The 53,746-nt window shown below is 42.7% G+C and overlaps 1 protein-coding gene across 1 annotated transcript; it reads left to right on the top strand.

The window, feature by feature from the left end:
* Positions 1 to 27,002: 27,002 nt before the first annotated feature.
* On the top strand, positions 27,003 to 51,488 carry LOC120037523 (thrombospondin-2-like; the record flags this gene model as incomplete). Its single annotated transcript, XM_038983553.1, has 14 exons — positions 27,003 to 27,090; positions 29,322 to 29,375; positions 31,048 to 31,166; positions 32,412 to 32,612; positions 32,789 to 32,882; positions 34,036 to 34,206; positions 39,235 to 39,411; positions 39,491 to 39,664; positions 46,826 to 46,953; positions 47,226 to 47,360; positions 47,637 to 47,855; positions 49,003 to 49,110; positions 49,186 to 49,345; positions 51,370 to 51,488. Coding segments are annotated over exons 2-14 (1,857 nt in total), but the record flags the coding sequence as incomplete, so codon positions are not given.
* Between the last annotated feature and the right edge of the window lie 2,258 nt (positions 51,489 to 53,746).

Below are 53,746 nucleotides of genomic sequence, written 5' to 3'. Positions count from 1 at the left end.
ATAATTACAGACCGGTATATTATAATACAGGTCAGGTCTATCATAATACAGGCCAGTATATTATAATACAGACCGGTATATTATATTAGAGACCAATCTATTATAATACAGGCCAGGTCAACAGGCCAGGTCTAGTATAATACAGGCCAGGTCTATTATAATACAGGCCAGGTCTATTATAATACAGGTCAGGTCTACAGGTCAGGTATAATATTATACAGACCAGATCTAAAAGAATACAGGCCAGGTCTACAGGCCATGTCTATTATAATACAGGCCAGGTCTATTATAATACAGGCCTGGTCTACAGGTCATGTATATTATTATACATGCCAGGTCTATTATAATACAGGCCAGGTCTACTGGCCAGGTCTATTATAATACAGGCCAGGTCTATTATAATACAGGCCAGGTATATTATAATACATGTCAGGTCTATTATAATACAGACCAGGTCTACAGGCCAGGTCTAGTATAATACAGGCCAGGTATACAGGCCAGGTCTAGTATAATACAGTCCAGGTATATTATAATACAGACCAGGTCTGTTATAATACAGGCCATGTCTATTATTATACAGGCCAGGTCTATTATAATACATTCCAGGTCTACAGGCCAGGTCTAGTATAATACAGGCCAGGTATACAGGCCAGGTCTAGTATAATACAGTCCAGGTATATCATAATACAGACCAGGTCTATTATAATACAGACCAGGTCTATTATAATACAGGCCAGGTCTATTATAATACAGGCCAGATCTACAGGCCAGGTCTAGTATAATACAGGTCAGGTCTATTATAATACAGACCAGGTCTATTATAATACAGGCCAGGTCTATTATAATACAGACCAGGTCTATTATAATACAGGTCAGGTCTATTATAATACAGACCAGGTCTATTATAATACAGGCCAGGTCTATTATAATACAGACCAGGTCTATTATAATACAGGCAATGTCTATTATAATACAGGCCAGGTCTATTATAATACAGGCCAGGTCTATTATAATACAGACCAGGTCAAATATAATACAGGTCAGGTCTATTATATTACAGACCAGGTCTATTTTAATACAGGCCAGGTCTACAGGCCAGGTCTAGTATAATACAGGTGAGGTCTACAGGCCAGGTCTAGTATAATACAGTCCAGGTATATCATAATACAGACCAGGTCTGTTATAATACAGACCAGGTCTATTATAATACAGGCCAGGTCTATTATAATACAGGCCAGGTCTACAGGCCAGGTCTATAATTATACAGGCCAGGTCTAATATAATACAGGCCAGATCTATTATAATACAGCCTTTGTCTGTTATAATACAGACCAGGTCTATTATATTACAGGCCTGGTCTATTATAATACAGGCCTGGTCTATTATATTACAGGTCAGGTTCATTATAATACAGGCCAGGTCTTTTATAATACAGACCAGGTATATTATAATACATGTCAGGTCTATTATAATACATGCCAGGTCTACAGGTCAGGTATATTATTATACAGGCCAGGTATATTATAATACATACCAGGTCTATTATAATACAGGCCAAGTCTACAGGCCAGGTCTAGTATAATACATGCCCGTTCTATTATAATACAGACCAGGTCTATTATAATACTGACCAGGTCTATTATAATACAGATCAGGTCTACAGGCCAGATCTAGTATAATAAAGGCCAGGTCTATTATAATACATGCCAGGTCTACAGGTCAGGTATATTATTATACAGGCCAGGTCTATTATAATACAGGCCAGGTCTATTATAATACATACCAGGTCTAGTATAATACAGGCCTGGTCTATTATATTACAGGCCAGGTCTACAGGCTAGGTCAATTATAATACAGACCAGGTCTATATATTACAGGCCAGGTCTATTATAATACAGGCCAGGTCTATTATAATACAGGCCAGGTCTATTATAATACAGGCCAGGTCTATTATAATACAGACCAGGGACATTATAATACAGTACAGTTCTACAGGCCAGGTCTAGTATAATACAGGCCAGGTCTATTATAATACAGACCAGGTCTATTATAATACAGACCAGGTATATTATAATACAGGCCATGTCTATTTTTATACAGGCCAGGTCTACAGGCCAGGTCTAATATAACACAGGCCAGGTCTATTATAAAACAGGCCAGGTCTAGTATAATACAGGTCAGGTCTATTATAATGCAGGCCAGGTCTAGTATAATACAGGCCAGGTCTAGTATAATACATACCAGGTCTATTATAATACAGGCCAGGTCTATTATTATACAGGCCAGGTCTACAGGCCAGGTCTATTATAATACAGGTCAGGTCTATTATAATACAGGCCAGGTCTATTATAATACAGGCCATGTCTATTATAATACAGGCCAGGTCTACAGGCCATGTCTAGTATAATACAGGCCAGGTCTATTATAATACAGGCCAGGTCTACAGGCCAGGTCTAGTATAATACAGGTCAGTTCTATTATAATACAGACCAGGTCTATTATAATACAGGCCAGGTATATTATTATACAGGCCAGGTCTACAGGCCAGGTCTAATATAATACAGGCCAGGTCTATTATAATACAGGTCAGGTCTAGTATAATACAGACCAGGTCGACTATAATACAGGCCAGGTATATTATAATACAGGTCAGGTCTACAGGCCAGTTCTAGTATAATACAGGCCAGGTCTGTTATAATACAGACCAGGTCTATTATAATACAGGCCGGGTCTATTATATTACAGACAAGGTCTATTATAATACTGACCAGGTCTATTATAATACATGTCAGGTCTGTTATATTACAGACCAGGTCTATTATAATACAGACCTGGTATATTATAATACAGGCCAGGTCTATTATAATACATGCCAGGTCTATTATAATACAGTCTAGGTCTATTATAATACAGACCAGGTCTATTATAATACAGGCCAGGTCTATTATAATACAGACCAGGTCTATTATAATACAGGCAATGTTTATTATAAAACAGGCCAGGTCTATTATAATACAGGCCAGGTGTATTATAATACAGACCAGGTATATTATAATACAGGTCAGGCCTATTATATTACAGACCAGGTCTATTTTAATACAGGCCAGGTCTACAGGCCAGGTCTAGTATAATACAGGTGAGGTCTACAGGCCAGGTCTAGTATAATACAGTCCAGGTATATCATAATACAGACCAGGTCTGTTATAATACAGACCAGGTCTATTATAATACAGGCCAGGTCTATTATAATACAGGCCAGGTCTACAGGCCAGGTCTATTATTATACAGGCCAGGTCTATTATAATACAGGCCAGGTCTAATATAATACAGGCCAGATCTATTATAATACAGCCTTTGTCTGTTATAATACAGACCAGGTCTATTATATTACAGGCCTGGTCTATTATAATACAGGCCTGGTCTATTATATTACAGGTCAGGTTCATTATAATACAGGCCAGGTCTTTTATAATACAGACCAGGTATATTATAATACATGTCAGGTCTATTATAATACATGCCAGGTCTACAGGTCAGGTATATTATTATACAGGCCAGGTCTATTATAATACATACCAGGTCTATTATAATACAGGCCAAGTCTACAGGCCAGGTCTAGTATAATACATGCCAGTTCTATTATAATACAGACCAGGTCTATTATATTACAGGCCAGGACTACAGACCAGGTCTATTATAATACAGCCCATGTCTGTTATAATACAGACCAGGTCGATTATAATACAGGCCAGGTCTATTATAATACAGACCAGGGACATTATAATACAGGACAGTTCTACAGGCCAGGTCTAGTATAATACAGGCCAGGTCTGTTATAATACAGACCAGGTCTATTATAATACAGCCCAGGTCTGTTATAATACAGGCCTGGTCTATTATAAAATAGGTCAGGTTTATTATAATACAGGCCAGGTCTTTTATAATACAGACCAGGTATATTATAATACATGTCAGGTCTATTATAATACAGGCCAGGTTTATTATTATACTGGAAAGGTCTATTTTAATACAGACCAGGTCTATTATAATACAGGCCAGGTCTTGTATAATACAGGCCAGGTCTATTGTAATACAGGCCATGTCTATTATTATACAGGCCAGGTCTATTATAATACATTCCAGTTCTACAGGCCAGGTCTAGTATAATACAGGCCAGGTATACAGGACAGGTCTAGTATAATACAGTCCAGGTATATCATAATACAGTCCAGGTATATCATAATACAGACCAGGTCTATTTTAATACAGGCCTGGTCTTTTATAATACAGGCCAGGTCTATTATAATACAGGCCAGGTCTACAGATCAGGTCTATTATATTAGAGACAAGGTCTATTATAATACAGACCAGGTCTATTATAATACAGGTCAGGTCTATTATAATACAGACCAGGTCTATTATAATACAGGCCAGGTCTATTATAATACAGGCCAGGTCTATAATTATACAGGCCAGGTCTATTATACTACAGACCAGGTATATTATAATACAGGCCAGGTCTATTAAAAAACAGACCAGGTCTATTATAATACAGGCCAAGTCTAATATAATACAGGCCATATCTATTATAATACAGCCTACGTCTGTTATAATACAGACCAGGTCTATTATAATACAGGCCAGGTATATTATAATACAGGTCAGGTCTACAGGCCAGGTCTATTATAATACAGGCCAGGTCTGTTATAATACAGGCCAGGTCTATTATAATACAGACCAGGTCTATTATAATACAGACCAGGTCTATTATAATACAGGTCAGGTCTATTATAATACAGACCAGTTATAATATAATACAGGCCAGGTCTATTATAATACAGGCCAGGTCTATTATAATACAGACCAGGTCTACAGGACAGTTCTATTATAATACAGGCCAGGTCTTTTATAATACAGACCAGGTCTAGTATAATACAGGTCAGGTCTATTATAATATAGACCATGTATATTATAATAAAGGGCAGGTCTATCATAATACAGGACAGGTCTATTATAATACAGGCCAGTTCTATTAAAATACAGGCCAGGTCAACAGGCCAGGTCTAGTATAATACAGGCCATGTCTATTATTATACAGACCAGGTCTAGTATAATACAGGCCGGGTCTATTATAATAGAGGCCAGCTCTAATATAATACAGGCCAGGTCTATTATAATACAGGCCAGGTCTAGTATAATAGAGAACAGGTCTATTATAATACAGGCCAGGTATATTATAATACAGGTCAGGTCTACAGGTCAGGTATATTATTATACAGACCAGGTCTAAAATAATACAGGCCAGGTCTACAAGCCAGATCTATTATAATACAGGCAAAGTCTATTATAATACAGGCCAGGTCTACAGGCCAGGTCTAGTATAATACAGGCCAGGTCTATTATAATATAGACCAGGTCTAGTATAATACAGGCCAGGTCTAATATAATACAGACCAGGTCTATTATAATACAGGCCAGGTCTATTATAATACAGACCAGGTCTATTATAATACAGGCCAGGTATATTATAATACAGGTCAGGTCTACAGGTCAGGTCTAGTATAATACAGGTCAGGTCTAGTATAATACAGGCCAGGTCTATTGTAATACAGGCCAGGTCTAATATAATACAGGCCAGGTCTATTATAATACAGGTCAGGTCTATTATAATACAGGCCAGGTCTATTATAATACAGACCAGGTCTATTATAATACAGGCCAGGTCTATTATAATACAGACCAGGTCTATTATAATACAGGCCAGGTATATTATAATACAGGTCAGGTCTACAGGTCAGGTCTAGTATAATACAGGCCAGGTCTAGTATAATACAGGTCAGGTCTATTATAATACAGGCCAGGTCTAATATAATACAGGCCAGGTCTATTATAATACAGACCAGGTCTATTATAATACAGGCCAGGTCTATTATAATACAGACCAGGTCGAATATAATACAGGCCAGGTCTATTATAATACAGGTCAGGTCTATTATAATACAGGCCAGGTCTAGTATAATACAGGTCAGGTCTATTATAATACAGGCCAGGTCTAATATAATACAGGCCAGGTCTATTATAATACAGACCAGGTCTATTATAATACAGGCCAGGTCTATTATAATACAGACCAGGTCTATTATAATACAGGCCAGGTATATTATAATACAGGTCAGGTCTACAGGTCAGGTATATTATTATACAGACAAGGTCTAAAATAATACAAGCCAGGTCTACAGGCCAGGTCTATTATAATACAGGCCAAGTCTATTATAATACAGGCCAGGTCTACAGGCCAGGTCTAGTATAATACAGGTCAGGTCTATTATAATATAGACCAGGTCTAGTATAATAGAGGCCAGGTCTATTGTAATACAGGCCAGGTCGAACATAATACAGGCCAGGTCTAGTATAATACAGACCAGGTCTATTAAAATACAAACAATGACTATTATTATACAGGCCAGGTCTACAGGCCAGGTCTATTATAATACAGACCAGGTCTAGTATAATACAGGCCAGGTCTATTATAATACAGACCAGGTCTATTATAATACAGGCCAGGTCTATTATAATACAGACCAGGTATATTATAATACAGGCCAGGTATATTATAATACAGGTCAGGTCTATTATAATACAGATCAGGGACATTATAATACAGTACAGTTCTACAGGCCAGATCTAGTATAATACAGGCCAGGTCTATTATAATACAGGCCTGGTCTACATGCCAGGTCTATTATAATACAGGCCAGGTCTAGTATAATAGAGAACAGGTCTATTGTAATACAGGCCAGGTCGAAAATAATACAGGCCAGGTCTATTATAATACAGGTCAGGTCTATTATAATACAGACCAGGGACATTATAATACAGTACAGTTCTACAGGCCAGATCTAGTATAATACAGGCCAGGTCTATTATAATACAGGCCTGGTCTACATGCCAGGTCTATTATAATACAGGCCAGGTCTATTATAATACAGGCCAGGTATATTATAATACAGGTCAGGTCTACAGGTCAGGTATATTATTATACAGACCAGGTCTAAAATAATACAGGCCAGGTCTACAGGCCAGGTCTATTATAATACAGGCCAAGTCTATTATAATACAGGCCAGGTCTACAGGCCAGGTCTAGTATAATACAGGTCAGGTCTATTATAATATAGACCAGGTCTAGTATAATACAGGCCAGGTCTATTGTAATACAGGCCAGGTCGAACATAATACAGGCCAGGTCTAGTATAATACAGACCAGGTCTATTAAAATACAAACAATGACTATTATTATACAGGCCAGGTCTACAGGCCAGGTCTATTATAATACAGACCAGGTCTAGTATAATACAGGCCAGGTCTAATATAATACAGACCAGGTCTATTATAATACAGGCCAGGTCTATTATAATACAGACCAGGTCTATTATAATACAGGCCAGGTATGTTATAATACAGGTCAGGTCTACAGGCCAGGTATATTATAATACAGGTCAGGTTTATTATAATACAAACCAGGTCTAGTATAATAGAGGCCAGGTCTTTTGTAATACAGGCCAGGTCGAACATAATACAGGCCAGGTCTGTTATAATAGAGGACAGGTCTATTATAATACAGGCCAGGTTTATTATAATACAGGTCAGGTCTATTAAAATACAGACCAGGGACATTATAATACAGTACAGTTCTACAGGCCAGGTCTAGTATAATACAGGCCTGGTCTACATGCCAGGTCTAGTATAATACAGGCCAGTTCTATTATAATACAGACCAGGTCTATTATAATACAGGCCATGTCTATTATAATACAGGCCATGTCTATTATTATACAGGCCATGTCTACAGGCCAGGTCTATTATAATACAGGCCAGGTCTAGTATAATACAGGTCAGATCTATTATAATGCAGGCCAGGTCTAATATAATACAGGCCAGGTCTAGTATAATACAGACCAGGTCTATTATAATACAGGTCATGTCTATTATTATACAGGCCAGGTCTACAGGCCAGGACTATTATAATACAGACCAGGTCTAGTATAATACAGGTCAGGTCTATTATAATGCAGGCCAGGTCTAATATAATACAGGCCAGGTCTTTTATAATACAGGCCAGGTCTAATATAATACAGGCCAGGTCTATTATAATACAGACCAGGTCTATTATAATACAGGCCAGGTCTATTATAATACAGACCAGGTCTATTATAATACAGGCCAGGTATATTATAATACAGGTCAGGTCTACAGGTCAGGTATATTATTATACAGACAAGGTCTAAAATAATACAAGCCAGGTCTACAGGCCAGGTCTATTATAATACAAGCCAAGTCTATTATAATACAGGCCAGGTCTACAGGTCAGGTCTAGTATAATACAGGTCAGGAATATTATAATGCAGGCCAGGTCTGATATAATACAGGCCAGGTCTATTATAATACAGACCAGGTCTATTATAATACAGGCCAGGTATATTATAATACAGGTCAGGTCTATTATAATACAGACCAGGGACATTATAATACAGTACAGTTCTACAGGCCAGATCTAGTATAATACAGGCCAGGTCTATTATAATACAGGCCTGGTCTACATGCCAGGTCTATTATAATACAGGTCCCTGCTCCGTTATAAGATAAGTTAACAATGTGGGTCGACACACAAATTAACTTCTGTCTTAGTACATACATTTCACACTTGTCAGTGTTCATATTTAAGATATGCAATACTTATTATACTTATCAATGTTGTGGATGAGCGCTTTGTTTGTTTGTTCTGTTCCTCTCTCTCCATCTCTGTAGCTTCCGGGTATGCTGGAAAAGGACCCGAGCTAATGGAATTGGGCTGGCTTTATAGTGCCTGTCCCAAATGGCTCATTAATGCATATGGGCATATGGGCATATTGAAAGATACTGTCAGTAGTGATGTAATGTTGTAAATGTTATGTTGTGATATTGTTTAAAACCGTGTTGGAATGTATATCCTTTAGTATGTTTAGTTCATGGAAAATGTAGGTTTGACTAGGTAATTGCTTAATTAATTAGGGTAGTAATTGTTCTGAGGGGAGGGGCTCACCCTACAAAAGGAGCCTCTCTTTCAGTTCATGGAGAGACATTTTGGATCGAGCTGTGGATGGGGCAGCATTGTTTTAAGCTGTCCCATAAGGTAGACGTTTGATGGCAGTACTGTTGTTTTTTGTTCCGGAAACACCTTGTAAATAAACACCTTTGCACAGAAGAACTTTTCCGGTTCCGCCATCTTTTTATTTTGCTAGAGGTTAGGTTTTCCAGTTTAGCCTTCTGGCCTACTCTACGTGACAATGATGTTATTTCGTATTTCTGTGTAAAATGTTGACTCCTATTCTCCGCCGTTTTGGTGAGCGCTGTCTCACAATAACGCAAGCTGTATGTTGTGGTAAAGTTATTTTTTTAAATCTAACACAGCGGTTGCATTAAGAACCAGTGTATCTTTCATTTGCCATACAACAAGTATTTTTATGTAAAGTTTATGATGAGTTCTTTGGTCAGAGTGTCCAAAATATCTCCGGAGATTCTGGTGAATCGATGCTACGTATTCACAATGTATAACCAGGATTTGTAGCTCTAAATATGCACATTTTCGAACAAAACATAATTGTATTGTATAACATGATGTTATAAGACTGTCATCTGATGAATTTGTTCAAGGTTAGTGATTAATTTTATATCTTTTGCTAGTTTTTGCGAAAGCTACCTTTGCGGTGAATAAATGCGTTTATGTGTTTGGCTATTGTGGTAAGCTAATATAATTCTATATTGTGTTTTCGCTGTAAAACACTTAAAAAATCGGAAATATTGGCTGGATTCACAAGATGTTTATAATCATGCAATCACAAGTGAAATATACCAAAACACAGCTTAGCTTGTTGTTAATCCACCTATCGTGTCAGATTTTGAAAATATATTTTACAGCGAAAGAAATCCAAGCTTTTGTGAGTGTAGCTTTCAATGCTACATCAGCTAGCCCCAAATTAGCAATGTTCACGAAAGTGTGAAAAGCAATAAAATTAATGGCTTACCTTAGATAATCTTCAGACGTTTCCACTCATGAGACTCCCAGTTACTCAACAAATCTTCTTTTTGTTCGATAAATATAACTTTTATCACAAAAAAACGCCATTTGGGTTGCGTGTTATGATGAGAAAACTACAGCCTCGTTCCGGTCCTGAAAGGAAGATGAAAATTTCCAAACGTATCAGATTAAAAAATATTACAAAAAATATTTATAATCATGCAATCACAAGTGAAATATACCAAAACACAGTTTAGCTTGTTGTTAATCCACCTATCGTGTCAGATTCTGAAAATATATTTTACAGCGAAAGAAATCCAAGCTTTTGTGTGTGTAGCTTTCAATGCTATAACAGCTTAGCCTTATATTAGCTTGGTTAGCTTGGTCACGAAAGTAAGAAAAGCAATAAAATTAATCGCTTACATTTGATAATCTTCGGGTGTTTCCACTCACGAGACTCCATGTTACACAAAACCGCCATTTGGGTTGCGCATTATTTTGAGAAAACAAAAGCCGTGTTCCGTTCGACAAATCCCAAAAAGTATCCGAAATGGTCGTAGAAACATTTCAAATGTTTTTTATAATCAAACCTCAGGTTGTCTTTAACAAACATAATCGATAATATTTCAACCGGAGCATAACCTATTCATTAAGAGAGAAAAGGAAAATGGTGAGCTCCTCCCGCGCGCGCAGGAAATATTCAGAGGACACCTGACCTCTTTTGAAACATCTCGCTCATTTTTCAAAATAAAAGCCTGAAACTATGTCTAAAGCCTGGTCACAGCCTGAGGAAGCCATTGGAAAAATAATCTGGTTGATACCCCTTTAAATGGAGGTTAGACGGGCCAGGAAACAAAGATTTGTAAAAAGAAATATCACTTCTGGGTTACTTTTTCTCAAGATTTCGTTTGCAGAATAAGTATTATTTTTCTCACAGACAATATCTTGACAGTTTTGGAAACTTTGGAGTGTTTTCTATCCTAATCTGTAAATTATATGCATATTCTACGATCTGGGCCAGAGAAAATGTCAGTTTACGTCGGGTACGTTATTTAAAAAAATAAAAAATAATTCTGACCCCTAGCGCTAAGAGGTTTTAAACCGAAGGCGCTGTGAATTTTGGGCCTGCTCTGAAATATGTGATAGTTGGCTTCTAAATGAGTTGGAAAAAGTGGGTTTGGTGTCAGATGGTATCAGTTTGGTGTCAGAAAATATCTAATTGACTGATGGACACTGACTTGCTAGTTGACTTTTGTACATTTGCAATATGATTCAACAGTGAAAAAACATCACCAAATGGACATGATGAAATCAACACAACGAGCGATGGAAAGGAACCACTATCACTGCCCGGCCATCCCGAGTTCATCGGCCCAGTCAATTTCGCATTTCTGCAGTATTTTTGAGCATGTCAAATTTGTGATGGTAAATGCCCATTGAAACATATTGCAAATGGACAGCCGTGTACCTGGTGATTACAATATATTTTGGGGGGAGCAAGGGGTCAATGGTTGGGTAGGGAGCACCCCCCCACCTGTGCCCATCCCTTGTCATTTTGGACGTTTTTCAAAAAAACTTTATTTTCGACTTTTGACTTCCTATGAAATCATATTGCAAATGGACAAAACATATGCCTTATGGACAAGTAAAAAAAAATATTATGATAATAAAATATGACAAAATTATGTTTGTACAGTTCTTATACATGTGAAATTGACATAAAAATCAAAAGAATTTCAAAAAACGGTCCAGAAAGCATATTTTTAACCTTTCTGAACCACCCATCCCGGATCCGGGATAATTGTCATCAGCAACGCTGAATAGCATAGCGCCACAGTCAAATAATATTACTAGAAAATATTCATATTCATGAAATCACAAGTGCAATATTGCAAAACACAGCTTAGCCTTTTGTTAATCCACCTGTCGTCTCAGATTTTGAAATGATGCTTTACAGCGAAAGCAATAAAAGCGTTTGTGTAAGTTTATCGATCGCTCGACAAAACATTAAGTACACTTAGCATCAGGTAACTTGGTCACGAAAATCAGAAAAGCAATCAAATTAATCGTTTACCTTTGATGATCTTCGGATGTTTTCCAGTCCCAGTTAGACAACAAATGTTCCTTTTGTTCCATAAAGATATTTTTATATCCAAATACCTCCGTTCGTTTTGCGCGTTATGCTCAGAAATCCACAGGAAAAAGCGGTCACGACAACGCAGACAAAAATTCCAGATAATATCCATAATGTCCACAGAAACATGTCAAACGTTTTTTATAATCAATCCTCAGGTTGTTTTTCAAATATCTATTCGATAATATATCAACCGGGAGTGTTGGTTTTTCAATAGGACCGGGAGTAACAATGGCCGCCTTTCTCTGTTGCCCACAACTCACTCTGAGAGCCCCCACCTATCCACTTACGCAATGTGATGGTTCTCGCTCATTTTTCAAAATAAAAGCCTGAAACTATGTCTAAAGGCTGTTGACACCTTAGGGAAGCCATAGAAAAGGAATCTGGTTGATATCCCTTTAAATGGGTGATAGGGATGCATAAGAACAGAGAGGTTTCAAAAACAGAGGCACTTCCTGATTGGATTTTCCTCAGGTTTTAGCCTGCAATATCAGTTCTGTTATACTCACAGACAAAATTTTGACAGTTTTGGAAACTTTAGAGTGTTTTCTATCCTAATCTGACAATTATATGCATATTCTAGTTTCGGGGGCTGAGAAATAGGCAGTTTCAAATGGGTACGTTTTTTGGCCAAAAACGAAAATACTGCCCCCTACACTATTAAGGGGGTGAAACGTTTTTCAAAAAATGTTCACATTTTCGACTTTTGACTTCCTATGAGATCATATTGCAAATGGACAAAACATATGCCTTATGGACAAGTAAAAATAATAATAATAATTATGATAATAAAATTTGACAAAAGTATGTTCATACAGTTCTTTTCCATGTGAAATTGACATAAAAATCAAAAGAATTTCGAATAACGGTCCAAAAAGCACGTTTTTAAAGGGGGTGATAAGTTTTTCAAATTTTTTCAAATTTTCGACTTTTGACTTCCTATGAAATCATATTGCAAATGGACAAAACATATGGCTTATGGACAAGCAAAAATTTAAATAAAAAAAAATGATAATAAAATTTGACAAAAGTATGTTCATACAGTTCTTATGTGTAATTGACAAAAATAATCGAAAGAATTTCGAAAAACGGTCCAGAAAGCACTTTTTGAAGGGGTTGATAAGTTTTTGAAAAGAAAATCAAATTTTAAAAATGTTACTCTTGGGTCTTGACTTGTGTTACATTTGCAATATGAAAAATTACGGTAGAGCGCACTCGCCATCTATTGGATTTTTGGAGTGTTACAATTGGCATTTGCCATATCGCATTTGCAATCAACTTTGAACGAAACGACGCCGAATTGAGTGGTATTGTACATCGTGTATATGTTTCATACGGTGCCAATAACTTCCGATTCATTTTTGTCCATTTCAGGGGGGTGTTCCCTTACATATTTACCTTGTTCTCTGGGAGTTAACCTGTTTTGGCTGCAGGGGCAGTATTGAGGAGCCAGATAAAAGGTGCCCATTTCAAACGGCCTCGTACTCAATTCTTGCTCGTACAATATGCATATTATTATTACTATTGGATAGAAAACACTCTCTAGTTTCTAAAACCGTTTGAATTATATCTGTGAGTAAAACAGAACTCATTTGGCACAAACTTCCTGACCAGGAAGTGGAAAGTCTGAAAACTATGCTCTCTTCTAGGTCCTGCCTATAAATGGGCATGATACGTATTAGTATACATGCACGTCATACACCTTCCCCTGGATGTCAAGAGGCGGTGAGAGAAGAAATGGGGTGTTTATCTTGGTCTGAAGTGGAATAACAGCTCTTGGAATGACGTGTCACCCATTTCCTGTTTTCAGGAAGGCGCGAGAAGGAACCTGGATTTGCCTTCTGATAAGCTGCCGTTATGGACGACTAATATCTCCGGCTGTGATTTTATTTGATACATGTGACCATATCATCGTAAAGTATGTTTTTTCAATATAGTTTAATCAGATTATTGAAATTTTTTCGGGAGTTTTGCCGTGTTCCGTTCTCTTCCGTTTGTTGACATGGAGAGATTCGTGCCACTTGGCTAGTGTGCTTGCTAAATCGAGAGGGAAAGAGGCCGTTCTAAATCCAAACAACGATTGTTCTTGACAAAGGACCCCTTGTACAACATTCTGATGGAAGATCAGCAAAAGTAGGAAACATTTTATGATGCTATTTCATATATCTGTCGTACATGTGAACTAGTCGTCGGCGCCCAGCTTTTGGGTACTCTAGCTATACCGAAGCTGTATGTCGAAATGAAGTTATTTTTAGAATTCTAACACGGCGATTGCATTAAGAACTAGTGGATCTATCATTTCCTATACAACATGTATTTTTTAGTTATGTTTATGAATAGCTATTTGGTCAGAATATGTGTGTCAGAAAAAAATCCGGACGTTGTGGGAAAAAGTAGCTAAGTTAGCACAATGTATAACCATTGATTTCAGCTCTAAATATGCACATTTTCGAACAAAACATAAGTGTATGTATAACCTGTGTCACGAATCCCGCTTCCTGAGTCTGGGTTTGCCTGTGTGTCTGTCCTGGAGTGTGTTTCAGGTGTCCTGGAACGCACCCTGTCTGGTTGCCGGGCGAATTAGCTCATTGGGAGATTGATTTCACCCGCACCTGTTTCCCGTCAGTAATCTGCACACCTGTCCTGATCATCATCTCTACCCTTCAAAAGCTCTGACCTGACTTCCATTCCCTGCCGGATCGTTAGCCATGAACAGTATGTTGTGCCTGAGTACCAGACTCCAGTTGGATAGAATTTGTTTTGTTGTTTTCATTTACGTATTGCTTGCCTTGAACTTACCTCCGTTTGTTTTGTCTTCAGTTACTCACCTGGATCATTCACTCCATTCCCGCCTGGTTGACAGAGGATTCTGCTACTACATTGGATTCACCTATTTCCTCTCATCTACTCACCACCGCTGCCCGCTACGCCATCTGGATATATCTACCTTTTCACATTTCACTGTAAATAAATACTCACCTTCTTCCTACGCTCCTTGTCCTGGTCTGCTTCTGGGTTCGATCTTGAAAGATCGTGACAGAACGATCCGGCCAGTAATGAACCCAGAGGACCTGGACTCCGTTTGCCATGCCATTACCCTGCAGGAGAAGAAATTGGGACAACACAATACGGCGCTACAGGAGATAGCGAGTTCGATCCAGAATTTATCTGCTAGCTTGACACAAGTCCAGGATCAGCTCAGTTTGCAGGTGATTCATTCACCACCGGTTTCACCCATCTCACCTGCCGTGTCTGAAGCGGTTCCATTTCGTGAACCCAAGGTACCGACGCCTGATAAATATGAAGGGGATTTGGGAGAATGCCGTTCGTTTCTTATGCAGTGTGGGTTAGTGTTTGATCTACAGCCCCATTCTTACGCCACTGACAAGGCTAGGATAGCCTTTGTTATTGAACTGTTGCGTGGAAGAGCTCTGGAATGGGCTTCAGCCGTTTGGGAACGACAGGGAACCTGCACGGCTTTATATCAGGAGTTCACGGGAGAGATGAGGAAGCTTTTTGATCATCCAGTCCGAGGTAAGGACGCAGCTAAACGTTTGTTCTCTCTTCGCCAAGGAGATCGCAGTGTGGCAGATTTTATGATTGAGTTCAGGACATTGGCTGTGGAGAGTGGTTGGAATGAGGAGTCACTACAAGCGGTTTTTTACAAGGGGTTGTCAGATGAACTTAAGGATGAGCTGATTTCTTATCCAGAGCCTAGTGACTTAGACAGCTTGGTCGCTTTATCTATTCGGGTTGATAATAGAGTCCGAGAGAGAAGGAGGGAGAAGCAGTGGGGTCTATCCAATCAATCTGTAACTCGGTTACCATTCGGTTCAGGAGGTGAACCAGGACGTATTGATCGTTATTCTCCACACGGGATTAGTGGAGGAGTCTTGCCACCAGATTCTGAACCAATGCAAGTGGGGCGACACGGGCTAACTAAGGAGGAGCGCCAACGTAGACGTGAGACCAATAGCTCTTTCTACTGTGGTAGATCGGGACATTACAACTCCGCTTGTCCACAGCGCCCGTTAAACTGCCCGGCTCGCTAAATTTGGGAGGAATTTTAGCGAGCCAGTTTCAATCTCTCAAGGATCTTGTCAGACCCCGTTTTCCTGCGACCCTTATGAATAAGGATCAGAGTTTTGACCTGAACGCTTTTATCGATTCAGGTGCCGATGGCAACTTTATGGATGCCGACTTGGTGGAACAGCTGGGGCTTTCCAAGGAGCAATTGCCGGAAGCCATTGAAGCAACCACTCTGAACGGCAGTAGTCTGGCACGGATCACTATGAGGACTGAACCGGTTAAGATGTTGGTGTCGGGAAATCATTCAGAGTTTATCTCTTTCTTCATTTTGTCCTCGCCCCATGTTCCTCTGGTTCTTGGTTACCCCTGGCTGAAGGAACACAATCCCTCGTTTGATTGGGTGACAGGGAAGGTAACTAGTTGGAGCATTGAGTGTCATGCTAACTGCCTTAGGACTGCCTGTTCTCCTGCTGTTTCCAGTCAGGTCAGTGACTCTGCTCCTCCTGATTTGTCCCTGGTTCCAGAAACATATCACGAGTTGGGTGAGGTATTCAGTAAACAGAAGGCTCTGTCTCTTCCTCCCCACCGACCTTATGATTGTGCGATTAATCTGTTTCCTGGATCTGCCTTTCCCAAGGGACGGTTATACAGTATCTCTCGACCGGAACGTGAGGCCTTGGAGACCTACATCAAGGAGTCTCTAGCTACAGGTCTCATTCGGTCATCGTCATCACCTTTGGGAGCAGGATTTTTTTTTGTGAGCAAGAAGGATGGTTCTCTTCGACCGTGTATTGATTATCGGGGTTTGAATGAGATTACGGTTAAGAACAAGTATCCCCTGCCCTTGATGAGCTCGGCTTTCGATTCCTTACAGGGTGCTACGGTTTTTACGAAGCTTGATTTACGTAATGCTTATCATTTGGTTCGGATCAAGGAGGGGGACGAGTGGTTGACTGGGTTCAATACTCCGATGGGACATTTTGAGTACCAGGTGATGCCGTTTGGACTGACCAACGCTCCGGCGGTGTTCCAAAGTATGGTGAATGACGTTTTGAGAGATATGATTGGTATTTTTGTGTTCGTTTACCTGGATGATATCCTCATCTTCTCAAAGGAGCTTTCTAGCCACGTTCTGCATGTCAAGCAGGTCCTGCAGCGGTTATTGGAGAACCGTCTGTTCGTGAAGGCGGAGAAGTGTGATTTTCACGCCCATACAACGTCCTTCCTCGGGTACATCATATCCAGGGGAGAGATCAAGATGGACCAAGAGAAGGTTCGGGCGGTTCGGGATTGGGTCCAGCCCGGTACAAGATTGCAGCTCCAGAGATTCCTGGGGTTTGCGAATTTTTATCGGAGGTTTATCCGTGACTACAGCCGGGTGGCTGCACCTTTAACTGCCCTGACGTCTTGCACCAGAAAGTTCTGTTGGACTCCTGAGGCAGACCGAGCATTTCTGGACTTGAAGAGCCGATTCACCAACGCTCCGATTCTCTCTCAACCTGACACTTCCCGTCAGTTCGTTGTGGAAGTGGATGCTTCTGATGTGGGTGTGGGCGCCATCCTGTCCCAGCGTAGCTCCACTGACGGTAAACTCCATCCCTGCGCTTTCTACTCTGGTCGTCTTTCTCCAGCTGAAAGAAACTACGATGTGGGTAACCGGGAGCTTCTCGCTGTGAAGCTTGCCTTGGAGGAGTGGCGGCACTGGTTGGAGGGAGCGGAGCAACCGTTTGTGGTCTGGACTGACCACAAGAATCTGGCTTACGTACAATCGGCTAAACGTCTCAACGCCCGTCAGGCTAGGTGGGCCTTGTTTTTTGGACGTTTCAATTTTTCCCTGACGTTCCGACCTGGGTCTAAGAACGGGAAGGCGGACGCCCTGTCCCGGATGTTCTCTAAGACGGAGGAGAGTGGGGTCAAGACTGAGACGATTCTTCCCCAGAATGTTGTCGTGGGAGCCGTTACATGGAGGATAGAGGAGGATGTGATGGCGGCCCTTCGGACGCAGCCCGGCCCCGGTAACGGTCCACCCGGTCGGTTGTTCGTACCCGAGTCGGTCCGTTCTGCTGTCCTTCAGTGGTCCCACGCCAGCAAGATAGCTTGTCACCCTGGCGTTGCTCGGACTATGGCACTACTGCGCAGACGTTTTTGGTGGCCTGCCATGGGAGAAGATACCCGGAGGTTTGTTGCCGCATGTCCTGTTTGTGCCCAGAACAAGAGTACCAATCGGCCCAGCTCTGGGCTTCTTCACCCCCTACCTATTCCTCGGCGACCTTGGTCGCATCTGGCCCTGGATTTTGTCACGGGATTGCCCCCTTCTGTTGGGAACACGGTCATTCTGACCATTGTGGACAGATTCAGCAAGTTTGCTCATTTTGTTCCTCTCTCCAAGCTCCCATCGGCTACGGAGACGTCCGAGATCCTGGTCAGGGAGGTTTTCAGGGTTCACGGATTGCCCAGTGACATTGTGTCTGACCGTGGTCCTCAGTTTACCTCTGCTGTCTGGAGATCCTTCTGTTTGGCCATTGGAGCTACAGTCAGTCTCACTTCTGGATTTCACCCACAATCTAATGGTCAAGCGGAGAGAGCCAACCAGAAGATGGAGTCCACGCTGCGTTGTCTTGTCTCCTCTGATCCCACCTCTTGGTCATCTCAATTACCCTGGGTTGAGTATGCCCATAATACCCTTCCTTCATCTGCCACTGGGATGTCCCCCTTCCAATGCCTTTACGGATACCAACCTCCTTTGTTTCCTTCTCAGGAGAGGGATCTCTCGGTTCCCTCTGTCCAGACCCATATTCGTCGTTGCCACCGGACCTGGCATCGGGCCAGGAAGGCTCTCCTTAGAGTTTCTGACCGGTATCAGATACAGGCGAACCGTCGCCGTATTCCTGCCCCAGCTTATACGGTTGGAGATAAGGTTTGGTTGGCTACACGGGATCTTCCTCTACGGACGGAGTCAAGGAAGTTGTCACCTAAGTTCATTGGTCCGTTTGTAGTGGAGAGAATCATAAATCCTGTGGTGGTTCGACTCAAGTTGCCTGCAACACTTAGAGTGCATCCCACTTTTCATGTCTCCTGTCTCAAGCCGGTTCACCTCAGTCCTCTGTTGCCTCCTCGTCCTCCTCCTCCTCGGATGATCGGAGGTGGTCCTGTCTACACGGTGCGCCGCATCATGGACTCCAGACGGCGGGGTCGAGGGTACCAGTTTCTAGTGGACTGGGAAGGATATGGTCCAGAGGAGAGGAGTTGGATTCCTCGGCGACAGATTCTGGATGACGACCTGATTCGTGACTTCTACCGCCTCCATCCTGGCGCTCCAGGTAGTCCGCCCGGTGGCGTTCGTCGGAGGGGGGGTACTGTCACGAATCCCGCTTCCTGAGTCTGGGTTTGCCTGTGTGTCTGTCCTGGAGTGTGTTTCAGGTGTCCTGGAACGCACCCTGTCTGGTTGCCGGGCGAATTAGCTCATTGGGAGATTGATTTCACCCGCACCTGTTTCCCGTCAGTAATCTGCACACCTGTCCTGATCATCATCTCTACCCTTCAAAAGCTCTGACCTGACTTCCATTCCCTGCCGGATCGTTAGCCATGAACAGTATGTTGTGCCTGAGTACCAGACTCCAGTTGGATAGAATTTGTTTTGTTGTTTTCATTTACGTATTGCTTGCCTTGAACTTACCTCCGTTTGTTTTGTCTTCAGTTACTCACCTGGATCATTCACTCCATTCCCGCCTGGTTGACAGAGGATTCTGCTACTACATTGGATTCACCTATTTCCTCTCATCTACTCACCACCGCTGCCCGCTACGCCATCTGGATATATCTACCTTTTCACATTTCACTGTAAATAAATACTCACCTTCTTCCTACGCTCCTTGTCCTGGTCTGCTTCTGGGTTCGATCTTGAAAGATCGTGACAACCTGATGTTATAGGACTGTCATCTGATGAAGAATATCAAGGTTAGTCAAAAATTATATATCTTTTACTGGTTTGTTACGATCGCTAACTTTTACTGCTGGGAAATGGCTTGTGTTTTTGGCTATTGTGGTAAGCTAATATAACGCTATATTGTGTTTTCGCTGTAAAACACTTAATAAATCGGAAATATTATCTGGAATCACAAGATGCCTGTCTTTCATTTGCTGTACACTATGTATTTTTCAGAAATGTTTTATGATGAGTATTTAGGTATTTGGCGTTGGTGTCTGTAATTATTCTGTCTGCTTTCGGTGCAATTTCTGATTGTAGCTGCAATGTAAACTATGATTTATACCTGAAATATGCACATTTTTCAAACAAAACATAGATTTATTGAATAACATGTTATAAGACTGTCATCTGATGAAGTTGTTTCTTGGTTAGTTTGGTTGGTTCTTGGTTAGTTAGGTTGGCTTTGTGCATGCTACCTGTGCTGTGAAAAATGTCTGTCCTTTTTTGTATTTGGTGGTGAGCTAACATAAATATACGTGCTGTTTTCGCTGTAAAACATTTTAAAAATCGGACATGTTGGCTGGATTCACAAGATGTGTACCTTTCATTTGCTGTATTGGACTTGTTAATGTGTGAAAGTTAAATATTTCTAAAAAATATCTTTTGAATTTCGCGCCCTGCACTTGAAGTGGCTGTTGTCATATTGTGGGCGGCCTCGGGCTTGCAGCCAGAAGAAGTTAAACACTATGGGGGAGGAGTGTAGTATCTATGATCTACATCTGTTTCTATTAGTTACTATGCTGTTACTAAGCAATGATGTATTACGACAGTGTTACGTTACTACACCTAATAGGAAATGCACATGCGCACTATTGTGCCCGGGGGAACTGTAGAGCACGAGAGGATTTGACTAAACAACAACTAACTGTCCTCCCGTCTCCTGCCTGGTCATTTCTCCACAACACAAATATTACAATAAACAGTCATTAAAAAGTTAAAACCGTAAAGTTGGCAGGTAGCAAAGTAAGGTTAGCAACAAACCGCACAGCAGCATGTGAACAAGTCTACAAGTTGTGACCGGAAATGACTACACCACTAGAACTACAACACTAGAACTACAACACTAGAAATACAACACTAGAACTAGAACAGTAGAATGAGAACACTAGAACTAGAACACCAGAACTACAACACTAGAACTACAACACTAGAACTAGAAGAGTAGAATGAGAACACTAGAACTAGAACAGTAGAATGAGAACACTAGAACTAGAACACCAGAACTACAACACTAGAACTACAACACTAGAACTAGAAGAGTAGAATGAGAACACTAGAACTACAACACTAGAACTACAACACTAGAACTAGAACAGTAGAATGAGAACACTAGAACTACAACACTAGAACTACAACAGTAGAGCTAGAACAGTAGAATGAGAACACTAGAACTACAACACTAGAACTACAACACTAGAACTACAACAGTAGAACTAGAACACTAGAATGAGAACACTAGAACTACAACACTAGAACTACAACAGTAGAATGAGAACACTAGAACTACAACACTAGAACTACAACACTAGAACTACAACAGTAGAACTAGAACAGTAGAATGAGAACACTAGAACTACAACACTAGAACTAGAACAGTAGAATGAGAACACTAGAACTACAACACCAGAACTCCCTGGTCAAGTCATCGTGATGATACAGCTATATAAGGACAGACTAAACAGTGCTTCCTCTAGCTGCCTTTGACAGCAATACTGTAAATGTACAGCACCAGTCTGTTTGTACATACGACATACTCTTCACTAATATTCTACAATGTAGAAAATAGTCAAAATAAAGAAAAACCCTGGAATGAGTAGATGTGTCTGAACTTTTGACTGGTACTGTATGTGTGCATGTTTGAATGTGCGTTGGAACCCTGGAATGAGTAGATGTGTCCAAACTGTTTGAATGTGTGTTGGCGCAAGCGTCAACATATGTAGAACTCATTACCGCTCACAGTGGAACCAGCAGATGGAAAGGTGATTGGAGAGATTAATCTGTGACTCAGCAGGACAGAACCACACACACGCACGTACACGCACACACACACCAATATACACACACACACTTATAACTAACATGGCGGTGGTGTAATAATACAACTGGATTACTGGATGGTAATAATTAGCGAACACGTTGGGCCTCAGCTATGTGGGATGGGACTAATAACAAGATAAACAATGTAGGGCATACGGGATCTGTGAAATGTGTATAGGTGCGGAGCTATTGTGAAATAGCACAGTTACAAGTGGAAATCAAACTGGATGGACAACAGAAATAGAGGAAGGACTAAGAACAAACAAGAGAGAACTATTATAAAGTAGACTGTGTCTGTAAAATGTGTATAAGATGTATAAATTGAAGGTAAAAACAGAAATGTTTATCAGTTTACTCCAATTGGGGGATCGGTGGTAGGGTTTGCGGGGAATAATAATAAAGGTATACTCTTTAAAAAAGTATGTATGTCTATGTAGGTATGTGTATGTATATATGTGTATATGTATGCATACGTGAATGGATATATATATATTTACCCAAAAAAATATGGGGGATTGGAAATGATGCAGACAATTACATTGGAAGCAACATTCTTTCCGCAATATTAAGCTGATCCCCCCCCCCCAAAAAAAATAAAAAATAAATAAATAAAAAATAAAAAAATAAAAAAAAATAATTAGCGAACACGTTGGGCCTCAGCTATGGAAACATGTCTAAACCCCAAACACTGTGGAGAGATGAGAGGGGGGTAGAGAGGGGAGGGGAGAGAGAGAGGGGGGGGGGGGGAGGGGAGAGAGAGGGGGGAGAGAGGGGAGAGAGAGGGGGGAGAGGGGGGAGAGAGGGGAGGGGAGAGAGGGGAGGGGAGAGAGAGGGGGGAGAGAGAGAGAGAGAGAGCGAACACGTAGAACAGAGTAGGGCCATCTGGCATCAGTTATGGAAACATGTCTATACCCCAAACACTGTGGAGAGATGAGAGGGGGAGAGAGAGAGAGTGGGGGGAGAGAGAGAGTGGGGGCTAGATAGAGGGGGGGTGTTTTGGTTCGATTGTGAATTTTTTTTGTCACGGTTTTCGATTATGTGGGTTGAATGCTTTAACAACGCAGAATAACACAATTAATAAAAGTCCCATGATGGTCGTCACTGCTTATTACTGCCAATTCCTTCTGATAAACTCCCATATCTACTGGGTGAAATACCACAGTGTGGAATCACAGCAGCAAGATTTGTGACCTGTTGCCAGAAGAAAAAGGCAACCAGTGAAGAACAAACACCATTGTAAATACAGCCCAAATTTATGTTTATTTATTTTCCCTTTTGTACTTTAACTATTTGCACATTTGAAATGTCTATTCCTTTGAAACGTTTTTGATTGATCATTTAACTTTTGTTTATTATCTATTTCATTTGCTTTAACAATGTTAACAAATGTTTCCCATGCCAATAAAGCCCTTTTCATTGAATTGACCTGAGAGACAGAGAGAGAGAGAATTGGTACAAAATATTTAGAGTACTGTACACACTACAATTACTTACAGTGCATTCGAAAAGTATTCAGACCCCTTGACTTTTTCCATATTTTGTACGTTACAGCCTTATTCTAAAATGTATTCAAAATTTTTTTCCTCTCATCAATCTACACACAATACCCCAAAATGACCAAGCAAAAACAGGTTTTTAGACAAATGTATGAAAAATAAAGATGAGGGAGGACAGATTATGTTTCCATGAGTACAGCCTTATTTCTGTTACAGCATGTTGGGGACTGTGATTGGTTTAGGTTACTGTCATTCATATTCACCCAGTTCAGTGATAGGTTTAGGTTACTGTCATTCATATTCACCCAGCTCAGTGATTGGTTTAGGGGACTGTCATTCATATTCACCCAGTTCAGTGATAGGTTTAGGTTACTGTCATTCATATTCACCCAGCTCAGTGATAGGTTTAGGGGACTGTCATTCATATTCACCCAGTTCAGTGATAGGTTTAGGTTACTGTCATTCATATTCACCCAGCTCAGTGATAGGTTTAGGGGACTGTCATTCATATTCACCCAGTTCAGTGATAGGTTTAGGTTACTGTCATTCATATTCACCCAGCTCAGTGATAGGTTTAGGGGACTGTCATTCATATTCACCCAGCTCAGTGATAGGTTTAGGGGACTGTCATTCATATTCACCCAGTTCAATGTAACAGTGATAGGTTTAGGTTACTGTCATTCATATTCACCCAGCTCAGTGATAGGTTTAGGTTACTGTCATTCATATTCACCCAGTTCAACGTAACAGTGATAGGTTTAGGTTACTGTCATTCATATTCACCCAGTTCAATGTAACAGTGATAGGTTTAGGTTACTGTCATTCATATTCACCCAGCTCAATGTAACAGTGATAGGTTTAGGTTACTGTCATTCATATTCACCCAGTTCAATGTAACAGTGATAGGTTTAGGTTACTGTCATTCATATTCACCCAGTTCAATGTAACAGTGATAGGTTTAGGTTACTGTCATTCATATTCACCCAGTTCAATGTAACAGTGATAGGTTTAGGTTACTGTCATTCATATTCACCCAGTTCAATGTAACAGTGATAGGTTTAGGTTACTGTCATTCATATTCACCCAGTTCAACGTAACAGTGATAGGTTTAGGTTACTGTCATTCATATTCACCCAGTTCAATGTAACAGTGATAGGTTTAGGTTACTGTTATTCATATTCCATTCACCCAGTTCAATGTAACAGTGATAGGTTTAGGTTACTGTCATTCATATTCACCCAGTTCAATGTAACAGTGATAGGTTTAGGTTACTGTCATTCATATTCACCCAGTTCAATGTAACAGTGATAGGTTCAGGTTACTGTCATTCATATTCACCCAGTTCAATGTAACAGTGATAGGTTTAGGTTACTGTCATTCATATTCACCCAGTTCAATGTAACAGTGATAGGTTTAGGTTACTGTCATTCATATACACCCAGGTCAATGTAACAGTGATAGGTTTAGGTTACTGTCATTCATATTCACCCAGTTCAATGTAACAGTGATAGGTTTAGGTTACTGTCACTCATATTCACCCAGTTCAATGTAACAGTGATAGGTTTAGGTTACTGTCATTCATATTCACCCAGTTCAATGTAACAGTGATAGGTTTAGGTTACTGTCATTCATATTCACCCAGTTCAATGTAACAGTGATAGGTTTAGGTTACTGTCATTCATATTCACCCAGTTCAATGTAACAATGATAGGTTTAGGTTACTGTCATTCATATTCACCCAGTTCAATGTAACAGTGATAGGTTTAGGTTACTGTCATTCATATTCACCCAGTTCAATGTAACAGTGATAGGTTTAGGTTACTGTCATTCATATTCACCCAGTTCAATGTAACAGTGATAGGTTTAGGTTACTGTCATTCATATTCACCCAGTTCAATGTAACAGTGATAGGTTTAGGTTACTGTCATTCATATTCACCCAGTTCAATGTAACAATGATAGGTTTAGGTTACTGTCATTCATATTCACCCAGTTCAATGTAACAGTGATAGGTTTAGGTTACTGTCATTCATATTCACCCAGTTCAATGTAACAGTGATAGGTTTAGGTTACTGTCACTCATATTCACCCAGTTCAATGTAACAGTGATAGGTTTAGGTTACTGCCATTCATATTCACCCAGTTCAATGTAACAGTGATAGGTTTAGGTTACTGCCATTCATATTCACCCAGTTCAATGTAACAGTGATAGGTTTAGGTTACTGTCATTCATATTCACCCAGTTCAATGTAACAGTGATAGGTTTAGGTTACTGTCATTCATATTCACCCAGTTCAATGTAACAGTGATAGGTTTAGGTTACTGTCATTCATATTCACCCAGTTCAATGTAACAGTGATAGGTTTAGGTTACTGTCACTCATATTCACCCAGTTCAATGTAACAGTGATAGGTTTAGGCTACTGTCATTCATATTCACCCAGTTCAATGTAACAGTGATAGGTTTAGGTTACTATCATTCATATTCACCCAGTTCAATGTAACAGTGATAGGTTTAGGTTACTGTCACTCATATTCACCCAGTTCAATGTAACAGTGATAGGTTTAGGCTACTGTCATTCATATTCACCCAGTTCAATGTAACAGTGATAGGTTTAGGTTACTATCATTCATATTCACCCAGTTCAATGTAACAGTGATAGGTTTAGGTTACTGTCATTCATATTCACCCAGTTCAATGTAACAGTGATAGGTTTAGGCTACGACATGATACTCAAATGTTCCCTATACCCATCATGAGGTTGCTACAACCTAGTGAGAGAGAGAGAGGAGCCCCAGTGTGTTCTGGGAGATGAGATTTTGTTTTACCCAGGAGTCTCCTCAATACTCATCTGAGCATGGAGGGTCACACACGCACACACGCACACACACACACACACACACACACACACACACACACACACACACACACACACACACACACACACACACACACACACACACACACACACACACACACACACATAAGGGTAGCAGTAAAACAAGAATCTATGAATCTGTGTGTGAAAGTGTGCAAAAAATGTGTCTGGAAAATATAAATCAAGACATCCCTCAACACACACAGTTTTTCCCTATCTCCAGTAGGGTTTCTCTCTGGGAGATATGCAGCTCTGCTTAACGCCAGACAGACAGGTGAAATATGGTCCCTGTTCCTGTCTCACACACACACACACACACACACACACACACACATTACTCTCTCTCTCTCTCTCTCTCTCTCTTGCATTATAACGCTTAACTGATGTGGGATGTTACTGTGGATCTATCTGACAAGGAGTCTGACGTGGGACGTTAAAACAGGACACTGAGGAGGAGTTGGTACATTTGATGCAGGTAGGTCCAATGTTAGTTTGTTCGTTTGTAACATTTCTCTGCTGTTCGTGTCACTGTTTCTATAACCAATGTTATTTATCAGTCTACAGTGCATTTGGAAAGTATTCAGTCCCCTTGACTTTTTCCTAATTTTATACGTTACAGCCTTATTCTAAAATGTATTAAATCTTTTTCCCCCGACACACAATACCCCATAATGGCAAAGCAGAAACAGGTTTTTAGACATTTTTGCAAATGTATAAAATAAAAAAAATGCAATATCACATTTACATAAGTATTCAGACCCTTTACTCAGTACTTTGTTGAAGAAACTTGGCTGCGATTACAGCCTCGAGTCTTGGGTATGACACTACAAGCTTGGTAGCGATTACAGCCTCGAGTCTTGGGTATGACACTACAAGCTTGGTAGCGATTACAGCCTCGAGTCTTGGGTATGACACTACAAGCTTGGTAGCGATTACAGCCGCGAGTCTTCTTGGGTATGACACTACAAGCTTGGTAGCGATTACAGCCTCGAGTCTTGGGTATGACACTACAAGCTTGGTAGCGATTACAGCCTCGAGTCTTGGGTATGACACTACAAGCTTGGTAGCGATTACAGCCTCGAGTCTTGGGTATGACACTACAAGCTTGGTAGCGATTACAGCCTCGAGTCTTGGGTATGACACTACAAGCTTGGTAGCGATTACAGCCTCGAGTCTTGGGTATGACACTACAAGCTTGGTAGTGATTACAGCCTCGAGTCTTGGGTATGACACTACAAGCTTGGTAGCGATTACAGCCTCGAGTCTTGGGTATGACACTACAAGCTTGGTAGCGATTACAGCCTCGAGTCTTCTTGGGTATGACACTACAAGCTTGGCAGCGATTACAGCCTCGAGTCTTGGGTATGACACTACAAGCTTGGTAGCGATTACAGCCTCGAGTCTTCTTGGGTATGACGCTACAAGCTTGGCAGCGATTACAGCCTCGAGTCTTGGGTATGACACTACAAGCTTGGTAGCGATTACAGCCTCGATTCTTCTTGGGTATGACGGTACAAGCTTGGCAGCGATTACAGCCTCGAGTCTTCTTGGGTATGACTGTACAAGCTTGGCAGCGATTACAGCCTCGAGTCTTCTTGGGTATGACGCTACAAGCTTGGCAGCGATTACAGCCTCGAGTCTTCTTGGGTATGACACTACAAGCTTGGTAGCGATTACAGCCTCGAGTCTTGGGTATGACACTACAAGCTTGGTAGCGATTACAGCCTCGAGTCTTCTTGGGTATGACGGTACAAGCTTGGCAGCGATTACAGCCTCGAGTCTTCTTGGGTATGACGCTACAAGCTTGGCAGCGATTACAGCCTCGAGTCTTCTTGGGTATGACGCTACAAGCTTGGCAGCGATTACAGCCTCGAGTCTTCTTGGTTATGACGCTACAAGCTTGGCACACGTATTTGGGGAGTTTCTCCCATTCTTCTCTGTAGATCAGTGGCGGTCGGTGTCGTTTAATATGAGGGAGGACAATTATTATAATTTAATAATCTCATTACCACTTAAGGGAGAGTGCGAGGAACAGGCACAGGACGTACCGGACTGGGACTGGGAAACGATACGTGCAGCAAATGGCATGCTCACAGGCAACTAACCAAAAACACGATCCCACAAAAACCCAGTGCGAAAAGGCTGCCTAAATATGATCCCCAATCAGAGACAACGATAAACAGCTGCCTCTGATTGGGAACTATACCAGGTCAACATAGAAATAACAAGTACCCACCCTAGTCACACCCCGACCTAACCCAATTTGAGAATAAAAGGCTCTCTAAGGTCAGGGCGTGACAGCCTGAGCTAAATTTAGTCTCTTAGCAAAGGGTCTGAATACTTATGTAAATAAGGTATTTCTGTTTTACATTTTTATTTCTAAAATTTCTAAATTCCTGTTTTCGTTTTTTCTATATGGGGTAGGGTGTGTATAGATTGATGAGGATATATATATTTTTTTATCCATTTAGAATAAAGCTGTAATTTAACAAAATGTCAAAAAAGTCACGGAGTCTGAATACTTTCCAATTGCACTGTATAATTGTGTGTGTGTGTGTGTGTGTGTGTGTGTGTGTGTGTGTGTGTGTGTGTGTGTGTGTGTGTGTGTGTGTGTGTGTGTGTGTGTGTGTGTGTGTGTGTGTGTGTGTGTGTGTGTGTGTGTGTGTGTGTGTGTGTGTGTGTGTGTGTGTGTGTGTGTGTGTGTAGGGATGACACCACTGATTGCCTGGCTGATGGTGTTTCTCTGTGATCTGACAGCAGGTAATGTAATTCTGCACCCTATACAGCAGTCTGTGTGCTGTGGCATATCTCCGGTCCCGTAGCTCCGGTCCCGTATCTCCGGTCCCGTAGCTCCGGTCCCGTAGCTCCGGTCCCGTAGCTCCGGTCCCATATCTCCGGTCCCGTATGTAGCATTTTCCCAGCCTCTCCCACCCCCCCCCCCCCCCCCCCTGTGCTTCGCTGGTCAGTTGTGTACCACTGCTGTGACTTTTTTAACCCCTAAGTCACTGGGCTCTGTAAACCTTTTTTAACCCCTAAGTCACTGGGCTCTGTAAACCTTTTTTAACCCCTAAGTCACTGGGCTCTGTAAACCTTTTTTAACCCCTAAGTCACTGGGCTCTGTAAACCTTTTTTAACCCCTAAGTCACTGGGCTCTGTAAACCTTTTTTAACCCCTAAGTCACTGGGCTCTGTAAACCTTTTTTAACCCCTAAGTCACTGGGCTCTGTAAACCTTTTTTAACCCCTAAGTCACTGGGCTCTGTAAACCTTTTTTAACCCCTAAGTCACTGGGCTCTGTAAACCTTTTTTAACCCCTAAGTCACTGGGCTCTGTAAACCTTTTTTAACCCCTAAGTCACTGGGCTCTGTAAACCTTTTTTAACCCCTAAGTCACTGGGCTCTGTAAACCTTTTTTAACCCCTAAGTCACTGGGCTCTGTAAACTTTGTGGCACCGCTGATGCCTCTAAATCACCTGAATGGAGTCAGTCAGATATCTGCTTGTCATGTGCTGATAGATAAAGGCCTTTGCAGACTGTACAATTGGATCTGTCTGATGCCAGGATTGGCTGTCCCAGACTAAATTTACACATTGTGGGAAAATTCTTAGGTCGCAAACGATTGTCGGCCATCTTGGTACGTTCAGTGTGACAGGGTCTAGGTCTGCCGTCAGAATGGTTTTGCATTTATTGTGTAGTAACGCAGACAGTTACTAAAGACAGAATCATTGCAACCAAAATCCCACGTCGCTCATTGCAGTATCCATAACACCTTCACTATCCATAACACCTTCACTATCCATAACACCTTCACTATCCATAACACCTTCACTATCCATAACCCACTATCCATAACACCTTCACTATCCATAACACCTTCACTATCCATAACGCCTTCACTATCCATAACACCTTCACTATCCATAACACCTTCACTATCCATAACACCTTCACTATCCATAACACCTTCACTATCCATAACACCTTCACTATCCATAACACCTTCACTATCCATAACACCTTCACTATCCATAACACCTTCACTATCCATAACCCACTATCCATAACACCTTCACTATCCATAACACCTTCACTATCCATAACGCCTTCACTATCCATAACACCTTCACTATCCATAACACCTTCACTATCCATAACACCTTCACTATCCATAACACCTTCACTATCCATAACACCTTCACTATCCATAACACCTTCACTATCCATAACACCTTCACTATCCATAACACCTTCACTATCCATAACACCTTTATCAAAAACAATGTTAAGAAAACTCTGTCTGAACACACACAAATAAAGACAGCAGGAGGCTTGTGGATCTGGTTTGGGTTAGCTCTGATTCTGTGTGTGTCTGTCTGTCTGTGTCTGTGTCTCTGTCTGTCTGTCTGTCTGTCTGTCTGTCTGTCTGTGTGTGTAGGGGTGGAGCGTGCTGAGGTGATGTGTCGTCGGTCCTGTGAGGAGCTGAATGATCTGTTATCAGAGCTGCATGGCCTCCACATCGTTACCACTAGTCTGCTCCACGACCTTCAGAGAGCTGTAAGACACACAGACACATACTGACAGGGTTGGCTAGGTTTCTTTCTAAATGTAATTCGTTACAGTTACTAGTTACCTGTCCAAACTTGTAATCAGTAACGTAACTTTTGGAATACCCAAACGCCGTAACGTAATCTGATTACATTCCGTTACTTTTTAGATTACTTTCCCCTTAAGAGGCCTTAGAAGAAGACATAAATATATGTTACCAATTGAACCACATCTATTGCAGGATAAATCAATGTTAAAGTTTACATAGCTGTTCATATATGGATGTTACATTTTACTTTATGGGTTGGTTATGTAGGCTTCTTCTAACCCATCGCTTTCTACTACAGATAATAATACGATTAAATTATATCTTTACATTACAAACCAAAGACTATCAGAATTCCAGTCATTCCAATAAATGTTATATCCCTTGATCTTCAAGAATAGGTTTTAGAAATCTGGAAGTATAGATTAGCCAAATAGTTTTACCTGAGCATGACCCACCTGAGCATAGCCAGCCCTACTCTGTTGTTTATGATCTAGTTGTCATGGAGAACTGTTGTTTATGATCTAGTTGTCATGGAGAACTGTTGTTTATGATCTAGTTGTCATGGAGAACTGATTGGGCTCATTGATTCAAGTTGAAAAATAAATGGCATGGCTTTGAGCACTACGGAAAGTGCTATTTACATGTGAATAATGAATGCAATATGCTACAGGCCTATTGTTGAACTTGTTGTTGGTGACACTTAAATATCTTGATAATATGCAGCTGTTTAAAGGGCAAATCCACAGATGAAACAATAACAAAACGGGCGCCCCGACTCTGTTTTGGTAAAAAGCTGAGGGATGGGCCTGGAGAAATGTAACCACTCTCAGACTAATAGACAGAGCTGTGGATGCAAGGACTGACCATCCATGATATCAACATTATTGTTTTAACCATGTTATGAGGCTGTACAGGGTTTGTTTACATTTACAATGTTTACAAACATTGGAGAAAAAAAGCTTATATTTTGGGTTCTCATGGAGTGTGACACACACACACACACACACACACACACACACACACACACACACACACACACACACACACACACACACACACACACACACACACACACACACACACACACACACACACACACACACACACACACACACACACACACACACACACACATCAGTGGTTAGCATCAGTGCTAACCATGACCAGATCCACAAGCCTCCTGCCGTCTTCATCTGTGTGTTCAGACAGAGGAGAATGAGGCATTGCGTGAAGCTCTCTCTGAGCTGGGCAGCAATTTGGACAGAGAGGGAGGAGGAGGAGGAGGAGGAGGAAGAGGAGGAGGAGGAGGGGATGATGAAGAGGAGAGAGTGTGTGTGCAGGACGGACGTGTGTATCAGCGGGAGGAGGACTGGGTTTCAGACAGCTGCACATCCTGTACCTGCCAGGTAAACACACACACACACACACATATTCACGCACAACTCTTGAGTCAAGATATCTCTAGGCCCTTTTGCTTTACTACTGTGTGTGTGTGTGTGTGTGTGTGTGTGTGTGTGTGTGTGTGTGTGTGTGTGTGTGTGTGTTTTGTGTCTGTTTGTATGTGTATGTTGTGTGTGTGTAGGAGGGGAAGGCAGTGTGTCGGCAGGTCACCTGTCCTCCAGTAACATGTCCCAGTCCTTCCTTCACTGAAGGGGAATGCTGCCCTGTGTGTCTGGGTGAGAAAACACATTCACTTAGTCAAATTTATTTCTCATGATTATTTCACAAGTCATATTTAGTCAAATCAAATTTTATTCGTCACATGCCCTGAATTACTTACAAGCCTCTAACCAACAATGCAGTTTAAAAAATATGAATAAGAATAAGAAAAGTAACAAGTAATTAAAGAGCTAAATACAGGGTGTACCGGTACAGAGTCAATGTGGAGGCTATATACAGGGGGTACCGGTTAGTTGAGGTAATTGAGGTAATATGTACATGTAGGTAGAGTTATTAAAGTGACTATCCATAGATAATAACAGAGAGTAGCAGTGGCGTAAAAGAGGGGGGGGAGCGCAATGCAAATAGTCTGGGTAGCCATTTGACTAGATGTTCAGGGGTCTTATGGCTTGGGGGTAGAAGCTGGTTAGAAGCCTCTTGGACCTAGACTTGGCACTCCGGTACCGCTTGCCGTGCGGTAGTAGAGAGAACAGTCTATGACTGGGGTGGCTGGGGTCTTTGACAATCCTCTGACACCGCCTGGTGTAGAGGTCCTGGATGGCAGGAAGTTTGGCTCCAGTGATGTACTGGGCCGTATGCACTACCCTCTGTAGTGCCTTGCGGTCGGAGGCCGAGCAGTTGCCGTACCAGGCAGTGATGCAACCTGTCAGGATGCTCTCGATGTTGCAGCTGTAGAACCTTTTGAGGATCTCAGGACCCATGCCAAATCTTTTCAGTCTCCCGAGGGGGAAAAGGTTTTGTCGTGCCCTCTTCACGACTGTCTTGGTGTGTTTGGACCATTCTAGTTTGTTGGTGATGTGGACACCGAGGAACTTGAAACTCTCAACCTGCTCCAATACAGCCCCGTCGATGAGAATGGGGGCGTGCTCGGTCCTCCTTTTCCTGTAGTCCACAATCATCTCCTTTGTCTTGATCACATTGAGGGAGAAGTTGTTGTCCTGGCGCCACACGGCCAGATCTCTGACCTCCTCCCTATAGGCTGTCTCATCGTTGTCGGTGATCAGGCCTACCACTGTTGTGTCATCGGCAAACTTAATGATGGTGTTGGAGTCGTGCCATATGTATACATATGTGTGCATATGCATATGTGTATTTGTTTGTGTGTGTGTGTGTGTGTGTGTGTGTGTGTGTGTGTGTGTGTGTGTATAGGGTTGGGAAGTGAAGATGGATGGTCCCCATGGTCGGAGTGGACGGAATGTTCGGTCACTTGTGGGCGTGGCTTCCAGCGGAGAGGGCGATCTTGTGATGATGTCTTCACGTCCTGTTCTGACTCCTCCCTCCAAACCCGCAGGTGCACCCTGGGAAGTTGTGAAAGCCGAGGTGAGGTCACCTATAACTCCTGTAATACAACTAGCTCCTGTAATACAACTAGCTCCTGTAATACAACTAGCTCATGTAATACAACTAGCTCATGTAATACAACTAGCTCCTGTAGTACAACTAGCTCCTGTAATACAACTAGCTCCTGTAATACAACTAGCTCCTATAATACATCTAGCTCCTGTAATACAACTAGCTCCTGTAATACAACTAGCTCCTGTAATACAACTAGCTCCTGTAATACAACTAGCTCCTGTAGTACAACTAGCTCCTGTAATACAACTAGCTCCTGTAATACAACTAGCTCATGTAATACAACTAGCTCCTGTAATACAACTAGCTCCTGTAATACAGCTAGCTCCTGTAATACAACTAGCTCCTATAATACATCTAGCTCCTGTAATACAACTAGCTCCTGTAATACAACTAGCTCCTGTAATACAACTAGCTCCTGTAATACCACTGGCTCCTGTAATACATCTGGCTCCTGTAATACCACTAGCTCCTGTATTACAACTAGCTCCTGTAATACAAATCGCTCCTGTAAAACAACTATCTCCTGTAATACCACTAGCTCCTGTAATACAACTAGCTCCTGTAATACAACTAGCTCCTGTAATACAGCTAGCTCCTGTAATAAAACTAGCTCCTCTAATACAACTAGCTCCTGTAATACAACTAGCTCCTGTAATACAACTAGCTCCTGTAATACAACTAGCTCCTGTAATACAACTAGCTCCTGTAATACAACTAGCTCGTGTAATACAACTAGCTCCTGTATTACAACTAGCTCCTGTAATACAACTAGCTCCTGTAATACAACTAGCTCCTGTAATACATCTGGCTCCTCTAATACAACTAGCACCTGTAAAACAACTAGCTCCTGTAATACAACTAGCTCCTGTAATACAACTAGCTCCTCTAATACAACTAGCTCCTGTAATACAACTAGCTCCTGTAATACAACTAGCTCCTGTAATACAACTAGCTCCTGTAATACAGCTAGCTCCTGTAATACAACTAGCTCATGTAATACAGCTAGCTCCTGTAATACAACTAGCTCATGTAATACAAATCGCTCCTGTAAAACAACTATCTCCTGTAATACAACTAGCTCATGTAATACAAATCGCTCCTGTAAAACAACTATCTCCTGTAATACCACTAGCTCCTGTAATACAACTAGCTCCTCTAATACAACTAGCTCCTGTAATACAACTAGCTCCTGTAATACAACTAGCTCCTGTAATACAACTAGCTCCTGTAATACAACTAGCTCCTGTAATACCACTAGCTCCTGTAATACAACTAGCTCCTGTAATACATCTGGCTCCTGTATTACAACTAGCTCCTGTAATACAACTAGCTCCTCTAATACAACTAGCTCCTGTAATACATCTGGCTCCTGTAATACCACTAGCTCCTGTAATACAACTAGCTCCTGTAATACATCTAGCTCCTGTATTACAACTAGCTCCTGTAATACAACTAGCACCTGTAAAACAACTAGCTCCTGTAATACAACTAGCTCCTGTATTACAACTAGCTCCTCTAATACAACTAGCTCCTGTAATACAACTAGCTCCTGTATTACAACTAGCTCCTGTAATACAACTAGCTCCTGTAATACAACTAGCTCCTGTATTACAACTAGCTCCTGTAATACAACTAGCACCTGTAAAACAACTAGCTCCTGTAATACAACTAGCTCCTGTATTACAACTAGCTCCTGTAATACAACTAGCTCCTATAATACATCTAGCTCCTGTATTACAACTAGCTCCTGTATTACAACTAGCTCCTGTATTACAACTAGCACCTGTAATACAACTAGCTCGTGTAATACAACTAGCTCCTGTATTACAACTAGCTCCTGTATTACAACTAGCACCTGTAATACAACTAGCTCGTGTAATACAACTAGCTCCTGTATTACAACTAGCACCTGTAATACAACTAGCTCGTGTAAAACAACTAGCTCCTGTAATACAACTAGCTCCTGTAATACAACTAGCTCCTGTAATACAACTAGCTCCTGTAATACAACTAGCTCCTGTAATACAGCTAGCTCCTGTAATACAACTAGCTCCTGTATTACAACTAGCTCCTGTAATACAACTAGCTCCTGTAATACAACTAGCTCCTGTAATACAACTAGCTCCTGTAATACAACTAGCTCCTGTAATACAACTAGCTCCTGTATTACAACTAGCTCCTGTAATACCACTAGCTCCTGTAATACAACTAGCTCCTGTAGTACAACTAGCTCCTGTATTACAACTAGCTCCTGTAATACAACTAGCACCTGTAATACAACTAGCTCCTGTAATACAACTAGCTCCTATAATACATCTAGCTCCTGTAATACCACTAGCTCCTGTAATACAACTAGCTCCTGTAATACATCTAGCTCCTGTATTACAACTAGCTCCTGTAATACATCTAGCTCCTGTAATACCACTAGCTCCTGTAATACATCTAGCTCCTGTAATACATCTAGCTCCTGTATTACAACTAGCTCCTGTAATACAACTAGCTCCTGTATTACAACTAGCTCCTGTAATACAACTAGCTCCTGTAATACAACTAGCTCCTCTAATACAACTAGCTCGTGTAATACAACTAGCTCCTGTAATACAACTAGCTCCTGTAATACATCTAGCTCCTGTATTACAACTAGCTCCTGTAATACAACTAGCACCTGTAATACAACTAGCTCCTGTAATACAACTAGCTCCTGTAATACAACTAGCTCCTGTAATACAACTAGCTCCTGTAATACAACTAGCTCCTGTAATACAACTAGCTCCTGTAATACAACTAGCTCCTGTAATACAACTAGCTCCTGTAATACAACTAGCTCCTGTAATACAACTAGCTCATGTAATACAACTAGCTCCTGTATTACAACTAGCTCCTGTATTACAACTAGCTCCTGTATTACAACTAGCTCCTGTAATACAACTAGCTCCTGTAATACAACTAGCTCCTGTAATACAACTAGCTCCTGTAATACAACTAGCTCCTGTAATACAACTAGCTCCTGTAATACAACTAGCTCCTGTAATACAGCTAGCTCCTGTAATACATCTAGCTCCTGTAATACAACTAGCTCCTGTATTACAACTAGCTCCTGTAGTACAACTAGCTCATGTAATACAACTAGCTCCTGTAAAACAACTAGCTCCTGTAATACATCTGGCTCCTGTAATACCACTAGCTCCTGTAATACAACTAGCTCCTGTAATACAACTAGCTCCTGTAATACATCTGGCTCCTGTAATACATCTAGCTCGTGTAATACAACTAGCTCCTGTAATACAACTAGCTCCTGTAATACATCTAGCTCGTGTAATACAACTAGCTCCTATATTACAACTAGCTCCTGTAATACCCATTATGGCTAGCTACGTCATTGTATTTATTTAAGATACTCTTTGAAGATGTACATTTCAGACATGTTAGGAAGGTGGGGTTGGGACTCTGCTGACGTTAGGCTGAAGGACTCTGCTGACGTTAGGCTGAAGGACTCTGCTAACGTTAGGCTGAAGGACTCTGCTGACGTTAGGCTGAAGGACTCTGCTGACGTTAGGCTGAAGGACTCTGCTGACGTTAGGCTGAAGGACTCTGCTGACGTTAGGCTGAAGGACTCTGCTGACGTTAGGCTGAAGGACTGCTGACGTTAGGCTGAAGGACTCTGCTGACGTTAGGCTGAAGGACTCTGCTGACGTTAGGCTGAAGGACTCTGCTGACGTTAGGCTGAAGGACTCTGCGTTAGGCTGAAGGACTCTGCTGACGTTAGGCTGAAGGACTCTGCTGACGTTAGGCTGAAGGACTCTGCTGACGTTAGGCTGAAGGACTGGTGACGTTAGGCTGAAGGACACTGCTGACGTTAGGCTGAAGGACTCTGCTGATGTTAGGCTGAAGGACTCTGCTGAAGGACTCTGCTGACGTTAGGCTGAAGGACTCTGCTGACGTTAGGCTGAAGGACTGCTGACGTTAGGCTGAAGGACTCTGCTGACGTTAGGCTGAAGGACTCTGCTGACGTTAGGCTGAAGGACTCTGCTGACGTTAGGCTGAAGGACTCTGCTGACGTTAGGCTGAAGGACTCTGCTGACGTTAGGCTGAAGGACTCTGCTGACGTTAGGCTGAAGGCCTCTGCTGAAGGACTCTGCTGACGTTAGGCTGAAGGACTCTGCTGACGTTAGGCTGAAGGACTCTGCTGACGTTAGGCTGAAGGACTCTGCTGACGTTAGGCTGAAGGACTCTGCTGGTGTTAGGCTGAAGGACTCTGCTGATGTTAGGCTGAAGGACTCTGCTGACGTTAGGCTGAAGGACTCTGCTGACGTTAGGCTGAAGGACTCTGCTGACGTTAGGCTGAAGGACTCTGCTGAAGGACTCTGCTGACGTTAGGCTGAAGGACTCTGCTGACGTTAGGCTGAAGGACTCTGCTGACGTTAGGCTGAAGGACTCTGCTGACGTTAGGCTGAAGGACTCTGCTGACGTTAGGCTGAAGGACTCTGCTGAAGGACTCTGCTGAAGGACTCTGCTGAAGGACTCTGCTGAAGGACTCTGCTGAAGGACTCTGCTGAAGGACTCTGCTGAAGGACTCTGCTGACGTTAGGCTGAAGGACTCTGCTGACGTTAGGCTGAAGGACTCTGCTGACGTTAGGCTGAAGGCCTCTGCTGACGTTAGGCTGAAGGACTCTGCTGGCGTTAGGCTGAAGGACTCTGCTGACGTTAGGCTGAAGGAGTCTGCTGACGTTAGGCTGAAGGACTCTGCTGACGATAGGCTGAAGCTCATTCCACCGTTGCGGTTCCAGGACAGAGAAGATCTGTGACTGGGCTGGGGGGGAGCTGACCCTCATATGGGTGGGAGGGCCAAGAGACCAGAGGTGGCAGAATGGAACGCTCAGGTTTGGGTGTTGGGTTTGAGCAATCATTTCCCTTTAATAAAAATGTGTGTGTGTGTGTGTGTGTGTGTGTGTGTGTGTGTGTGTGTATGTGTGTGTGTGTGTGTGTGTGTAGTGCGTGGGAACGGCGGCTGGGGTCTGTGGTCTCCGTGGTCTGCATGTTCTGTGTCGTGTGGTTCAGGTCTCGTCGTGCGTGTTCGACTCTGCAACTTCCCCCTCTCTCAACGCGGGGGCAGCGGCTGCCGTGGCAACACCACAGAGACACATCCCTGTGACGCTGCACCCTGTCCAAGTGAGAACACAAACAAACAAACCACATTACTGCTATTGTTGATGTTGGATTGACTGATACACTGTCTGTGTGATTATAGTTGTCGGGGTCTGGGGACCGTGGTCTTCCTGGTTACCATGCAGTGTGTCGTGTGGCAGTGGGCTGATGATTCGTCAGCGAGAGTGTTCTAACCCCGCCCCCCGGCATGGAGGCAGGAAGTGTGTGGGAGAGACGGCCGACTACGCAGCCTGCGATACACAGCCCTGTCCAATAGGTAGCAGACATAGACACACAGCTCTAACCCCACAACACAGCCTTGTTTATTTATAGTAGTCTGGGGATTCATATAGCACCACAAACAGGCTAGCTCCTTTTAAAGCATTTCAGATGCTGTCATCCGTTTGCTTTACACCAGCTGACTAATGAGCCCACCAGGGTCTGTCCTTCTACCCAAACCATCATTAACCTCGTTTTGGTGTCTGATCAAGGATGTGGGGTTGTAAACTATGGGCTCAGTGATCATTCCATCGTTTTCTGTAGTAGGAAGGTTCAGCAAACTATGGAGAACTATAGTGCAGATGTTTTGGTTACTTGATTGAGATAATTGTACTGGTGTATTGAAATGCAATGAGGTGATAATGAGACCATTTGTAGATGCTGCAGACCAGCTGCCACTCGATGTTGTTGAATTAAGCAAAGAACTGAACCATGGATTAACCATTACATTTTAAAAGCAACGAAGTGAAGAAATAAATTCTATCTGGAGATCCAGGGCAGATTATGTTTTTTATAAGCTATAAGAAATGAAGGAATGAGGTTAACAGGATGACAGAGAGGGCCAAGAATGAGGTTAACAGGATGACAGAGAGGGCCAAGAATGAGGTTAACAGGATGACAGAGAGGGCCAAGAATGAGGTTAACAGGATGACAGAGAGGGCCAAGAATGAGGTTAACAGGATGACAGAGAGGGCCAAGAATGAGGTTAACAGGATGACAGAGAGGGCCAAGAATGAGGTTAACAGGATGACAGAGAGGGCCAAGAATGAGGTTAACAGGATGACAGAGAGGGCCAAGAATGAGGTTAACAGGATGATAGAGAGGGCCAAGAATGAGGTTAACAGGATGACAGAGAGGGCCAAGAATGAGGTTAACAGGATGACAGAGAGGGCCAAGAATGAGGTTAACAGGATGACAGAGAGGGCCAAGAATGAGGTTAACAGGATGACAGAGGGGGCCAAGAATGAGGTTAACAGGATGATAGAGAGGGCCAAGAATGAGGTTAACAGGATGATAGAGAGGGCCAAGAATGAGGTTAACAGGATGACAGAGAGGGCCAAGAATGAGGTTAACAGGATGACAGAGAGGGCCAAGAATGAGGTTAACAGGATGACAGAGAGGGCCAAGAATGAGGTTAACAGGATGACAGAGAGGGCCAAGAATGAGGTTAACAGGATGACAGAGAGGGCCAAGAATGAGGTTAACAGGATGACAGAGAGGGCCAAGAATGAGGTTAACAGGATGACAGAGAGGGCCAAGAAGGAGGTTAACAGGATGACAGAGAGGGCCAAGAATGAGGTTAACAGGATGACAGAGAGGGCCAAGAATGAGGTTAACAGGATGACAGAGGGGGCCAAGAATGAGGTTAACAGGATGACAGAGAGGGCCAAGAATGAGGTTAACAGGATGACAGAGGGGGGCCAAGAATGAGGTTAACAGGATGATAGAGAGGGCCAAGAACCATTATTCCACTGACAACATAGTTGCGAACAGGAACAATCCAAGTAAACTATGGAAGTTTTTGAAGCAGTTAGGATACAGTACAGATAATTTATTCCATAACAGTCTAAGCTAACATATGGAATTGTTTTAAGATGGTCATACCAAGGATAATTTAGCTATTTGATATGGAATTTTAGGACCCCTTTAGTAGAAAATATGTATGTATATTTAAAAAATAATTTGATGAAATTAAATTAAATGTTATTGGTCACATACACATATTTAGCAGATGTTATTGCAGGTGCGGCAAAATGCTTGTGTTCCTAGCTCCAACAGAGCAGTAGTATCTAACAATTCACAGCAATCCACCCTCTGGAGAGCCCTGCGGTTGCGGGCGGAGCAGTTGCCGTACCAGGCGGTGATACAGCCAGACAGGATGCTCTCAATTGTGCATCTGTAAAAGTTTGTGAGGATTTTAGTGGCCAAGCCAAATTTCTTCAGCCTCCTGAGGTTGAAGAGGCGCTTTTGCGCCTACTTCACCACACTGTCTGTGTGGGTGGACCATTTCAGATCGTCAGTGATGTGTACGCCGAGGAACTTGAAGCTTTCCACCTTGTCCACTGCAGTCCTGTCGATGTGGATATGGGGTTGCTCCCTCTGCTGTTTCCTGAATTCCACGATCAGCTGCTTTGTTTTGTGGATGTTTGGTGGGAGGTTGTTTTCCTGACACCACACTCCGAGTGCCCTCACCTCCTCTCTGTAGGCCGTCTCGTCATTGTGGGTAATCAAGCCCACTACTGTTGTGTCGTCTGCAAACTTGATGATTGAGTTGGAGGCGTTGCTTGTCCACGCTGTCATGAGTGAACAGGGAGTACAGGAGGGGGCTGAGCACGCACTCTTGAGAGGTCCCAGTGTTGAGGATCAGCGAAGTGGAGGTGTTGTTTCCTACCTTCACCACCTGGGGGCGGCCCGTCAGGAAGTCCAGGACCCAGTTGCACAGGGCGGGGTCGAGACCCAGGACCATGAGCTTAATAATGAGCTTGGAGGGTACTATGGTGTTGAATGCTGAGCTGTAGTCAATGAACAGCCTTCTTACATAGGTATTCCTCTTGTCCAGATGGGTTAGGGTAGTGTGCAGTGCGATGGCGATTGCATCGTCTGTGGATCTAAGCAAATTGAAGTGGGTCTAGGGTGGTCGGTCAGGTGGAGGTGATATGGTCCTTAACTAGCCTCTCAAAGCACTTCATGATGCCAGAAGTGAGCGCTACGGGGCGATAGACATTTAGTTCAGTTACCTTTGCTTTCTTGGGTACAAGAACAATGGTGGACATCTTGAAGCAAGTGGGGAGAGCAGACTCCTGACCAGCTGGTCTGCGCATGCTTTGAGGTCGCGGCTAGGGATGCCGTCTGGGCCGGCAGCCATGCGAGGGTTAACACGCTTAAAACCTCTTGAGGATAGGGTGCAGAGTTTTCACTTAGGGAAAAATAGCGTGCGCAATTTCAACTTCGTGCTACTCATCCCCAGAATATAAGATATGCATATTATTAGTAGATTTGGATAGAAAACACTCTGAAGTTTCTAAAACTGTTTGAATCATATCTGTAAGTATAACAGAACTTATATAGCAGTCAAAACCCTGAGGACTAACTTTTTTATTGTTAAGTTCCTGTATGTTCAATGGATTGTCATGGGCAAACCAGAATTCTAATCACTATCCACGTAGTTCCTACTGCTTCCACTGGATGTCGCCATTGTATGGAAAAAGGTTAAGGTTTTTCCTTAGTAAACTGAGAAAGATATTGACCCGGAAGTGGAGTGACGTCGTGTGTTTATGTTTGAGAGTTGAGCAAGACTTGAAAAGTACCGTGAGTTTGTTGATATCCTGTATTGAAAACAGATTGACCCGTCTTCAATTTGATCGATTATTAACGTTTACAAATACCTTAAGTTGTATTACAAAAGTACTTTGAAATGTTTTGGCAAAGTTTAGAGGTAATTTTTTAGATATTTTGCGCAAATTGAACGTTGTTTTTCCTGGTACAACGGCGCCAAATAAATGGACAATTTGGATATATATGGACGGAATTAATCGAACTAAAGGACCATTTGTGATGTTTATGGGACATATTGGAGTGCCAACAAAAGAATCTCGTCAAAGGTAATGCATGTTTTATATTTTATTTCTGCGTTTTGAGTAGCGCCGGCATGGTTGAAATGGTCAACAAAGAGAGTGTAGCCATTGCACTATCATCAGATAATAGCATCTTATGCTTTCGCCGAAAAGCCTTTTTGAAATCTGACATGTTGGCTGGATTCACAACGAGTGTAGCTTTAATTTGGTATCTTATATGTGTAATTTAATGAAGTTAGATTTTATAGATTTTTTTTTGAATCTGGCGCTCTACATTTTAACAGGCTGTTGGGACGCTACCGTCCCACATATCCCAGAGAGGTTAAACGTCTTACTTACGTCGACCACAGAGAAGGAGAGCCCACAGTCCTTGATAGTGGTCGGTGGCACTGTGTTATCCTCAAAGCGGGCGAAGAAGGTGTTTAGCTTGTCGTCGGTGGCACTGTGTTATCCTCAAAGCGGGCGAAGAAGGTGTTTAGCTTGTCGTCGGTGGCACTGTGTTATCCTCAAAGCGGGCGAAGAAGGTGTTTAGCTTGTCGTCGGTGGCACTGTGTTATCCTCAAAGCGGGCGAAGAAGGTGTTTAGCTTGTCGTCGGTGGCACTGTGTTATTCTCAAAGCGGGCGAAGAAGGTGTTTAGCTTGTCCGGAAGCAAGACGTCGGTGTCCGCGACATGGCAGGTTTTCCCTTGTAGTCTGTGATTGTAGGCCACATACGTGTCTGAGCTGTTGAATTGCAATTCCACTTTGTCTCTGCACTGACATTTGACATGTTTCATTTTCTTACATAGAGAATAACTACAGTGTTTTTATTCTGCCATATTCCCAGTCCCCTTGCCATGGTTTAAATGCGGTGGTTCGTGCTTTCAGTTTTGCGTGAATGCTGCCAACTATTAACGGTTTCTGGTTTGGGAAGGTTTTAATAGTCACAGTGGGTACAACCTCTCCTATACAATTCCTGATGAACTCAGTCACCGTATCCGTTATTCTCAGAGGCTGAACGACAATAAAAACTGAACGACTAAAAAGCACCCTGAGGAAAAGCAAAGTGAAAAAGGTGTGTTTTAAGATCTCAGAAAAATTTCCACAGTTTTGGATCCTTCAGGTTCTCTGGCAGGCTATTCCAGAGGCTGGGGGCATAATAACTAAAGGCTGCCTCTCCATGCCTCTTGGTTCTAGGCTTTGGGATAGTTAAAAGGCCTGTGCCAGAGGACCTGAGGGACCTACTGGATACATAACTTAGAAGTATGTCTGTATTGGGGTGCACAGTCGTGGTTTGATTTTAAACCAATAGTGGAATCTTAAAATGATTTCTAAAACGTACAGGCAGCCAGTGCAGAGACCTTAAAACCGATGTAATGTGTGCTCTCCGTCTGGTCTTGGTCAGTACCCTGCAGCATTCTGTATGTTTTGCAGTTGACCAATGGCTTCCTGGGCAGATGAGACAGGAGAGAATTACAGTAGTCAAGCCTGCTGTAATAAAAGCCTGGATGAGTGTCCTTGTATCAGCCTGAGAGAGAAACGGCCGCACCTTGGCAAGGTGGTAAAAAGCTATGTTGGTCACATTCCTAATGTGTGATTCGAAATTGAGTTCAGAATGTAAAATAACACCTAGATTTTTCACCTGGTGTTTTATCTTTATTATCCGTGAATTTAAATGTGCAACCAGATTCTCTCTCTGTGCTTTGGCTCCAACAATAAGTACCTTGGTCTTGCTTTAGCTGGAGGAAGTTGTGAGCCATCCAAGTAGTTAAATCACTAATCCAGTGTAATAATTTATCCATGCAGCTAAAACAAACAATACAGGTACATCTCAATGGTGGCATTGGCAGGGGCTCTTGTTCAGTGCCACTTTATGCTCTTCCTGGAACAATAGTAAAGATCATTAGAAACAAACTGCAGACGTCTCAGAACTAATTAGTTCGTATCATTCTTAGACTTCCAGCATCTTGACCATCAAAGTGGAGGAGTCTGTCAGTCTCTCCTCAAAGTGGAGGAGTCTGTCAGTCTCTCTCCTCCTCAAAGTGGAGGAGTCTCTGTCAGTCTCTCCTCAAAGTGGAGGAGTCTGTCAGTCTCTCTCCTCCTCAAAGTGGAGGAGTCTCTGTCAGTCTCTCCTCAAAGTGGAGGAGTCTCTGTCAGTCTCTCCTCAAAGTGGAGGAGTCTCTGTCAGTCTCTCCTCAAAGTGGAGGAGTCTGTCAGTCTCTCTCCTCCTCAAAGTGGAGGAGTCTCTGTCAGTCTCTCCTCAAAGTGGAGGAGTCTCTGTCAGTCTCTCCTCAAAGTGGAGGAGTCTCTGTCAGTCTCTCCTCAAAGTGGAGGAGTCTCTGTCAGTCTCTCCTCAAAGTGGAGGAGTCTCTGTCAGTCTCTCCTCAAAGTGGAGGAGTCTCTGTCAGTCTCTCCTCAAAGTGGAGGAGTCTCTGTCAGTCTCTCCTCAAAGTGGAGGAGTCTCTGTCAGTCTCTCCTCAAAGTGGAGGAGTCTCTGTCAGTCTCTCCTCAAAGTGGAGGAGTCTCTGTCAGTCTCTCCTCAAAGTGGAGGAGTCTCTGTCAGTCTCTCCTCAAAGTGGAGGAGTCTCTGTCAGTCTCTCCTCAAAGTGGAGGAGTCTCTGTCAGTCTCTCCTCAAAGTGGAGGAGTCTCTGTCAGTCTCTCCTCAAAGTGGAGGAGTCTGTCAGTCTCTCCTCAAAGTGGAGGAGTCTCTGTCAGTCTCTCCTCAAAGTGGAGGAGTCTCTGTCAGATCAAGGTTTGTCTTGTTCATCAGATTGTCCACAGTATGGTCCCAAAGCACCTTGAAACAACTTTAACTTGGTCAGGGATAACAATAACTATTCCACTACAAGGAATGAAATCAACTCTGTTCCTTCTAGATTTAAGAAAAGATACCTTTTTGTACTCACCTGCCATTCTTTGGAAAAGTCTTCAAAAATATTTTGAAATTCATAACCTCCACGGTCGGTTTCAGGTTCTCAAGGAAAATAATCTTTAAATAGTAGTATGTGTGGACAGAGAGCAGTATGCCTACAGTATGTGTGAACAGAGAGCAGTATGCCTGCAGTATGTGTGAACAGAGAGCAGTATGTATGAACAGAGAGCAGTATGCCTACAGTATGTGTGAACAGAGAGCAGTATGTGTGAACAGAGAGCAGTATGCCTACAGTATGTGTGAACAGAGAGCAGTATGTATGAACAGAGAGCAGTATGCCTACAGTATGTATGAACAGAGAGCAGTATGCCTGCAGTATGTGTGAACAGAGAGCAGTATGTATGAACAGAGAGCAGTATGCCTACAGTATGTGTGAACAGAGAGCAGTATGCCTACAGTATGTGGGAGAAAAGGACGACTGGCTGCCTACAGGGTTTTCTATTGTGTAGAAGGTATTGCCGTGTAAATATTAGGGATTGATTGTGTAATATATTAGGGCTGAATAAGACCAGGGTGATGTACCTGTCCAGAGTTGGTTATTATGGAACTGGACTATAGGTGGGTCATTGTTTGTGTCCACTACCACTGGAGCACTCCTATGTCTGTTTTAACATGTTATAGTCAATTCTACCAATCAAACTCTACGGCCTTCCTCTCTCTCTCTCTGTGTAGACAGCTGTCTTTCTAGGCCCTGCTTCCCTGGGGTCTCCTGCCACTCTGGGACTGATGGCTCATGGGAATGTGGGCCCTGTCCACTGGGTTACCATGGAAATGGCTCTGTCTGTGAAGACCAGGATGAAGTAAATACACACACACACACACACACACACACACACACACACACACACACACACACACACACACACACACACACACACACACACACACACACACACACACACACACACACACACACACACACACACACACACACACACACACTATCTCTGTGTGAGTAGTGTGTGTTGCCAGGTGTGTAACCTCTCTCCTGTAGTGTGTGTTGCAGGGTGTGTGTGTAACCTCTCTCCTACAGTGTGTGTTGCAGGGTGTGTGTGTAACCTCTCTCCTACAGTGTGTGTTGCAGGGTGTGTGTGTGACCGAGTGTGTGAACACAGACCCAGGGTTCCACTGTCTCCCCTGCCCCCCGCGGTATCACAGCAACCAACCCTACGGTCTCGGACTGGAAGACGCCAACAACACCAAACAGGCCAGTGTGTATGTGTGGTGTGTGTATGTGTGGTGTGTGGTGTGTGTGTAACCTCTCTCCTACAGTGTGTATGTGTGGTGTGTGGTGTGTGTAACCTCTCTCCTACAGTGTGTATGTGTGGTGTGTGGTGTGTGTGTAACCTGTCTCCTACAATGTGTATGTGTGGTGTGTGGTGTGTGGTGTGTGGTGTGTATGTAACCTCTCTCCTACAGTGTGTATGTGTGGTGTGTGTGTTTTGACTGTAAGTGTGTGGTGTAATTATAAGTGTGTGTTTAGGTCTGTGAGCCCCACAACCCCTGTAAAGATAATACACACCGTTGCAGTCAGCATGCGGAGTGCGTGTACCTGGGCGTGACGTCGGAGACTGTGTATCGGTGTGTGTGTGGGGTTGGCTTCGCTGGGGACGGCTTCCTGTGTACTGAAGATTCTGACCTAGATGGCTGGCCCAATCATATCCTTCCCTGCCACCACAACACAACCTACCATTGTCTACAGGTACACACTAACACGCACTTAGGCACACGCACCCCCCCCCCCCCCCCCCCACACACACACACACATACATAACTCATACACACACACGCACATACCTCACACACACACACGCACATACACACACACATAACTCATACACACTCACACACACACACACAAATAACTAACATGTGGGAGACTCCCCAAACATATGGAAGAAGGTACTCAGGTCACATGAGACTAAAATTTAGCTTTTTTGGCCATCAAGGAAAACGTTATGTCTGGGGCAAACCCAACACCTCTCATCGCCCCGAGAATACCATCCCCACAGTGAAGCATGGTAGTGGCAGCATCATGCTGTGGGGGTGTTTTTCATCGGCAGGGACTGGGGAACTGGTCAGAATTGAAGGAATGATGGATGGCGCTAAATACAGGGAAATTCTTTAGGGAAACCTGTTTCAGTCTTCCAGAGATTTGAGACTGGGACGGAGGTTCACCTTCCAGCAGGACAATGACCCTAAGCATACTGCTAAAGCAACACTCGCATGGTTTAAGGGGAACATTTAAATGTCTTGGAATGGCTTAGTCAAAGCCCAGACCTCAATCCAATTGAGAATCTGTGGTATGACTTAAAGATTCCTGTACACCAGCGGAACCCATCCAACTTGAAGGAGCTGGAGCAGATTGGCTTTGAAGAATGGGCAAAAATCCCGGTGGCTAGATATTCCAAGTTTATAGAGACATACCCCAAGAGACTTGCAGCTGTAATTGATGCATAAGGTGGTTCTACAAAGTATTGACTTTGGGGGGGTGAATAGTTATGCACGCTCAAGTTTTTATTTCTTGTCTGTTTCACAATGAAAAATATTTTGCATCTTCAAAGTGGTATGCATGTGTAAATCAAATGATACAAACCCCCCAAAAATCTATTTTAATTCCAGGTTGTAAGGCAACAAAATAGGAAAAATGCCAAGGGGGGTGAATACTTTCGCAAGCCACTGTACATGTATCTAACACCATGCTGGGCTCACTGCTACTTACGGCCATGTAAAATAGACACATTCAGACAGGTTATGGAACAGTTAGTTAAGCCCAGAACCCCTACAATAACATTTGATTGATTTGATTGAATATATAATAACTGAGCTGTGTTGTGATTGGCTAACAGGATAACTGCCCTGCCCTGCCAAACTCCGGACAGGAAGACCTTGACAACGATCGCCTTGGAGACGCCTGTGACCCTGATGACGACAACGACGATGTCTTAGATGAGAGGGTAAGGGTGAGGCTTTGTGTGTGTGTGTGTGTGTTTCTGTGTGTGTGTTTATTCCATTGTGTGTATGCTCCCTAGGATAACTGCCCTGGACACTACAACCCTCATCAGTTTGACTCTGACAGAGATGGAGTTGGAGACCGCTGTGATAACTGTCCCTTCACCCCCAACCATTTACAGACTGATACAGACAGCAACGGAGAGGGAGACGCCTGCAGTATCGACATGGATGGAGACGGTGTGTGTGTGTGTGTGTGTGTGTGTGTGTGTGTGTGTGTGTGTGTGTGTGTGTGTGTGTGTGTGTGTGTGTGTGTGTGTGTGTGTGTGTGTGTGTGTGTGTGTGTGTGTGCAGGGTTGGGTAGGTTACTTTCTAAATGTTATTTGTTATTTGTCATCAGTAAAATAACTTTAGATTACCCAACCTCACTAAACTTAATCTTATTACTTTCAGTGTCAGAGTCATGTGTATGGGTGGCAGGGAAGTCAGGCGCAGGAGAATCAACTTAGTGGAATGGAGTTGTTTAATGACTGTAAACAAAACATAACTCCAAAACTATAAAAACAAAGTGGGTACGAGGACCCGTCGCGCACCAATACAAACACGAAATCTGAACAAGAAACAATCTCTGACAAAGACATGACAGAGGGTTAAATACATAACAGGTAATGAATGGGATTGAAACCAGGTGTGTAGGAGGACAAGACAAAACCAATTGAAAATGAAAAATGGATCAATGATGGCTAGAAGACCGGTGACGTCGACTGCTGAGCACCGCCTGAACAAGGAGAGGCATCGACTTCGGCCGAACAAGGAGAGGCATCGACTTCGGCAGAACAAGGAGAGGCATCGACTTCGGCCCGAACAAGGAGAGGCATCAACTTCGGCCCGAACAAGGAGAGGCATCGACTTCGGCCGAACAAGGAGAGGCATCGACTTCGGCCGAACAAGGAGAGGCATCGACTTCGGCAGAACAAGGAGAGGCATCGACTTCGGCAGAACAAGGAGAGGCATCGACTTCGGCCAAACAAGGAGAGGCATCGAACAAGGAGAGGCATCGACTTCGGCAGAACAAGGAGAGGCATCGACTTCGGCAGAACAAGGAGAGGCATCGACTTCGGCCGAACAAGGAGAGGCATCGACTTCGCCCGAACAAGGAGAGGCATCGACTTCGGCAGAACAAGGAGAGGCATCGACTTCGGCAGAACAAGGAGAGGCATCGACTTCGGCAGAACAAGGAGAGGCATCGACTTCGGCAGAACAAGGAGAGGCATCGACTTCGGCAGAACAAGGAGAGGCATCGACTTCGGCAGAACAAGGAGAGGCTTCGACTTCGGCAGAACAAGGAGAGGCATCGACTTCGGCAGAACAAGGAGAGGCATCGACTTCGGCAGAACAAGGAGAGGCATCGACTTCGCCAGAACAAGGAGAGGCATCGACTTCGGCAGAACAAGGAGAGGCTTCGACTTCGGCAGAACAAGGAGAGGCATCGACTTCGGCAGAACAAGGAGAGGCATCGACTTCGGCAGAACAAGGAGAGGCATCGACTTCGGCCAAACAAGGAGAGGCATCGACTTCAGCAGAACTCGTGACATTCAGTTACCTTTGGATACTTTCCCCTTAACAGGAGTTAGATGAACACACAAAGGATCCATCATCTGGTGACATCATAGTGGTCTCTGATCGGTGGTCATCATTTGGTGTTATCATAGTGGTCTCTGATTGGTGGTCATCATCTGGTGTCATCGTAGTGGTCTCTGATCGGTGGTCATCATTTGGTGTCATCATAGTGGTCTCTGATTGGTGGTCATCATTTGGTGTCATCATAGTGGTCTCTGATTGGTGGTCATCATCTGGTGTCATCATAGTGGTCTCTGATTGGTGGTCATCATCTGGTGTCATCATAGTGGTCTCTGATTGGTGGTCATCATCTGGTGTCATCATAGTGGTCTCTGATTGGTGGTCATCATCTGGTGTCATCATAGTGGTCTCTGATTGGTGGTCATCATCTGGTGTCATCATAGTGGTCTCTGACCTGTGGTCAGACTCGCTCAGGTGGAACAAACTTAAACTTGCACCTTTTTTCATTGCTAAATTGAATGTCATTGAGAAAACAGAAAGCTGTCAATGTATTTTTTTTGTGCAAAAATTCTTTCTCAAATTAAAAGTAATCCTAAAAGTATTCATGTCATTTTTCAAAAGTATCTGTAATTTGATTCCTTCACATGGTAGATCTGTGTGTGTTTGTCTGTGTGTTTGTGTAGAGATGCTGAACGAGCATGATAACTGCCCCCTGCTGTATAACACTGAGCAGAGAGATACAGACCTGGACGGAGTGGGGGACCAATGTGACAACTGTCCTTTTGTGCACAACCCTACACAGGTACGCACGCACGAACACACACACACACACACAGGTAAACACACACCGTTGTGTAGGTATGAAAGTACACAACATATAAATTAAAAACCAGCCACCACGGTCTATAGTTTAAAACCAGACACAGTGGTCTATAGATTAAAACCAGACACCGTGGTCTATAGATTAAAACCAGACACCACGGTCTATAGATTAAAACCAGACACCGTGGTCTATAGATTAAAACCAGACACCATGGTCTATAGATTAAAACCAGACACCGTGGCCTATAGATTAAAACCAGACACCACGGTCTATAGATTAAAACCAGACACCGTGGTCTATAGATTAAAACCAGACACCACGGTCTATAGATTAAAACCAGACACCACGGTCTATAGATTAAAACCAGACACCACGGTCTATAGATTAAAACCAGACACCACGGTCTATAGATTAAAACCAGACACCGTGGTCTATAGATTAAAACCAGACACCATGGTCTATAGATTAAAACCAGACACCGTGGTCTATAGATTAAAACCAGACACCGTGGTCTATAGATTAAAACCAGACACCATGGTCTATAGATTAAAACCAGACACCGTGGTCTATAGATTAAAACCAGACACCACGGTCTATAGATTAAAACCAGACACCATGGTCTATAGATTAAAACCAGACACCACGGTCTATAGATTAAAACCAGACACCGTGGTCTATAGATTAAAACCAGACACCGTGGTCTATAGATTAAAACCAGACACCGTGGTCTATAGATTAAAACCAGACACCACGGTCTATAGATTAAAACCAGACACCACGGTCTATAGTTTAAAACCAGACACCACGGTCTATAGATTAAAACCAGACACCGTGGTCTATAGTTTAAAACCAGACACCACGGTCTCCAGTTTAAAACCAGACACCACGGTCTCCAGTTTAAAACCAGACACCGTGGTCTCCAGTTTAAAACCAGACACCGTGGTCTCCAGTTTAAAACCAGACACCGTGGTCTCCAGTTTAAAACCAGACACCACGGTCTCCAGTTTAAAACCAGACACCGTGGTCTCCAGTTTAAAACCAGACACCACGGTCTATAGTTTAAAACCAGACACCGTGGTCTATAGATTAAAACCAGACACCACGGTCTATAGATTAAAACCAGACACTACGGTCTATAGATTAAAACCAGACACCACGGTCTATAGATTAAAACCAGACACCGTGGTCTCCAGTTTAAAACCAGACACCATGGTCTATAGATTAAAACCAGACACCGTGGTCTATAGATTAAAACCAGACACCGTGGTCTATAGATTAAAACCAGACACCGTGGTCTATAGATTAAAACCAGACACCGTGGTCTATAGATTAAAACCAGACACCACGGTCTCCAGTTTAAAACCAGACACCGTGGTCTATAGATTAAAACCAGACACTACGGTCTATAGATTAAAACCAGACACCGTGGTCTATAGATTAAAACCAGACACTACGGTCTATAGATTAAAACCAGACACCACGGTCTATAGATTAAAACCAGACACCGTGGTCTATAGATTAAAACCAGACACCGTGGTCTATAGATTAAAACCAGACACCGTGGTCTATAGATTAAAACCAGACACCATGGTCTATAGATTAAAACCAGACACCGTGGTCTATAGATTAAAACCAGACACCATGGTCTATAGATTAAAACCAGACACCACGGTCTATAGATTAAAACCAGACACCGTGGTCTATAGATTAAAACCAGACACCACGGTCTATAGATTAAAACCAGACACCACGGTCTATAGATTAAAACCAGACACCGTGGTCTATAGATTAAAACCAGACACCACGGTCTATAGATTAAAACCAGACACCACGGTCTATAGATTAAAACCAGACACCACGGTCTATAGATTAAAACCAGACACCGTGGTCTATAGATTAAAACCAGACACCGTGGTCTATAGATTAAAACCAGACACCGTGGTCTATAGATTAAAACCAGACACCGTGGTCTATAGTTTAAAACCAGACACTACGGTCTATAGTTTAAAACCAGACACCACGGTCTATAGATTAAAACCAGACACCATGGTCTATAGTTTAAAACCAGACACCATGGTCTATAGTTTAAAACCAGACACCACGGTCTATAGATTAAAACCAGACACCACGGTCTATAGTTTAAAACCAGACACTACGGTTTATAGATTAAATCCAGACACCGTGGTCTATAGATTAAAACCAGCCACCACGGTCTATAGTTTAAAACCAGACACTGT

Source organism: Salvelinus namaycush, unplaced genomic scaffold (genome assembly GCF_016432855.1).
Source record: "Salvelinus namaycush isolate Seneca unplaced genomic scaffold, SaNama_1.0 Scaffold1743, whole genome shotgun sequence".
NCBI lineage: Eukaryota > Metazoa > Chordata > Actinopteri > Salmoniformes > Salmonidae > Salvelinus > Salvelinus namaycush.
The sequence above is the reverse complement of the archived record's forward strand: the minus strand, read 5'-3'. Positions and strand labels throughout refer to the sequence as shown.